Genomic DNA, 70,215 nt, shown 5'->3' on the forward strand with positions numbered 1-70,215 from the left:
TTTTATGCGGCTTTGAGTTCTAATTTATTTATTTATCAAATTTGTCGTTGTCCTTATCGTGTGTGTCTTGGCATGATCAGCTCAAATGCTTTATGTGTTACTATTAAGAATAATAAAATGACTTATTATTATTTTTTTTTTTAAATATCCCCTGGAATCACAAAATCCTTGACTAGCAAGTAGTTTAGCAAACTTGCAGGCAGAAATTCAACTAGTCGAGCTAAGCCAGCAGGAGAGGGCGCTTGCCCGTTGAATGCAGGCCTGCTGAAGGCGGAGGGGAGGGCCTGGGCGGGTGGGCGGAGCCAGAACGACCGCGGGCGCAGCTCATTGGCCAAGCTCCACGGCTTGACGTCAATTCCGATTTTTTTAAAATCCCCCTTCTGTTATGCCCGCCCATTTCGGGCTCGCGCGCCGGACGGCTGGCTCCTCCCCTTCGGCCTGCGCCTTGTCCCCTCTCCTATCTGCGCATGCTCTTTGCTTTAAGCCGCCCAAACAAGAGCCGGCTTTTTTTTTCCTTAGCGCAGGCGCTCTGGGCCGGGCCTTCTGCCCCGCCTCCGCGCTCTCTCCAGAAAAGAGAAAATCCCCAAACCACAAAACCACTCTCCCGACCGTCACCCCCTTCGGCCCCGCCTCCTCGGCTGTCCCGATTGGCCCTCTCCTCTGTCGCATCCCGCCCTCCCCCGGCCGAGTTTTGTTTCGCGTCGCCCACCCTCTTCCTCCCGGAGGAGAGATTGGGCGGCTGGACTGGCCCGGCCGGCCTCCCGGCCCCGCCCCGCCCGAAGTGGGCGGGGAAACCCCGCGGAAAGGGCCGCCGCCATCTTGGATCGAGGGTGTCTGTGAGGGAAGAGGAGGGGCGGCGGCGACGAAAGAGGGAAGAAGACGCCGGAGGAGGAGGAGGCGGAGGAGACCCCCGTTGCCGCCGCCGCCGCCCGTTGCCGCCGTGCGCGCCGCCGCGGCTCCAGCCCGGGACGAGACGCTGCTGTGGCCGCCGCTGCCGCCTCCCCAGCCAAGCTGCCCAGTCACCAGCCCCTCGAGCCCAGGTAAATCTGGGCGGCCTAGTCCGGGCCTTCCGGCCCGGTCCTCCCGGGGGTTGCCTAGCAACAGGAAGGGACCGCCTCCCCCTTTCCGCGGGGGAAGCAGCGCCCGCGGGCGCCGCGGCCTGGCCTTCTCGTCCGGGGGAGGAGCTGGAGGAGGGGGGGCTGGATTGCGACCGCTCCCATCATTCCCAGCCCGTCCTTGCGCGGGAGCCCAGCCCCCTCCCTCCGTGCATGCCTATCCTGTGTGCTTCCGGGACCGCAGCCCCCATCACCCCCAGCCGGCCAGCCAGCCGGGCTGCTGCTTTGCAGAAAATGTGGGAAGCCCCCGCCCCACCCCGGTCCCATTCCTCCCTGACCGGCAGCGCGGCTCCGAAAGCTCCCCGCCGGCTTGTCCTTCCCGGCCCGGTGGCTCCACCGCTCAGCCCTCCCACCCGTCCCCTTAGGACCGGCTTCCATCATCCCCAGCCGGTAGGCCCAGCCCCTGAGCTCTCAGCCATTGCATTTTGCCCCAGACCCGGTGGGCCTGGGGCTTCCCGTGGGCCTGATGGGATAGGCCTGGGGTGGGGGGCGCTGAGCTAGGCTGGGGGTAGGGGAGAAGCCAGCCCTGGCGGTGCTGCGATCCTTCCCCATAGGTAAGTGTGTAGGGCAGGAAGCTGTGTGGACTTCAACTCCCACAATTCTGGAAAGGGGTGCACCTGTGCTTACAGTTTCTTTAAGCAGTGCTTTTGACCCTTTTCTTGGGTGTCTTGCAATCCAAGTCCTGCAGGTGTCAAGGACGTGTCTGCCTTCTTTCAGTGGAGAAAGTAAGGAAACTGTGTGTGGAGCAGTCTTATTTGTAAGCTGTGTACAACCCAGCTGTGTCGAAATGTGCAGTGAGTGCCATTTGTGTTGTACATATTCCATCAGAGCGGAGAATGAGCATTCTGAAGTAGGTCGGGGATTTTGGATAAGTCCTTCTAAGTAGGCAAAGTGTATGAATGCTCAAAGCAACCAACTTAGCCTTGAATCTGAACTGAAAAGGGTAAGGATTGCTGATACGGATGGCGCTGATTGTTTTTTAACATTCGCAGTGTCGAGCCTGCAGCTTTTAAATGACGTACCCGTAGTAGACCTTCAGTGACAGTTACGGGGCATTCGGTTCTGAATGCATAGGGTGAGCTGTGCACACCTCTTATCCTATAATCAGCATGTGTGTGTTTGTACAGTCGCCCTTCCTTGCAAGAATTTGGTGTGAATGTAATAAACTGTGTGTGCTTGTTTTTCAGATTAACAAAGCTGAGGCTCTTGCTAATAAAGAAAAGCCAGTTAAGAACTCTGTATACTTGTAAACTTGTTTTTCACTTTGCACATTTTCTACTCAGGATAAGAATGTTTTATGTAAGACTCCTGGAGAACTACTGCCATATTTAATGCGGATTATCCTGAATAGCTTTCACATTTGGGAGCGGTGCCTTTGCTAAAATTGCACCTTTTGGTTGCTGGCTCTTTTTTTGGCTCACTTTGTTTGCTTGGGGTGTTTCACACCTGCTGAAGTGTGAATCCTGTTAAATTCAAATTTTGTGTGGACAAAGGATTGTGCAGTAAAATATTGATACCGCCTTCTTTAACACCAGCCTCTGAGATGTGCAAACTTGTCATCCCAATTTTGGCTATAGCTACCTGGGCTGATGACAGTTATGTTCTCAAACATCTAGAAGGCATGATATTGGAAAAGTTGACCCAAGATCGATCTTGCATCCTTGGCATTGCATTTGCAGTCCCTGAAAACAAAAGGAATTACTATACAACCTCTGTAACAAGGCAAAGATGTACACGTGAGAGGATTCCCTGCAGTTGTAAAATGATTTTATTTTCAAGACTTGCTCTGGCTTGGTCATATCTAGGAAGCCTTGTCAGTTTTCCTGTGTGTGCTGTCTTTCCAGTGGCTGCAGCTAGACGAGGGGGTGGCTTGGTAATTTTCTTTCTTCAGTAAAGAACATTTAAGTCCTTTTTATTGTTTCCCATGGCAGGCTCTGAACTTTGTACACATACTTCTATATTGTCATGCAGACTTTCCAAAAGGACAGTGGCACTGTTACCATTGAAAAAAATAGTGCAGCACCCTAGCTTTAATAGAGAGAAAAGTTCACTGGAGTTACCTTGAGTGCCCCAAGGAGTTGGGACGGTAAGATGTGTGTGTAAATGTGCATTGACTTGGGTTGCATCCTGTTTAAACAGCAGTTAGGTATGCGGGCAGCATCCTTTGCAATCATTCATGCTGCTTACGACTTTTTCTCTGATTCCTTAAACCTGCAGTTGTATCAACAGGCATACATCTGGGTCTTTAGTCTAGTTATCATTGGAACAATCATATCCGAAGTGCATGTTACAGCCTTCTTGTCAGAATGACCAAGATGTGGAAGTGCTTAGGTGAAATTTTTCTGTTAGTGGCAGTATTTTGGTTAAAATGCAATGGCGATTCTAAGAGTTATGAATGAAATTGTGCCCCTGGGGGTGGGTGGGGGTGGGGGTGAGTGAAAGAGGACACATATTTGAAGGAGTTTCTTTAGCACTCTTTAAAGTATCATTTTAACCTAGAGGATGGTATACCTTTGTATTGTTAGTGATTGTTGCAAAGAATTAGCAAAACAGTGCCTTAAGATATTCCCAGTGTGGGCATGGCCTGAAATGGTGTTGTTCGTTCGTATGGTGGGCTGTCAGGTGGAACATTGGAGCGTTGCATTTGCCACACCGCAGCGTGCATGCTGTTCTGTGTAGAACTGATGAATTCAGATCAGATGATGGAACAGTATTGGTCACATGTTTACTGGAAGCTTACTCTTGGGAAATAACATCTTCTAAAGGGGTGGTGGTGACAAACCATCAGAGTGAGCTCAGGGGTTTTGTTCCAGTGGGAGAAGACCCAGCAGTCATTCATTCTGGCCTTTTGTCCAAGACAGATTCTTCATTTCTTAATTATCTCCTCTGATGCCAGCTTTATATTTTTCTTTGAAACCTACAAGAGGACAGATTTCACAATCTCCTTGAGCAATTTAACCTTTTTTGGCAATAATTAAACTTGGCCTTGCCCCCTTTAAAAAATAATAAACTTGCCACTGATTTTTCTCTCGCTGTCAGTTTTTTTGCTGCCTGCCCCATCCCAAGCAACATTTCATCTGCTTGCTTTAATTGGTTAACCAATTCGTTTCCAATGAATTTCCATTCACTGCTGTCTCTTCTTTCCTGCTTTCTGATATAAATTCAGTTAAAAGGTTAACCTCTCCTTTGACAACTGTGTAATGTCAGTTCTGCTTCATTATTTTAACTTGCTCATTTAAAAAAAATAACAGACTGGCTAACATAGATTAGACAGACTTCCGCATTGTGCTTTAATTCATGTTTTCTGTATGAAACCTAGAAAAAAGTAAGTACAGTACAGTACTGGAAGTTTTGAAAGCTAGCACAATAGCTGATTAACTAGACTTCAGGGAACCAAAAATAAGATGATGTGTTTTTAAAAAGGTTTTCCAAGGATTTCTAAATGCTTTGCAAATCTGGGCACAGTTGTGCTTCTTAGCAGTTACAAAGCCCTTTTTGCGATTTAGTCAGATGTAATTCAAAATCTTTTTTCAGGTTTAAACATTGCTGTTTATACTGAAGGTATCAAACTGAGTTTCCCTTGGAGGCTGCTCTCCAGCAGAGAGAGACTGAATAAAACATGGGGATCTAGAAACCAGAAGTTGGGAGGGAAGGGTCAACATGAATATATTCTGGCAAGTTTGCTATTTCCCTTCTTTCTTTCCTATCCCTCAAGCCTAGCAACAAATGTGATGGGTTGGGGAAAGATGAGAAATGTGGTAAGTTGATTTTCTTTGGAAATTAATTCATTCTGAGTTACTGGTCTTGCCAAAGAGCTACTATTTGACTGAGCTAGCTACTTGACTGAGAGTTCCCAGTTCAGTCAGAAACTTGGTTGGGGTAAAAGATGGGTTGGATTGTTGATTGTTGAAAGCTTGAAATTTTGTTCTTCTTTTCAGTTTATATTTAAACACTGCATTTCTGTGATGTCACATTTACAATATTGGATCGGTGTCTCAGTGCAGTATTATATATAAACTCAGTAATGATCTCAATGAAGCTAACAACTAGTATTTTGATGCTGGTAATGGAGAAGTGGGGTTCTTCTTCCAAAACGGTGAGGAAGTACAGAATACTAAAGTGTTTCCAAAAAGTCTTATGCCAGATTGGCTAGTGTAGAAAGTATTGAACTGGTAGATAAACAGACGAGCTTGGAAATCAGTTGTGCTGGCGTAAGCGGGATAGAGACCCTCTCTTTCCCCACCAACCCGTTTACTTAACTCATACTATATGAGGTTGTACCTTTAGCCATGAAACGAATGAGCAATCTTAAGACTTAGAAATAGGTAAGTGGCTTGGTGAATGCTTGGGAGTCTTTTCTGCTTTATGATCTTTTATTAAAGGGAGCAATTAGATGATTTCTCACAGGAAGGGGAGAAAAATAAGACGCTTAAAATAATGGGGAGTAGGCCACACAGTCCTCAGCCTGTTAGGAGTGTATGATTTTGGGTTAATTGCGCAACACGTTCTTCCACTAACTTGCCAGGAAATTGGGAAAGCGCACTTGGAGTATCTGTAATATCTAGGTGTGTCTGCTGTGGGAACAGCTTCCATGATATTTTATGAAGGAGCAGCGATCTGATGCTGAAGCAGGATTCTTAAAGGAGCGAATGTACTACTGATATTGCTGATTTGATGGCAAATCGTGAAGATTGTATGAACTTCAAAATATCAGTCCTCAAAGTCTCCATGATCCCCCTGTGCATTAGAAAGCATATGTGTGTGTGGTGTGTAAGGGAAAGAGATAAATTCTTACGTTGGATAAAATGGATGGATGAATAACCTTCAAATGTTTTAAATGATCTGTTGGGGTAATCAAAACGTTTAGTTGAACAAGGTAAGAACTTGAAGACGCGTTCACATCCCGGGTGAAGGCGTGGGTCCTTGACTCTAGTCAGTACAAATCCTGAAAGCAGTCCTTTTTATTCCATAGTGGAAGAAAGTAAGGCCCTATATTAGTGCTTTAAAGGGGAAAAATACAACTGATTTTAATATTGAATCTCCACATCATCATGTAAAGACAAACCATACTTGTAGTTGGATAGAGCTGTATGCAAACATTAACCAATGTACACATATAAAGAGGTCTTGCCCAGTACAAAAATAGGGCTTATGTAAGTGTTGATTGAGAGCCAGTTTGGTGTCGTGGTGAAGGCACCGGGCTAGAAACCAGGAGACTGGGAGTTCTAGTCCCACCTTAGGCACAAAGCCAGCTGGGTGACCTTGGGCCAGTCCCTCCCTCTCAGCCCTAGGAAGGAGGCAAGGGCAAGCCACTTCTGAAAAACCTGCCAAGAAGACTGCAGGGACTTGTCCAAGCAGTCTCTGAGAATCGGACACAACTGGATTTTAAAACAAAATTATTAAGGCTGGCATTTATTTCATCTCTGAGGAGCTATAAATTTTTGTTAGAATGGAATTCTTGAAGATGCATTCTCATAACCAGCTCTTCAATTAGCTGTCTTGGTAAGGCTTCATTACTCAAAAAACAGATATAAGGTGGTTTCCATAGTCAGGTAAATGATACATTTTTGACAAATCCCTTTGGTTTTAGCGCGATGAGATTTGGAATATGTACAATATGCTTATGATATGCTTATCCTTGGCCCAAGGTTGTAACGATGGTGGTGAATCTGTGCTGGATTTATATAAACTGTTAATCACAAAAGATTTCTTGGCAGTTTAATTTTAAAAGTTTTGGATGGGTGTTACTGCTCATTATGAAATAATGTCTGGAGTCCTTGTTTGCTCATCTGAAAACTGACCATGCAAATATAGTAGGTGATGAAACTTATCCACTTGTGGTACACGCTTAGCCAAATCTTAATGATTTAAGATGTTGCTTCAGCTTTCCTTTGCTAAAAAAAGTTCTAGATTATGCAGAAAATTATTTGTTCTGTGAGCCCTGGTAAATGAGTACTGGCTGGAGTTTGTTTCCTTGAAAATGAACAGAACCATTTTGTCTTTGGTTTATCCTGACACAGATTGCAGAATGCACATACTATCATTCACAGAGTTTTATGGGTGGAAATTTTTGAAAGATTTAAAGAAAAGGCACATTCTGAGCTGATTGTACATTTACATCTGTGTTGGTCAGGTCTGTTCAGGAATGTTGGGTTTGGGGGAAAAAACTGGCTTAAAAAAACATAGATTTGATAAACTTTCCTGTGAGGATGAAAATTGTCCCAGGGAATGGCATAGCAGGCGGAAACATGTTTCAGGGTTTTAGAAGTGAAAACAGGATTTAAATCCCAACTCTGCAAACTGCAAGTGGCTTTTAAAAATCCTTTAGAAAGCCATTTGTCTCCAGTTTAGTTTGCAACTCTAGTATTTCATTCTTTTAAATAATCAAAGATACATCTCAGTAAATGTACAAGGAGTCAGTTTACTGTAGGGTTTTGTGGCTGTTTTATCTTAATGATGGACTATGACTTGTGAACAAAACAGATGATTTGAGAGTGGATACCACAGGATCAGAGAAAAAAAATGTTAAACTGTCTCTCTTTTCTGTTCTAGTGCCACAATGGCAACTGCACCTTACAACTATTCCTACATCTTTAAATACATCATTATTGGTAAGTCTAAATATCCTTCACTTTTACAGATGCCTCATTATTTCTGCTGAAGCAGTCTTCCAGATATTTTTAACTGCAGCTGGTTTGGGATAATAGGAGTTGTGAAAAGACTGTGCTGGAGGGGCCCGACCTACAAATAGCAAGTAAAATGTTAAGAATGTATTTTCGGTACCTGTGGAAACATCCCTTGGATGCAAGGCTTGTTGGAAAGGTGGCATGCAAATTCACAGGACACTGGTGGTGTGTTGACTGTGGCTCTTTCAGTTCAGTGCTCTGAGTGTTTGGCCCCATTCACCAAGCAGGGCCCTCTGGTTTTTAATGCTTAGTCTGCTGCGCTCTTTATCTGCAGAAGCCTAGTCTTCTGTTGCAGAAGTAACCTCTCAGCCTGCAGATAGCTTTTTCAGTCGCAGAGTTTTGGATTTCAGAACCAGGAAGTGAGATAGAACAATTTGCCCTCAGTCACTTCCTTCAGTTGCTACTGTTGCACTGACATTTGATCCCTGTTTTATGTCCAGTATTTGATAAAGCTTGTACCGTTGGCTACACTGGGTAGTAACGTGATATAAGCAAAGAAGGGCTGGTGGAATATTCTCTTGGTGGTAAACATTACGTATTCTTGGAATGTGATTTTAGGCTCTGTTGACCTCCAGCTTCAAAAGAGAATATAGGCCCTGTGATTTGGGGTCTTTCTTAGCCTAAACATGGGATGCGTTCACACAGTATGATCAGACATGAGGTGACTTGTTTGGTTGTAGTGTGTTTATAAACCACGTTTAATGCTTAGCATGTTGTATAAATACAGGTTATATTCCAGAGCTGGAAATACAGATAGAGTATGCATGTTACTCATCCATGCTCTTTAGAGGAAATGCTTTTTTCTCCTTACTACCAGTTACAAATTCTGGAGTAGGAATATGAGAAGAGAGGGTGGGAAATATCTCCAGAGCCGTTTCCAGTATGAATACATACTAGTTTTTCTTTTCTTTTCCCTTTTCAAAAAAGCTTGCTTGGCGCTTCTATCCAGGAGGAACGCTGATTGTGGATTATCACACAGCCTGTGAAGGAAGTGGCTCTGTATTATTCCACAGTTGATTTTCTGTGATCGATATTAAGTCAAGGCAACAGTGGTAACCATTAATTTCTGAGATGTTAATCTCTTCTCTCCTTTTTTCGTTTTAAGGAGATATGGGTGTAGGAAAATCCTGCTTGCTCCATCAATTTACAGAAAAGAAGTGTAAGTGTGCACACCTATTTCTAATTGAAGAAGTAACCACAACATATCTCTATCCTCTCCACTTTCCCAACGTGTTAATTTTAGGCTCCGGTTACTAAAACTGGCTCATGGGATGGGGGTGGTTCTGGATTTCACTGAGGCAAAATGCCTCCAATTACATGAAATGTGATAATTATTGATTAATACTGTGGAGTTTTGTTCAGATATAGACTAGCAACCTAAGATTTATACTTCTGCTGATCACTAGAGCTGGGGAGGTCTGGATAGAGCACTTGCCTGCGAGAAACACGCAGTAGAACAAGTTGGAAATTAATAGCACTCCGTAAGGGGGAAAAAACCCTGGTAACAGCTGATTCGGAACAGCCTTTTGGTAGAGTGGCTGCCTTTCTGTTGGGATAGACGCTGTGGCAGCTGAGAAGGTGGGTTCAGTAAGTCTTCAGAAATGATGGATCTGCTCCACGTTCGTGGGAATCACTATGAATGGAAGTGTTGAGTCAGGTGGGTTGCGCTTTCTCAGTATTTTATTTTATTTCATTTTTGCTCACAGTTATGGCAGATTGTCCCCATACAATTGGCGTTGAGTTTGGTACCAGAATAATTGAAGTTAGCGGCCAGAAAATTAAGCTGCAGATCTGGGACACGGCGGGGCAAGAGAGATTCAGAGCTGTCACACGGAGCTACTACAGAGGAGCAGCGGGAGCCCTTATGGTCTACGATATCACTAGGTAAGGTGTCTTTCTGTGCTGGAGTTTCCCTTTGCCGTTGTTTGAACCCGGTACCGCCTGTCTCTTAACCAGCTGTGGTTGTTTAGCTGACACTACTTTAGTTGACGCTCCCCTCCTGAACAAAGCAGAGGTCGACCTATTGTATCAAACTGCTTCTAGCCAGATGTTAACGATTTTCTAACATTCCCAAATAGAATTTAAAGAAGGTCCTGCATACAGGCGCACAGTTTTGATAGACATGGTAGAAAAAGGTGTGGGGAGGGAAGAAGACCACAAACACCGAAGCTTCCTTTCATGGACCGGGTGGGAGGAGGCTGGACTTTCTCTTGCAGTGACCTTCCCAGAGACAATAAAATGAGCTGGGGTTCTGTAAACGTTACACCTTTGGTTTTTGATTTTTCTCTTGCAGAAGAAGTACATATAACCATTTAAGCAGCTGGCTGACAGATGCAAGGAATCTAACTAATCCAAATACTGTGAGTTTCACCATTAAGAAACCTTTGCATTAAACATAAGGTTGCTACACAGTGACAGTCTCCTCATCTCCATGTTCGTTTTTTCTTAAATATATTTAATATATTTGAACTGTGTTTTTGGGATACTGGTGGTGTGAAATTTAGAAACCGGAAGAGGGCAGTTGTTGAAGAAGAAAGGCCGCCTTGAATGTGTCAATTACATTTAAAACAAGCCATCTTGAAATCAGCTTTGGATTTCTCTCTTCACTTCAGGCCTGTCTTTGATTTTTCTGGTTAAATTGACCAAGGTGAGAAATCAAAAGCTGAAGCAAGAAATCCAAGCTCAGCCAGGATGACGAGTAGATACTTGGTCTTTGCTGTGGCTTTATAAAGCATCCGAGTTGCTAAGCTCTGGTTCAGAAATTTAAAATTATGTTGTGCATACAGGAAGCCTTCCAACCTGAATGGAATAGTGAGTGACTCTGGGAAGGAGAATAGAGGCCAAAGAGCCAGGGTGAAAAGCTGTCCCCTTTGTGTGGTGACTTTATCTTCTGTCCTAAAGTGCCCAGAAGGGGCTTCATCGGAGGAGACCACCCTTGGAAGTCTCCATGGGAAACTTACCCCGAGCCCTGCAGGACACACTATTGGGAAGTGGCAGATGCCAGCCAGGAGAATGGAGGATTTTCAACTGCCTCTTCTTCCCTGTCCCTGGAAGCCACCAGGCGGTGGAACAGCTGAACAGAGTCCACAGTGACCAAAAATTGTTGAAGGGAGACAGTTTTGAAAAGGAATGCTTTTCCCAACCCTGCATTCCAAGGGGGGCTCCTTCCCTTTTGCTCAGCACACACCGCGAAGGCTTCTCTTCCTGACTTGATGTGGCTGCTGCAGCAGTCATTCTTACTTCCTCATTGAGCCTGTCTGCCTTCATTTCATAATGAGCAGTTCCTTAAAACTGTTTCCTTACAATAACGAGAAACCAAAGTGTCAGTTAATTAAAGCTTCCATCCTTTAACTTCCGGGGTTGCCCTTCTGGCGATGCCTGATTCCCTAATTTTTAGCCTCTTGAAGAGAAGAATCGTGTTTATGAGCTCTGATCGTGCATGAAGGATCTGACAGGATCCTTTGGCACAGCAATGCTGCCCTTGACGGACTCTCCTTCTCCTCCTGTCGTCAGCCGCTTGACGCCTGTTAAGGGCCGTGTTTTGTATCTTGTTCTGGATGCAGGTGATCATCCTTATAGGAAATAAAGCAGATCTGGAGGCCCAGAGGGATGTGACATATGAAGAAGCCAAACAGTTCGCTGAAGAGAATGGTGCGTATGGATGCTCCAGAGGAACCCAAGCAGAGCGGAGTGTGAGCAGCGCTCGGCAGAAATACGGTGTTTAGAGCAGTGCAGATTTAGGCCCTCCAGGTGGTAGTAACCTGGTGATGTTGTACTCCTAGGTCTGGCTATTCAAGCTGTATCTGTGACCTCATTACCTTCAAGACTAGACCGTTCAGGACTTGCTGGTTGGTGAGGTCTGAAAGAGGAGGGTTTTGATTTCTGACCTCTGCTGAACTTGCATTTTGTTTCCCGACAGGCTTGCTGTTTCTTGAAGCGAGTGCAAAAACGTAAGTAGGCTGCTCCACATTTTAAAAAAAAATGGCTTCCATGGATGAATTCATCGCTTACCTGGCAAAGCAAGTTGTGTTAGTGTAATTCCTTGATTGTAACAGGAAAAAAAAGCCCTATGGTTCTCTTAACCTGAAAGAAGCAGGATGTCTATATAGACTGAGAATCTTTCCCCACTGCCCTGAATTTTTCCCTGGTGGCCCATGCCAAAAAAAAAAAAAAGACCAGTAGGGCTAATAGCAGTGAGAACTACTTATTTGGAGGCAGAGGGATATCCTGTCTTTGGACTAATTGTGCTAACCCCAGTGGCTAAAATTGAACTACAGGTAGTCCTCACTTAGCAACCATTCATTTAGTGACAGTTTGGACCTACAGTGGTGCTGGAAAAAACCACTTACGACCGGTTCTCACACTTATGACTGTTGCAGCATCCCCGCAGTCAGTTTGGGCGCTTGGCAACTGGTTCACGTTTATGACTGTCGCAGTATCCCATAGTCACACGATCGCCATTTTCGACCTTCCCGGCCGGCTTCTGGCAAGCAAAATAAATGGGAAACAGTGTGATTTGCTTAACAACCACGTGGTTCCCTTAATGCCCACAGTGATTTGCTTAATGACCGCCTCAAAAAGGTCATAAAATTGGGTCATGTTCACTTAATGACTGTTTTGCTTAGCAACTGAAATTCCGGTCTCAATTGTGATAATTAAGTGAGGACTACCTGTAGTAATGCTGGGGCTTCCATTGCTGCAAAACACGTGGAGTGCAGCTATGCAATCTGGGCGGATTTACCCGCCGTAAACGTTCCAAATTAATGCTGCTGCCTCGGCTTCTCCTTTCCCCAGAGGTGAGAATGTTGAAGACGCATTCCTAGAGGCCGCCAAGAAAATCTACCAGAATATCCAAGACGGGAGCCTGGATCTGAACGCCGCAGAGTCGGGGGTACAGCACAAGCCTTCAGCTCCACAGGGCGGCCGGCTAACCAGTGAACCCCAGCCCCAGAGAGAAGGCTGTGGCTGCTAGTGACCTCGGTTCCTTGGCTCTGTCTGTGACCTTTCACCTCTGTTAAGAGCAGTGCTTTTGGCTGCTTCAGTTTCCTCCGCACATCTTACCAGGTCTAATTAAAACTCCTGAGGCAAGATTTAACACAGTACTAAACGGCTAAAGATAAATAAGAGAAACTTAGATGTAATCAGGTTATCAAAGGCAAGTAGAGTCATATCCTATCCCTGCATGGTAAATCTAGACGTCTTTATTCCCCCCCCCCCGCCCCATGACTGATTGTCCTTGTGAATAGATGTCCCCGATTCATGATTTACAAAACAGAGCTCTGATGCTGGACCTCATGACTTTCTCTCTCTCTCTCTCTCTCTCTGCAGAGCTTTGTCTCTTGTAAGGTTTAACCTTGTTAGCTTCAGCTTTTCCTCCCAATCTGTAACTGGCCTATCCTTTTTAGTAACAAAAAAAAAAAAAGGAAAAAAAAAGATTTGCTATGAAACAATTTCCAAGGGTAGAACAGGATCCTGCGTAGAATCGCTTTTGTGGAAGGATTCCCTGTGAAACTCCAGTGGTGGTGGCGGCCGGGGACGGTGGGGGGAAAGACACTTGTTGCTGTGGTGTGTGTCTCCTCCATCTCAGCCTAGTACGCAAGATTTTATCTTGTACCCCCTATCTCTACGCTGCTGTTTCTCCCCATTTTTACCTTTACGGGCCCTTATTGACAAAACGTAAATATGAATAAATTGTGAAGCAACCAAGCTATACACTCAAATACATCCTGTGTGTGAGATTTTAATGAAGAAAAACCACCTCGATTACTGGCATTAGAAATTAAAGGTAACGTATCTGCACAGCTCAGCTGAGAACGGCCATGTCAGCCTGCTTAGCCACTGGCTTAACTCCATGACGTTCGGCATTCGGTGGTTGCACGGAGGACCCGGGGTCTTGGAGCAATGCACAAGGGTATCGCTACCCCGGTGTAAGACTTCTCTGCCCTCTCTGTGCCCTGTGAGCAACCTATTACTATTTTTGTTGTTACTCCAGGTCTTGTGTACTTGATGATGTGCTAACTTGCTTTCCCTCTCCTTTTGGTAAAAGTTCTGCATTTAATCCAGCTCCATTTCCTGCCTTGTTGTATAAGAAGGCAGGGCTGTATTGCACATCTCTATGCTTCTCGGAAGGGGTTTGTTCTGAACTGGACGGTCACAAGCATTACTCTTTAGGGACGTGGAACTCTACGGTGGCGTTACACACTACAGTTCACCTGGCTTGACTTCTGAGCCTCCTCCCACCTTCTTCCTCTCTGCTGGGATTACAAGCCTCTGCCCCTGAAAGAGAGCTTGGCCAGAGGGGCCGCATATAGGATGCAGAGTGGTCTTTCTGCTTAAGTTGGAGCCATGCATACACATAGAACTGTTCCCTCCATGGCAATCTGGCCTTTAAAAAAAAACAGGATAACATGGTTAAGCATGACTGGGGAAAGACGAGCATGTTTGATTCTATTGACCGCAGTGTTTCAATTACAGTGACTAGAAATCCCCTTGATGACACTAAACGAGGCCATGTTCCAGTGTGTAAAAGTGAAGGGGGATAACCAGCATAATGTACAGTCAACATTAAATAAAAGCCAAAACTGGGATGTGCAAATGGTTAGCATTTTGGGTAGCTTGTGCACTGTCCCTTGCTATGTGCCCTTTTTGTTTGCTCTAGTTAGTTTTCTTTTTCCCCTCCTGAAATCTGAGATTCTTAAAAGTAGATGGGTATTGCAGAATTTGCTGTTTGAATTGCACCGTGGGGGTGGGAGTGGGGTGGGGTTGCCCAGGGACCATGACCTGTTGACAGAATTTAAGTTTTGGGCAAAGGCAATCGCTTCCTGCAGCTTGTTGGCGGTGCAATACCCCCTTCTTATTCCCCATATTCAAGTTACAGTAGGTCTTCGTTTCTGTGACAGGACTTATTTGGGCTGCTGTACTCATTTAATGTAACAATGCTATTATCTAAATATTTGTAAATAAAGTACCTGTATCTAGACAAAACAACAGTAGTAATTCTTTGAAGATGCAGAATAAAAGGGTTGTGAATTGTAGGTCACCTGAAAATGAATGTTTTTTTTTTTTTAAGGGTGAAAAAAAGCCCTTCAGCTTCATAGATTGGACTTGCGTTCTTCTAACGCGTTATAAGGGTTTAATCTCGCGTTATAAGGGTTTAGACTTCAGTATTATTGAGAGGAAATCTACAGGAGCGTTTCTCACATTCAGAATTCGCTTTGATTTCACTAGCTCATTTTAATAAAGAGTCACTGGTTTTAAGGTAAAGCATAATTTCTTTGTTAAATATCCATGATGTGAGCCACCGCTGGCCTTTTTAAAACACTCCAGATCTCTTGGTAGGGATCACAAGGAAGATTCCACCTAACGGTTGGCAAATTGACAGGTACTAGATTCCCCCCTCCCCGGTTGAAGGGGAATTGCTTCTCTCCTACAGAGAAATGATGGATATGCTGACAGTGTCAACATTGGTGCACATGAACAGCTATCGTATGCCTAATCTACACTGTTTTACTAAATTCTGTGCTGCTTGAATGAATTAAGAAGGGAACAGATTTTGAGACGTTGAAACTGGTACACTGGTGTAATCCTCCAGTGTAAGGGATAACAAACATGAATACGTGAAAGTTCAAAAATTTCGTAAAAAATTTATTCACAAAATATTTTATCCAATAAAAAGCAATTTTACCAAACAACGGTTAAAAAGGAAATGTAAAAGAGCAGAAGACACAAACATCTTTTACATCCCCTCCAATCAAAAGGGATACAAAGCTATGGGTGTTGTTTTTCCACGTTGTAGAATTCTGCTGTACCAGATGGGAGGTGACTCGAAGACCGTTAACTTGTAAATAAATGAGGTAGTCTTCATAATCTTCAAATCCAGGTCATTGGCACAGGCTTCACCAGAACGTTTGTGCATGGTATTTTTCTATAACAGCAAAAAGTGATGTACGCACCCAGCAGCAAGTTGCATGTATCAACGAACACCTGCACCCCTTCCCTCTGCCCGGTAATTCCTCCTCGAGACAGCCACCAGGTATTTGTTTTAAGGAAGCAGCATTTTGCCTGGAACAGACAACTAGCTTGCCTCGGGCTCTCAGAATAATCTGCAGCAGCTTTGTACCTGGCTACCGCAACTGTCCAGTGCCACGCTGGATTTTTAAGATCTTTTCCTGACCAGAGTAGAAAACCCTTGTCACGCTACTGAGGAGGAATACATGTAAACTGTGACTTAAGTCTTCTAACTGGTCAATCAACGTTTAGAACAATTCATAGCCCAGGGGGTCTTCCCTCTCTTACCTGCTTTGCTGAAGCTATGCCTTGTCCTGATAAATCACTTGAGATTGTGCTGAAATATCTGCTGCTGTCCAGGAAGAAGGGGATCTGGTGGACTGGGGGGAAAAAAAAAAAAAAGCAAAACCTCAACTCCTAATATAGTACAACTATGATTTTTATTTCATGAAAGTCACAAGCTGAAGTGCTTTTTAAGTAGAAAACACTCGAAATGGACTTAAATAGTTTCTATTATCTTCATGTACAGATGTACCTTCAAGGGAAGTTGAGCTAGTCAAACTTTCTGAAGTGAATATATTCACTGCTCCCAGTGTAACCCCCTCCATCCATTCTGGGAAAGAAGGGTTTTAATCTTTCCCAAGTTGGTACCCTGCAAATATCCAGTGTATAAAAGAACACTGGTTTCTGACCTTTTAAAACATTCTCAAAGTGTAATTTCAATGCTGTTCTGTGCCAACATTAACAAGCTACCCTTAGCAGTTATTTTTCAGGTGGAAGACAATATAGGGACACCTTAGAAAAGTTCACTGGGACAGCATGTCACTTTGGAACCAGAGTCTTACAGGGTAAACTTCCCATATGTGCTGCTTTAAGTCACTAGTAAGCCCATGTTGCTGGGCAAACATACCTGGTTCTTGGCAAGATTCGACTCTTCGTGAAGAGAATCCGTGAATCCCGAGGAGTGTAACGATGGAAACAGGGAGTCGGTAGAAGTGCTGCTAACCAGCTCATCCAAGGCATCGACTTGCCTCTTCAGGCTATGGAGGGTGCCCTCAGTCTGTTGCTTCCCTTTAATTAACGCCTCCACTTGCTTCGACATGCACTGCCGGAGCTGAGCCTGAATGTGCACACTCAAGTTAACTATCGGCTAGGGAAATTGGGCTGCTTAGGACAGAGGACCACTAAGTGGGGCCTCTGCCGCTCGCTCTGGGTTAATCCAGAATGGACCTTCTAAATTGAAAGCAAGGAGTTCTCAAAAAAATGACTGGTACCCCGATATGTGGAACACCTCAGAGCAAGTTCAAATAGTTGTGGATCCCAATTAGTTCTTTTTCTATGGGGCAGATCTAACGTCTAGTGCCTTTACATCCTACCCAGTTAACTACTGTCCCTAAGACAGAGACACTGAAAATATTTGGCCTGTTCTTTCTATTCCCCATCCCAAGCAAGTTTGTAAAGCTGTTAGCTGTCCATTTGAGTCATCACTACCTTGAGACGATCTTCGTGGTGCTGCAGTTGTTCCCGGCGTGCTTTTCCACGCCACTGTTCATCCTCGAGAGAGAGAGAATTTGTGAGAGAAGAGTCCTTTGCAAGTAGCTTGAGGGGAAAGAGAAGGCACCTCTTGACGTCCCCTCACATTCATTCATGGCAAGGACTACGGTGGAATGTGGGGTAAAAGCAGCTGTTAATTATCGTGTGAGGGGTAAACGCAGTGATGCTGTGTACTGCCAGGCCGTAATGGCTATCGTGCAGCTGCAGCTACTTTGTTCAAGTGTGGACTCCTTACAAGCTCCAGCCAGTGCAGAGGTTTGAAAACAAGCTTCTAGATCTCATAATCTTGAGACTGGGCTGTGAGGACCAAAGACTGAAAATGGGAGAGTGGGGGAAAAGGGAGGATTGTTTGCAAACTGAACGTGGGAAAAGCTGCTTGGAGGTATGAACTTCTAATACGGGTGCAAAACATGCATACTGTTGCACAGAAGATGCAGACACTCCTCCTCCAGGTAGACGTTCATGCTATGTACAGAACAGGGACAGTATCCTGTGCGGCCTGTTGTTCTGATCCCTGGTTCAACTTCGCTTCTTAAGATACTTACCGAGATGTGGACTTGGGACAGGTCCAGTTTTTCACCCAAGGGCGGCATCCTGGCCTTGTTTTCAATGAATGGGTAGTTTTCCTTCAGGCTTTCAATGTCATCCCAAGGTCTTGCCTTCACTTCCAATTCAGCCTCTCTATCCTCCAATAACTCTGGAGGGGACTGGCTCAGATCCTTCAAACCGTTCCTCAGTCTGTCTTTCACTTCCAGCCTAACCAGCCTAGCTGTTCCCTTCAGCTCTTTCTGCTGTTTCTCCAGCTCCTCCTGATTCTTCACCTAAGCCGTAAGACGCAAGTGGCAAAAAGAACAGCCCTTCACCACAGAGGTCAAAGCATCAAGTGGCTTTGCATCTCTATGATCCCAGGGGGAAGCCCGATGGATGAGCTTACACGAGTCTGAGAGGAAGAGCTGAAACAGCTCTTAGGGATGCTTCCTTTTAAGTTGCCATTACTCATTTATAAATTGGCAGGACAACCCCCAGAGCCCCAACAGGCCTTTCCTCTGCTTTGTTCAAAGATCTCAGAGGCCGTGAGTATTATATCTGTGAGCAGAACATTTCAGGCGTTAATTCTAGGCTGTGGGAAGGAGTCCTTTATTTTGTCCAGAACGTGCTGCCAGACAACTTCACAGGGTGATCCTCGAGCATTTCCTCGTTCCCTGCTTTTTCTGCAATGCTTCACAAACGGATGGGGGAGTTTGTTCTCCCGGCAAGCACGCCAAGAGGGGGCAGCCCTCTTTCAGGGCAACAGGGAGGCTGTTTTGTCGAATCCAGATTGTTACCTGTAACTTGAGCCGCAGATGCTCTTCTTGGATCCGGCCAAGGTCCCTCATCAGCCGCTTGGCTCGCTGCTGATTCTCTCGGGCCACGTGGCCCAGCGAGGCTATTTCTTGCCGCAAGCTGTAGTTTTCTTGCTTTTGTTCCTAAAATTAAAACAGCTGGTTGAAGAAGCTGGATTTTTCTTTTCATCTCCCTTTGAATTAACAAATACATTCCTTGGAGCTGGTGGGGGAATACTCCATCATGATCTTTAATAATTTAGAGCTAGACATCCCTCCCCCCACCATGGCCATACCAGCTGGGGCTGATTGGAGTTGGGCGAAAACATCTGGAAGATACAAGTGTGTCTGGCCCTGCTTCAGATAATCTTATGTTGGTGGGATCCAATGGCTCCATGTTATGAAGAGAAGGCTTGGATTGTAAAACTGGAAATGACCAGCTGAAGTCCTACCACTGCCATGGAGTCATGAGGTGGTCTTGAATGAATCACCCTGTCACCTGTAGCCTCCCTAACAGGACTTACAGAGTTCGGAATAGGAATATCTAAGATAATGTTCTATAATCACTTCCAAGCATTCACAGTTTGGTAGAACTGGGGCCAAATCAAATGCACCTGATGTTCAAGAACCCATCTGAGGTCTCGCCAGGTCCCTTCTCTTCCACAACCGAATGGGTGAAGACAGCCATAGCACAGTAACTCACTTGAAGGGCTCCCTCAAGCTGGTCCCTCTGAGCCTTGATGGTCTCCTTCAGGGTTGCGATCTGCTTCTCTGCTTTTAGATGGTCCGCTTGGATCTGATCATGGAGCAACCTCTCCTCAGCTCTGGAGAGGTCGAGTTCCCTTTGGAGGGACGAGACCTCCCCCATCTTTTCTTGAAGCTTCTGTTCTTTTTCAGAGAGCTGCTGCCCTGCAATCAGAAGAGTCAGTTGGTTACCAGCCAACCTTATCAAGAGCCTCTGACTTGTGCTCAGTTACTGCTTTCCATCTGCTGAAGGACATTCCCAATGGAATTTATGATATCTGAATGCTACTCTCTCTGCAGATTGCTCAGAGCATTTGAAAGGATGCTGCAGAGGGAGTATTTTCAGTGGCTAAAACTCCGACTGAACTGTACAACTAGTTGCCCAGCGTTTGAGTGAGGACGTGAATCTTGATCTCCTTGATCCTTAGCTGCAATACCATGCTGACACTCTTACAATGGATCCACATTTTGTGTGAAAATACATCAACGTTCCCAGCCTTAGATCCAACTTACAGGTTTTGCGGAGTGCTTCTTCAAAGGCTGAAATGCGGGATTCCCCCCTCTGAAGCTTCCGGATCCGTTCTTCCATCTCTTGGACATTGGCAACAGCTTGCGCCAACTGACCCTGCTGCTCTGCCAGCTCTTGTTCTAGATGCCTTTTCTGATTCTTCAGGTTCTCAGTGCACTCTGCCAGCTTCTTTTCTTCATGCTGGACATCTTCCCTGAGATGCTGAAGGACCTGGATAAAAGTGACCTATCAAGAGTTACCCTGGGGTGGTAAGAGGCCACTGGAACAGGTGGGTGCTCTGGTTTCTTTCTTTCTCATGGCATGGTCTGAAATCTCCCCCTGCTTCAAGGTATTTTGCATGATCGGATTCATGAATTTTTAAAGTCTGGCATGTTTTCTTTTCAAACGTCCCTTGGCTGAAGACAGTCTTAATCTCGGAAATTCTAAAGAACTGGCTGGGAGAGTAGCTATTGTACAGAGATGCTACTGGATCACTGATCTGAGAACAACCATGGCCTCTCCTTCATCTGTGAGATTTCTTTTCTTCAAAGGAAGGATTCAGCTGGCAGACCAGGCAAACAACCCTGTTCTTCCAGAAGGGTTCATTCCAGCCTCCTATTTATTTATCATCCGTTACAATTTTGAAATTTCATAAGGCCTTCGCCTTAGCCAAGCTGGATGCTTAGCTCTCAGCAGTCCTTTTTAAAGGTTCTCTCATAACCTTCAGTTATGTCCATGTGATGATGGCTCAGTGGAAACTTTAAGCCATATACCGTAAACTCTCAGTTAACCGGAACTCAAGCAACCAGCACAAAAAATCAAACCAGAAAAAAACCGGCACTCTCAAGCAACCGGCAAAAAAAATATCTGTATCTCTCTGCTGCCATCTAGTGGGCATTAGGGTTTAATAGTAACTCTCAAGCAACCAGAAACTACATTTATCCGGCATCTACCAATCCCCATGGATGCTGGTTAACTGAGAGTCTACTGTATTATTCTACTGTGCCCTATATAAGGACTCTAGACAGACCCTTATATATATATGTTTTTGAAGAAATTTCCAGGTAGGGAGTGTGATTTCTATTTAATGATACTTCTTTCAGATAAGGACTTGAAAATATCCTCCCAAGTTGCCCAGTTTTGGGCTACCATCCGTTATGATACGCCACACCATTACTTCGGTTTAGAATTTCTTAAAATAGTATTTTATTTTGATTTATTTTATTATTTTTATTCTTAATTATTTTTAGATCATCATACTGTTTTTCTGTGATAGACAGCTAGAGAGAGAGAGAGGGATAGATAGATAGATAGATAGATGTAATACTACTATTATTAGATATTTTGATTGTATCTGGCCTTGGGGCTGTAATAAACTTGATAATGAAACAAAGGGAATGGATTAGATGAATGTACCTTCTCTTGTTGGGCCTGTTTTAGCTCCTGTTCCTCGATCTCCTTGCGAAGCTTGTGAAGCTGGTTTTCCTTTTCCCTTTGGGTTTCCTGTGCTTCCTGGCACTTCCTGGAAGATTCATGGAGGGCGTCTTTCAGGGCCTTCTGGCCCTGGAGTAGCTCCCCCTTTTCCTTTGCGGTGTCTTCCACGTCCTGCCATTCCAGAATGAGCAGTTGAAAGAGAAATATTAAGAGACCAGTTAATGCTGCAACTCAACCTCTTTGCTGGGGAAATTTCAGAAGCCTATAAAATAGGCTGCGGCTACAGACAAACCGGGGTCCACCTCCCAGGAGAAAAATTGCAAACGGGCTTTCTTTACCCCCTTTACTTTCCAATAGAAAATCAGGCCTCCATTTAGCAGTTTCCAGCCCAATTCTGGCTCAGCTATTACATCCTTGCCCTGACTTTGGATCCTGTGGCTACTGGGGAAAAGCGCGGCTCCTGGCTGCGATTCATTTCCCCATCCTTGTCACAGGATGGAAGACCTAAACAAAGCTCACCTGTTCCAACAGCTGAAGATGATGCCTGGAATCATTCAGTTCAGTCTTCAGAACGTTCAACTCCTCCTTTTTTCCTAAAGAAGATAGTTTTGCAGTATTTTGAGGAAAAGGCTAATCGCCAAGGAAAACTGAAAGGTATGGGAGAAGATTTGATAAAGAAGATCATAATCATAATCTGGATGACGTTACGTCCCAGACACTGATCTACATGTAAAATAATGACTTCAATAAAGAGATTTGGAGAAGTTTCCCATACCATGGAAATGCTTCTGTAACTCAGCAATGTCCTTGTTCAGAGCTATTTTCTGTTGGTGCAGTTGGTCAATTTCAAGCTGCAATTTTTGGAAATCCAAGACCAACTTCTCAGTGCTGGCAAGAACAGCTTTATTGTTATCTCCTGTAGAGGCTAATGTTCTGGCAAAAGAGGAAGTCACACTTTCACTTCACAAAATTAAAGCAGGGAGACAGGCGCAGCTTGGTGGACTGCTAAGAACGGAGTATGAAATCAGTCTGTTTCATTTCAAAGAACCTCAACCAGCTAATCAGTTAACATATTAGCAGGGGATATATTGTTCATGAGGGATGGGGTGGGAAAAATGGATACTGTGTTGTTGTTGTTTTTGTTGTTGTTGAAACTTTTAACAGGCTATTTTTCTCTACCAATCAAGATTTCTAAAATGAGTCACTTTTAAGTTGACGGTATCAGAAAGTGGAACTGTTTTACAGAAAGTCTTCCGGGCCCTATCCTATCCTTGGGCCCAAAGAAGGTATTTTAAATTCCTAGGATGAGCTTGGGCTCCCTGCAGGAACACCCTAGGATGGCACAGCACAATCTGGTAACTGTCCATTTCGTATTAAACCAAAACCAGTGGTTCCATAGTTCCTCTAATGCCTTGTACAAAGTAGGATTAAAAAACAGGCACATTCAAATAAGAATTTATAAGTAAGATCCTATAAAAGGACCTTTTGGGTTGCCTGCCTGCCTGCCTGCCTTTCTTCCTTCTTTTGCTGAGATCAGACATTTAAGAAAACACCTCTCTCCAAATTACCATTTTCACCTTTTAGTCTGGGCGAATTTCTCCTCTAGACTTTCAGAGTTGGCTTCCAGCTGTCGCTTCTCGTCATTCAGGGCCCTGATGCAGTTTTGCAGAAGATGGAGCTGAGAGGTCAGCCGCTCGGCTTCCTGCTGAGCCTCCTTGAGAAGCTGCCTCTGGTGGTCAACCTCCTCTCGTTGCTGTTGGGATGCTTGTTGGAGACTCTCCAATTCCAGCTTCTCCTGGGAATTAAAACATCTGTGGGATACAGCTGCCCAAAACGGAACTTCCCCATCCATTTGGAAAACATTCACCTAAATGCACCCTCACTGCTGCATGACAGGGCAGCAAGGACAAGCTTTTTTTATTTATTTATTTACTTACTTAATTTGTATGCTGTCCATTCCCGAAGGCTCTGGGTGGCTTATAATCAAAATCATCATAAAATAAGAACCACCACAAAAATAATACATCACCCAAATATAAACAAAAATGTGAACAACATTAAAAATTATAAAGTGGAAAATATAAAGTCACGCACTTTGGAAATCCGTAATTCTTGGGAGCTCCTCAAAGGGTATGTTTATGGATGGGTGGGGGTGATCTTTAGAAGCACATTAATTTGTTTTTATAAATACAGCACATTTCACACATTTCCCATGAAAGCCATGGGATTCTTTTAGAGGTGAGACACTTTAGGAGCAGTGCCCTATATTCTAGATTTAGGGAAATCAGGTATTGCTTTGAGGCAATGCATTAATTGCAAATGTCAGCTATTTCGAACACTATGCATAATTAAACCTGGCTTTTGGCTATAGTAGACAGTCAGTTCAAGCCCCTCAAAAGAGACCTGTAGGTTTTATTCTTATTTTTTTGTGGGATGCTTCCTGAATGCATTATTTACAGAGATGTTAGTATGGGTTACCCTGGGCGCAAAGGAGATAAATGAATGGAACTTCTACTGTACCTGCATTGCGTGAGATCAATCAACGGATCTGCAAGCAGCTCAGGGCAGAACTTCCTAAGTGGACCTAGCTGCAAAATGGGGCCTCTCTTACCTCCAGAACCAACATTTCCGTTTTTGCCAATTCATTCGTCTTTTGGCTGCGCTGGAATTTCAGGCTTTCGAGCTCTTCTTTTTCCAGATGTGCTGTTTCCAGCATGTGCTTCAGTTCTGATGATTGACAAGGGACAGAAAAGGGCAGATGAGCCAATTCACTCAGTAAAGCAAACGTGAAGCATTTTTCTACTTCCACTCAAGAATATAATGAGCAGGGATACAGCCAGTTGTTGGAGTTGCCTATGCTTGGGTCTTCCTTTGTTTATCACAGCTGTTTTCAACAATCAGGTCACATTTCTTTTTGGTTTTGCAGTCATATTGGTAGGTACAGGTAGTCCTCGAATTACGATCGTTTGTTTAATGACGGTCCGAAGTTATGATGGCCTCGAAGACAGGCCCATCGGGGAAGCTGGATTCTCTTAACAACTGCAGCGATTTGCTTAACAACTCTGGTGATTCTCTTAATGACCACTATAAAAATGATCATAAAATCAGGTCCGGTCATGTGGGTGACTCAACTTATGACCACAATGACTTATGATGGAAATACTGGTCCCAACTGTGGTCATAAGCAGAGGACTACCTGTATATACAAAGCTACAGATGTGGCAACAGTTTTTAAGCCGAACCTGTCTTATGCTTTTTTATCAGCCCCAGGATATCCTGTAGCTTTGTTTCTTCTTTTCGGATATTCTGCATTACGAGAGAAAGCTGGGATCTTTTCTCACTTAGCTGGGCATTAAGTTCGCCCTTCTGAACACTCAGGTCTTCTAGAAAAGTCTTCATTTCCTAGGAAAAGAATGAATAAAGAGTTAAAGGGTTTACTGCAAATCGCGCAAACAAGCAGCTCAGTTCAGATCTGGTCCCGGCCCAGTTTAGCTCGAAGGCAACAAGCATACCTGATTGTACCTTTACTTTCTGAATGAGGAATGCTGACTCAAAACATTCTCAAAATATGAGCATACGAAAACAATGGAATAGTTGGAACTACAAATCCTGGTAGAGACTTTCTGAATAAAACCCCCAAACAATTGGAAAGCAAGCGTCTAAAAAAGCTGTGACGAGATTGGAAAAAACCTTTATTAGTTGCCGTTTTTCAGCCACTTCAGCCTCTCCATTTGTGAGGGCCTCTGCAAAGTCGGCATTTTTCTCAGCAATGCCATCTTGGAGGAGGCGTAGCTCGTTCCTTTTCTGATCAAGCAATCTGTCCAAAACATGCAGCTCTTGCTGCTGAACAGCAGTCTGCAAAAATGAGAAGCAGTTCAGGTGGAAGAACAACTGAAGTCTCTATTTATCCCGCTTCAGGGCAGCCCAAGGTCTGTCATTTATTTTCTACCTGTCCTGGGTGGAAAGATGGGTAAGCACATTCTGTGGGTGCACAGGAGCTCCCTGACATTCATGACTTTCAAAAACTGAACCATTGGCTGGGCTGCTGGCCAGGTTGTGGTAAGTCCTGTGTGGCTCTTTCTAAGTTTAAATAGTAGCTATAGTTGCCCTAATATTACTAGTATTAGTGGACAATAAAAACCCTCTAATCGTTAACAGAGCCTTTTCCAGCCCCAACATAGTTTTCTATACGGCTGCACCCGAGTGGTAGCTGAGAATAGTCCCATCTCTGGAAAATGTGCATCAGGAAGGATTCTACTCACCTGATCCTTTAGTCTCTCTAGATCATGCTTTTTGCTCAGAAGAATGTTCTCTGCTTCTTTCAGAATCTGAAGGTGGTGATCTTCATTACCTTCTGCAACTTGGATATCTGTCTGCAGCTTCCGAAGGCTGGAGAAGGATGAAATTGGAACTTATTTATTCTGAAGGAGGGAGAAATGTTTAAACACACGGTGGCCCAGCTGCTGTTGACTGAAACTGCTAAGCAAGCCAGCACATTTGCCAGCCTAGAGCTGTCACCGGTTCATCTCAGCTTGGAGGCCTACCCACTCACAAAAGCCACAGCCTTATAGATGCCCAAGGTGTGTGTGCTAAGGGGAACGTTCAGAGCATGGCACGTTGGAGACTACTGAGAGAAGTAAAAAAAGAGGATGGGAAAAAATCTACTCAGGCGGTGGAGGTCTGATGCGCACCAGACACACCAGTCTAGAATACCTTTCAGTCAATATTCCTATCTTCTGGCTCAAGACTTGAAATTCAGAATCTTTCGCGGATACGATTTGGTTGATCTCTTTCAGAATCCCTTCTTGCTCCATCTTGTGCTGTTCCAAATCCTGGGCATCTGCGTGAAGCGACCTGAAAGGCAGTCATCAAAAACCTCTTGATCGCTTGCTTGTGAAAATAGATTCTTTCCGTTTTAATTTTTTTAAATCATGATTTAAACTTAAACCCTGTGCCAAGCGGTCAAATTCCAGAATCCACATATCTAACGGACACACACACACACACACACAACCAAATAACTTTTGAGCTTCTATTTCCTTGCCCAACCACAGATGGAGCACATCTGTCTTCCAGTTAGGCTGTCAGTCCCCTGAAATGGTCTATGCATTTGCTCTAGTCCCAATTGTCGTTCCGCTTAGCAGCCTCAGGAAAGAGGCTGTGATTAGGACACAGAGATAAACAGAAAAGTTTTCATTCTCTTTCGTTCACTTTCCTGAGTGGACCTTGACCAACAGTTTGGATCGTGTCTTTTTATTCTCCTCTTCGTATTTTTTTACCCTTCTTTGCACTTCTGCAAACAAACGGTTGGAAACCCAGGGGATGCTTTTACCCTCCCAGTCTAGGGTGCATGGGCAATCCTGTTTTGGCTTTTTGAGGATCCATGCTTGGAAAATGAATTTGCTGTTAGATTTATGGGGTACTGTTCTGCTGATTTAGACAAGCTCATGGAGAGGCTTATAATAAAATGCCTAAACATGCAATGAAATCAATACTGTAGTAAAACAGTAATGAAAGCAAGCAAGCATGGAGAAAGGCACCTAATTATCAAAACAATTAGATCGGTTACAGATTAAGAAAGCTGGGTGTGCGTAATATACGTGCTGCCTGCCACACCAGTTCCTCTCCCAGAGCAACTGTTGCACGCCTGCAAAAGCAAACAAGGCTGTTAGTTAATCCGGAAACAAGAACTCTTACAACGGCTTCATTCCCAGTCTCCTGAGCTACAACATGGCCCTGTTATGTTGGGCTGAAGAATGTGATCTTAAAGTCACTTGAGTTCACCTGAATTGCTGATCTGCTTTCACAAGCCTTACGGCCATCTCCTGAGTCCGTCGTTCAAGTTCCTCGGCTTCTTTCTCAGTCTGAGACAAAAGTTGCTTAGCATTGTGGTATCTCTGAATAGTGTCTTTGGTCTGGGGGGTGGGGGGAAGAGATTTAGTCATCACCCAATCTATGACTAGTCAAATTAGAATGATTCTATTCTATTACTTAGCACTCGGAAGCGCTAAGAAGGAATAGGGCAAACAACAGAGTGAAGTCACTAACAGGTATTTTGGATCACAAATATTTTTTAAACGACATCTTTAAAGATATCCTCAGGCTTCATTTCCAAATGGAGTGGTTGGAAATACCTGGGAATATGCTCTGTAGATGACTCGGACATCAGCATTGCGTCCTTAACAACATTTAACTGAAATACATGAGTTCATTTGTATGTTTCCACACAAACTGATAATCATGGAAATAACTTTTAGAAAAGGGTCCAGCTGCATTCAGAAAATCATGTAATATGACCTGTCCCTAAGCCTTGTTCTAACAGCTGCAAATGCCACTGCAGAATCCAAAAACTCAGATCAGCCACAGCATGAACTGGCAGTCATGGCAAATTCCTTCTCTTGATAAGGGTCCTAGTCAAACAGAAGAAAGCTACTGTGGCATTAGGATCAGCTCCAGAATTTGGCAGCTGACATGCACAATTCTTGCTGGAAATCTATTAAAAGTAAAGAAGACTAGACTAGACTGTGCATCAATATATTCTGAGTTCTGAGGAAATGAAATAAAAATCGGGAGTAAAAATTCCACTTCTAGGCTGCTAAATGCAAACAGGGCCCTCTCCTTTTTATTAATAGGCAAACAGAAGAATTTTGTGATAAATATTTTTCCCGTGATAGTCAACATTTTCTTTTCTATGCCAATTATCAAATCCCTGGGAATTCTGCCCCACCATGAATCAGGCAGCTCAGTGTAGCTGAAGCCTGGCAGGCTGGTGGCTCTAATACATCTTGTAACTCTGTCCCTTTATGCACTTCTTAATCTTTTTTTTTTTTAATTACCTTTCCTCGAGTATTTTCAAGCTCATTTTCAGCTTCAGCAAGAAGACTGTCTGCCTCTCTGAGTTCTGCCCGTCGCTTCAGAAGCGTCTTTTCCAAGCATTCAATTTCATCCATGATATTTTCATGGCACTGGATAGATTTCTCTAATTCCAGCTCGGCAATGAGGTCATCCCCATGCCCTTCGATGAAGTCTCTAAAGCAGAAAGAAAGAAATGAATGGAGACAGGTATCCAGAAATATTACCAGCTTTCTGCCCATGCTCAAATTATGCAGGAAAACTGAAGAGGTTACCCCGCTTCCTTACTCTCAACCTTAGCTAATTTGTTCCCACCCCTTAAATAGCAATTCTAGTGGCAAGCAGTCAAGCGTTCTGCAAGGAAGGGCAAAATATTCATTTAACTAATAAGTGACATCACGAGATTCACAAAGTTAACCAGACAACAGCTTGCTCTGTCGATCACAGAAGCGTCACGGGAAAAACTTTCAAAGAGCGTCTCCTAGTTCTTTCTTGCTTAATGGCATAAAAAGTGCCACGACTTGTAGCCCAGAGAAAAACCTCAGGATAGGTTTTGCTATAGAGCCTGCTCACTTGCGTTTATTTCTCTTCTGTGCCACCCGCCGCAGCTCTGCTACTTGGTACTCCAGCTCTTCCTTTTCCTTCACCAAGTCCTGGATGCCCTGGTTCAGTTCTTCCATCTCTTTATTACGTTCACGAGAAGCTCTAGGGGACCCATCTTTGTGTCGCTGAGACTTTAATGTCTCTAGGCTGTCTTCTAGCCTCAAGATATCATTTTCCTGCGAAAGGGGGATAGCAAGTGTGTAATCAGAGTCTCTGTTCCTCTGTATCACAGCCCAATCATCAACAGCGCTCAAAGGCTCAAGACATTTTGCATGTATACTTGTCACCGCCCTTATCATTCAATCACTTCCAGATTACTGATGGAGAGAATGGAGCTGTGAAAAAGGCTATTAGACTACGTTGATGGCTCCTGTCTCTCAGCCACAACATAAATCCGGGGATAACGAATTCCGTTTCAAAACCTGGTTATCTAATGAGCTGAGCCTCTTACCAAGTTACGATGGTCAGGGATGTTGCAATGAAGGATTCCCAGGGGAATAAACGGCACCGAATAGTTAGCAGGAAGAGGTCCGTAATGCAGCTGAGCTCCAGCAGGAGGTGAGCCGTAGATAACTGTTGTGGGAGCAGGCGGGCCTCCACTGGCTTGTGCGGAGGGAGGTGGCAGGCCATACAGCACCGTGCCCTGAGGCACTGGAGTACCATCCGGCAGCAGGGTATAAATGATGGAGCCAGGAGGCAGAACATAAGCAGCGGCGCTGGGCAGCTGTGTTTCACCCTCGCCTTGGTGCCCTTTGTTGTGAAACACAGCAAACACAATCCCAGTTAAACACTGAAGGACTCAGGTAGGAAACTTTTGTAGAACACGAAGACGCAAACAATAAAGAAGGGCACTCTTAGGAAAGTAAACAGCATGTAGAAAATTACTTCTGAGCTGATGGTTACAGGAGGCTGAGCCCTGCATGGCATGCGTTGTTCCTTGGTTTTGACCTGCCTGATTTTACTGCAACATAATGCAAGGTCTCAGTCATTTTGGAAGCCTAGGGTATAAGCTATGAATAAAATACCACAAATATTCCCTGTACAAGCAGGGTAACAATCAAGAAGCTGTTAAGTTGCATGCTGGCGCGCTTGTGCAGTGTACCAGTTCCTGCCCTTACCTACTTCCCAGTAACATACATAGCAGGGAGGAATTATGCTTGCTTCCCCCTTGGTAGCAACAGGAGATGCTACTATGCCTGGGCAAATGATCTGCCAGCCTTCTCTGGAAAGTAAGGGAATAACTTGCAAGGATAGTTAGTTGAACTGACTTACTACTAGAGGGAGGTTCTTGCAGGCCAGTTTGGACTGAGCTGTGCACAAAGCACTCTCTTGAAGCAGGGCAGTATCCTTTCTTGCTTTCAGTGAGCTTCCTGTCCTGTTTTATGATGGGGGTCGACGCGGGACCCTGTAAGATAACGCCTGAATCTTTGGTGCTCTGAGATGCCGGAGTAGATGCCTTGGAAACCAAAAATAAATGATGGCAAATAACCAACTGAGTTGAGACGAATGTTCCACAGAGGGAAGTCCCCCGATATAATGAGAGTGTTCCGGGAGAAAATAAGGGAGCAAAAGCTATTATTTCAGATCCAGGGAAGAATGGCTTGCAACAGACAGAAAGACATCCATGACACAACTCGGAACACTTCTATCGGAACAGGGCAATAGACACCTACGGTTTACTATGCTACAAAAGCTGATTTTGCACTGCAAATATGCAAACATCTGTATGCACAAGGGGTACAGAATGGAAAGAAGGGGCTACAGTAATTTTGTTATGGAAATCCTCCAAGTTATGGCAATTCACAAAGCTGTCTATAGAGGCTGTGGTTTTCCTTCTCCCTCTGAGATTTTTTTATCCCACCTTTATTATTTTTGTAAATAACTCAAGGCAGGGAACATGCCTAACACTCCTTCCTTCTCCTATTTTCCCCACAACAATAACCCTGTGAGGTGGGTTGGGCTGAGAAAGAGGGACTGGCCCAGGGTCACCCAGCTGGCTTTCAGGCCTAAGGCGGGACTAGAACTCTCCTACCAAGCCTGATTGGCTCTTGGGCTGAGAGGGAGGGACTGGCCCAAGGTCACCCAGCCGACTTGCATGCCTAAGGTGGGACTAGAACTCTCAGTCTCCTGGTTTCTAGCCTGGTGCCTTAATCACTAGACCAAACTGGCTGTCTTTGTGGACTGTGTCTCTTCTCCGTGTGGATATAACCAGGCAGCAGGGAAAATCTGTGAGGAAAGTGCACTCTCTTGAAGACGAATGGTGGAAAACAGAAACTGACTGGGCACAGAACAGCTCGGGCTTCCACTCAGAATATTTCTCTTTCCTTGACCTGGCAAGGTGGGGAGAAGTTTACAAGTAGCTAGCTTTCAGGCAAGGATTTAGCTTCATATAAAATGGTCTTTCCTAGCTCCAGATGTTTTTTATGAAAAATAAGCAGCCGCCCTGAAAATTACTCTGCTTGATGGATTTAAAGCTCCTTTCAAGGCAAACAATGTAATAGTTTTCATACTTGGGATGAGGTTGGCACAAAAAAGAGATGTTGACTCTGCTGGAGTGGAGTCATGATGCTAGCAATGGTATAGTTCTGCTGAGAGACAGCATGTCTGAGTCCATCAATTTCCTCTAGTATGCGTTCAATGTCAGCCCCGTTGCCTAAAAGGGAATTTAAAAGTTCAGGATGCTGTTCGAAGTAAGTTAGTAGGCTAGTTATCTTATCCTTTTAAGTTCGTCAATTATTCTATCGGTGCAACCTCTGTCACGAGATAGTGTAAGTTCATCAAAAGTTGGTGAAAAGCCATGAGAGAAAACAAACCTTTTTTAGCCTGATCTAAGGCACCACAGAGTCGGTCAGTTTCTGCCTTCTGTCGTTTCAGAAGTTCATTTAACTTCTCCATCTCCTCCTTTTGAAAATGCGAAGCAGCAGCCTCAGCGTTGTCGTTTTCCGATTCTAACTGCAATGTCAAAAACCATTTTCTGTTGAGAATTTTTTGCTTTCAAGGGTGCCCAAAACTAAGTCCTCGATGTCCACCGCTCTGCAGATTTTGGCACCCTGTCAAAAGTGTGAGCTGGGGTGGACAGATCGGAATCAACTGTAAAAGCAAGAAGCACCAGGCTCAAACACAGTATCTTGAGTCCTCTCCCTGGGCGGAGACCTGACTGATCCAGCCAAATGGTGGCATGGGTTCTCCCTGAGGGCCCCTCACCTGTATTTGATGAATCATCTCATCAAGTGTTCAGTTTTAAAGGGCTTTGGGAGACACCAAAACGGACATCGTACATCCCCCGCCCCATGGACGTTTCACTCCGGGCCTTTGGTCAACGTGAAAAGGAACATGAAGAATAACATACCTGTGCCTCCTTTTCCTTGAGAAGGTTCTGTAATAGTTCTATTTCTGTTTCTGCTCTGGCAAGATCCTTGGCAGCTTGAGTGGCCTGCATACAGGACTTCTCTGCTTCCTGAAGCTCCTTCAGTGAGGGAGAAAAAGGAAGGGAAAACACACACACACACAACCATTTTGGGCTGGCATTTTACAGATGGGAAAGTGTAACTGGTTTACAGAAGAACCCCTGCAGTTTTTCAATGTTCTCATTGGAAAGAAATCCCAGCTGCTCTTTTAAATCTCTCTACCTCTTGCTGGATCCACCAGCACTGATAATGCTTGCCTAACCCACCATCCTGGTTCTCAAACACAGGTTCCCTTTCAGTAAGCAGTGAGGATTTGGTTGTCACAGTTTGGAACTGCAATATTCTGGAAATGTTGTCATCGACAGCTAAAAAGAAAAAAGGAAAGCTGAACTCCAGCCAGAGGAACAGTTGCATCCTTTCCCTATTCCTCTTTCACAAATAGTTTTTTATTAAAAAAGATCTTCAGGTAAATTAAGTGCAGAGAGTCAATATTCTACCTCTTCCATTCAGGAAGAAACTTCTTCAAGGCGTTAATCCAGGGACAAAATGTATATGCCTAACGTTAGCATAATTAAGGCTTCTCAAGGCAATCAGCAAAACACTGAGATAAAATTATTCCTACGTGATTTTGAGATGTGCGTTTCTGCAGCAAGGTACCTCAGTACGTCCCTGGTTAATTCTGCATACAGTTCCATGAAGTGACTGGAGCTGGTCTTTGGCCGCACAGAGTTGGGCTGTGGCCTGTTTATCGGACGCCGAAATGGCTTCTTTTAACGCCTTCAGCTCTTCGTTGAGGCTGTGGAACTGCAGCTCTGCCCTTGCATCTTCCACCTTTTTCTGAAAAGGACACAAAGTGCCATTCAGTAGACTCGACCAAACCAACTCAAACCCAAGCCCAGCACTGAAGGCTACAATAAATAAAGTGCCGGGATTCACCTAGCTACTCTCCCTCCAACTGAATGCATTCGCGCTAAAAATCAAGCCAACAGCTAGATAACTTTTGTAGCAGAAGGGTGTTTCAGCAGAAGGAGCCCCACCTTCTTCTCCAAGTCTTCCAGCTGAGCAAGAATTCTTTCTTTCTCCTCGTCAGCTACTTGGAGCTGTTGATCAGTGAGGCCCTGGATTTCTTCCATGCTCTTCAACTTGCCAACGAGATGTTGGATCTCGCTCTCCAGCTGCTGAACCCTAGCCTCGTTCTGCCTCCTCTCCGACTTAATCTAGATAAATACAAGAAACAAAGGAAAGTCAATGAATGATACTGACGAGGTATCTTGTCAATATCAGGCATTTCCCACCCATACAGAGATCTGGGTTTGCTTTTTTTTAAATTAAAAAGTGGGTATGATGAAGAAGTAGGTGGCTGAAAACACTATTTTATTTAAAAAAACATGAAATTAAATTAATTAGCACAACTACTTCCCACCTACTTAACATTTTCCCTGTTGTATTATAAATAGCTTTAGGATCTCAAGCTGTGCAGTTTGGGTATTTTTAAAAAAAAAAAAGGGCTCTGGAGGTCTTCACAATCGTAATTCAAGAGCAAGGAAACAGGAGGACAATGAGGCAGTGAGAGGAAGTTCTGTTTAATTACATGCAGATAAGGGTTAATGATCAAGCCAGGGTTTTCAATGGAAAGTTGGATTCAGAAGACGAATTGGAAAAAAGTGCCCCGTGAAAGCGACATATCGTTACAGAAGATTTCTGCCAAGATACTGAGGGACCTTTCCTCCCGCTTGGTATAATATGCCATCTTCTTGCCTTGGCTTCTGCAGCTCTGTTGTAGGCCAGTTTGTACTTTTCTTGGGCTTCTTCCCGCTTAGCCTGCTGAGCAGCCATCTCTCTCTGGAGCGCTTGCTCTCTGGCCTGGGCAGACTCGGTTTCCTGCTGGGAATGAGCCAGGATCTCGGCAAACTGTTTCTGCAGATCTGCAAGGCTCTTCCCTAAAACATCCCTCGAGTTATGGCACCTGTTGCAGAAGCAAAGCAGCGAAGAGGGGAGAAGAAAAAAAATATTATGGAGATTTAAACAATGCCATCTCTCGGGTCCCAGGAAGTGCACCTTCTCTGTTGCAGCACTTGCACCCTGGAATGAGGCTCCTCCTGACTGCTGGCATTTCAGAGGGCTTTGAAGACCTGGCTCTTCACCCAGGTCTTTGGCAAGGATGAGGGTAGCTCCCTTTCAGGAGCTGGTATGTCGCTGTTGTAGCCCAGTTTTGCCATCTTAGCTTCTTCTTTTATTGCTGTATGGTTGTTGTTTTTTGCAAACGGCCCAGAGTCTTGGGCAGTGCATAAAATGGAATGAACGAATGAATGAATGAATAACTTCCTATTGGGGAAGGTGAGGATAAAGAAGAACTGGACAGCAAAAGTGGAAGCTGCCATATTTCTGAAGTTTGGCGGAGACTCGATTTCCCAGAAAGGACCCTAGATGACGTTTGCAAAGTGAACACTCTAAACGTCCAAAAGGAAGATGCCTCTCATCATATTAAGTGGACCCAGGAGCTCCACCTGGCTGCCCAGGACTAGTCAAGTATTTCCAGATGTACCTCCCCTTCCTATGAACTCATGCAGCTTCTGATTGTAACGCACCTGATTTCTGCCCCGGTCCTCAACTTTTGTTTGAGCTCGCTCACGCGAGCCGAGACTTCCTCGGGGTGAATTAAGCTATCAGCTGCATGATTCAGTTGCTCCTGAGTATCTTTCAGCTGCTGCCTCAAGAGGTTGTTGTCTTTCTGTGAGAAACATGTTTGAAAGGTCACGTTTCACCATCACAAAGTTGGAATTTATTTTACCTTTTAATTTCAATGATAGGATAAAACAGAGAGAAGCGTCACCAGAACATTAATTCTACTGCACGTTCACCAAGGTTTTTGTCATCCAGTTGCTTCGAGGAACACTTATTATAAGGAATAATAATTTCTCTCTGATACAAGTTTTGTTAATTTTTAACAGACCTGGATGATAAGAAAACACAGCTACGCGATTGACTTTCGCTGAGCATTTATCACAGTCTAATATCAGTTCTTTGAAGGAAAGGGAGCAGAGCCACAAATACTCCTTCAGAAGGAAAACAATTGGGAAGAATATTCTACCTGCAGTTGTTTGAGTTGGGAGAGCAGCTTATTATTCTCCTGTTCCCTCTCTTCGGACAATCCTGCTTTGGCCAAGGCGTTCTCCAGGGCCTGCCTTTCCTTGCTGAGTTGAGCTTGGAGGGCAGAACGTTCCACCTGTTCCGCCCAGTCAGAAAAACATGAAGTAGAAAACAAATGACAAGAGTGTTGTTTTAAGAAATGTGATGCAACCCCCCTCCAATTTAAGCTACTGAGTATTGATTTGCAAGAACATCTTTCTTCTAACGGCAAAAGGGCTCTTCGGATGAAGCTCCCGCTTCTCAGCTTCCATCAACCAAACTTGAGAACGCCTGAGTTGAAAGGAATCCGTCCAGAAAATCGGCTTTAACGCCTCATCAGCCTGGGGACATCTTTTCCCAGCAATGGTCCTAAAGCTGGAGAGCTACAGCGTTTTGATTTCAGAGAACAGGGGGAGAGGAACTTCTTTCTGTATGTGTTTGCCTACCTGAATGATTTGCTTTAACTTCTCGAGCTCCTCCTTCTGCTGACTGGCTTCAGCATCTCGGGCCTTCAGCTCAGCCTCCAGCTCAGCCTCGTAAGCACTAATCTCTCCTTGCGCCTCCTGCAGGGCCTCATTTAGTTCACGCTGCTCTTGGAGAGCCTGTTCCAGCTTTGCAGTTTCCTGCAATCAAAGGTACCCTTGGATTCTTCTCGTCCATCTGTTCACAACATCGCACAATGTGGATCGGACAGACAGGAAACAGGCACTATTTTCATGTGGGACGGAGAAAAGGAAGGGACCTAAGACCCCATCTGATAAAAACACATTTCTGAAGCCGGTAAGGATAAATATAACCTCTAATGGCAAATGCTTCCCAATCCTGCATGCTCCCAAAGTGTGCATATCGCTGGTAAGGAATAAATATGGAAGAGGAGCCCTGGATGGGAAGGCTGCTCAGCCTTCTGCTTCTGGATGCTTTTCCATGTGATGGGATTTAGGAAAAAGTCTAGAAAAGGAAAAGGAAAGAAAAGCTACGGGGTTGCTAAGTGATCAGCAGGATGGTCCGTGTGCCAGGCCTCCAGTGCTGGTGAAATTTGCCGTAATTTCTTTCAGGAAGCAGAGATGGGCAAAAGTGGCAGCATCACAATCCACCACACAGTTGGTTGAATGCCGTGCGGGGAGAGGGAGGGAGCAGACTCACAATATACGTCTTAACCCATCAGCAAGTGCCTCAGTTCACATAACAATAGGGCCACGCCCAGCACGTCTGCCCATGAAACAGAGAAAAACAGTATTTGGGGAAAACAGTTGTTTCCATAACTCACTTTTCTCAGGTTTTCAGCATCTATGGCAACTATTTCCAGCTGGTTCCTCTCGTTCTCTAACTCTTCCAGGCTTTTCAGCAAAGCTTCCTTTTCTTTCCGCAGCTCTTTGCATTCATCAGTGGCTTGCTTTGTCTGACTCTTAACATTCTCAAGGTATTCCTGCAACCCCACGATCACTTCTTCCAAGTCTTTCTTCAGTGCTTCGTTGGCCGCAATCTGGCCTGTGAAGAGCAAGAGAAGAAAAAAATATAGATTTTTTCTAAGTCCAGGGGATGACTATTTCAGCTGTGAAACTGAAAAGGACACCAGCGAGGCAAGAAAACTATTCCCAGTCACCTAAACTAAAAATAGTAACTGAATGAATTTTTAAAAAAGTATTTAGTGGAAATAGCTTCCGATTTTAGCATCTGACACGACTAAGTCCATCTGCATGTACCTAACAAGCAGTCTTGGTATCCTATAAACCTATTCAGAGGAGAGGACTGTCAGCTGAGCACCCATGGATTGGATATATGGATTGGAGTTTTCTGTTGGAGGGGGCCAGTGCTGTGGCTGGGTTTCAGATTTAATAATGTTGGCGTGCATGCAACCGCAAGTGTGGGCGAAAGGACGTGGCTTCTTACCTCAAATTTTATCTAGCTCTCAATCAAAGCTAGATCATACAATCCCACCTATTTACAACCAGACATTTAGCAATGCTCTAGATATTAAAGACAGTTCACAGTCTGCACCCCCATGATCCAGATGCTTCTTGCGACAAATCCTTTATGCTTATTGGTGTCTTTAAATGCCTGCATCCATGCATCTGAGGCGCACATGGTCAGCTTGCCATAAAAGCTTTGGACCTGTTTTGGGAGAAGAGTGCTTGCAAAGGAAGAGGTTACCATCTGTGAGTTGTTGCTCCAAGTCCCGGATTTCCTCGGTTTCATTTGCAATCCGGGACAGCACGTCATCTAGGCGGCTTTCAAGTTGCTTGTAACACCTCCTCATCATGTCGAGTTGCTGCTCTTTGCTTGCTTTCTGAGCCTTCATATGAGCCTAGAGGCAGAATGGACAGCTCAGAGCAATGCCAGAAAACAAGAAACTCAACAGCAAACCTAAATACCCATGATTTCAATTATAAAAGCTGTCAACATGACAACGCTGGCTTTTGCTTCTAGTTTCTCTTATAGTATTTTAGTCTCCTTGCATACTCTGGTTCTAAAAATAATTAAGCTATTATGGAAGGACAGAGTGTAGAATTATATGGTAGGTGCTCTTTAAGATCACAAAACCCATTCTAGCTTGAACTATGGGCTTTTCCCATACAACATCTCCTATCATGCTTAGTCTGATGGCACAGTCTATCTAAGCTGTCCTGATAGCATGTTTTACTACAGTGCTTCATTTGAACCAGCTTAGAAAATAGATAGTAAGTAAACTCTGCACACTTGATTCCCCCCAGTTGGGGCTTCAAGCTACCAATATCTATAGCTATCCTGCATTTGGCTATTTCTGTATCAATAGCAAAAAAGAAAAAGGATGGTTTGCACTGTGAATTTCTAAAATAAAAACAACAGTAGTGAAAAAACAAACAAACAATGAGGTATCTCGAAGGTTAGTCAGATGGTCCCTTTACAAAAATTGTGGTGAAAGGTAAAAGGTCCCCTGGGCAAGCAAGCACCAAGTCATGTTTGACCCTTTGGGGGGACGCTGCTTTCACGATGATTTCTTGGCAGACTATAGAGCGGGGTGGTTTGCCGTTGCCTTCCCCAGTTGTCACCTTCCCCAGCAAGCAAGCTGGGTGCTCATTTTACTGACCTCGGAAGGGTGGAAGGCTGAATAAAAAAAAAAAGGGGGGTATCTCAAAGGTTAGTTAGATGGTCACTTTACAAAAATTGTAACGCCCAGCAATTACTTCAAAAATGCAAAGTCATAATTACCACAATTCCAAGAATGAAATTATTTCAGGGTATGCTCTTCCAGATTCTCTGAAGCAATGCAGAACGGTTGAAGCAAGTTTCCCTTGAGCACGACCACACACTCACCAAACATCTCAGCCATTGTTGACACACCCACAATAATGCTAGACCTTTCTCCTTTTCAAAAGTCTACAGCTGGATGCTACTGACTCCCAGGCAGCTGCTGAAATGCCTCGAGGGAGTCTTTGGGTAGGAGGAGGGGGAAAAAGGAGGACACTTACACTGGTTTCTTTGTCTTGCCTTCTTTTCGGCAGGCCCCCCTCAGCATGTGAAATTCATTGTGGGGGGGGGGAAGCAGCTACAAAGGAAGTTGCTTAGCGGGGACACAGTTCCCTTAATCTCCTCTCTTGCCGCGCGCATTGGGACAGTTGCACTTTGGTGAGGAAGCGGTTTGAAACAAGCAAGCGCCAGAGACTGTGCAAGATTCTTTATGACATGTGGGCCAACCCCTGCTTGTCGGAGCTAACTGGGCTGTGTCCTGTTTGCTTTAAATCACAACACAGGAAGCTGCGTGGGCAGCCAATCCGCTTCAGGGTGTGCAGCAGGCAGCTCTGCTCCCCAAGAGGCGGGGCTCGGCCTTCGGAGGAAACAGCTTCCTTTTGTTTAGAAAGCACAAACAGGATGCCAGTTTTGGAGGGCTGAAATCTTGGGCTGCTGATCCGGCGGTGCTTTCCGCAGCAAGCTGCACAGCCTTGTGCACAAAAACAATTTGGGATGAGACATATTCACGCCCACGGAACTGAAAAGCTAGCTGTGCTACTCGCAAACGATTAATGAGGTGGAATGATTTGTGACACTCTGCGATTGCTAAAATAAAAGAATCTGGGTTAATAGAAGTTTGCTTTGCTAATGGAACTCTGGGTAGGTGTGACTGGACATCAGCTTCTTGCAGACCAGTCACCTGGACGTTTACCTGAACATAATAGCCAAGCTGACTCTTCCCCGAAGCTTTTGCAGTTCAACTGACAGATACAGATCGTTTTTCTATGCCGTGGGACCAAAAGGTTGAACACACACTTCGAAAGCACAATTCTGCAGGTTTATAATGGAGTAATGTTCTCCCTTGAATCCTCTTGCACCACAGGTCCCTTTTTGAGAAAGGCCCCCAAGCAAGTTACTGCATAGATAAATTCTACTAATAAATATGGCAGAAGCACCTGAATGACGTAGTTGCCAAAAATCGACAGAAACTGACTCAAAGCCGAGTTAGTGTTTCTTCAACATAATGGCTCCTTGTTGAAAAGAAAGCAACCCATTTTAAAATGGAAAGACATGCACACTCACATATCTTGGGTCTTCAGGATCCAGAGAATCTAGGAAACTCTGCAAGCCTTCTAACTCCTTTTCCTTGTCAGCCATTTCTCGCCTTTGCCTTTGCATCTGTCTCTCTAGTTCCAGAGCCTCCTCTTGTAACTGATTTAGGAGACAGATCTTGTTGCTTAGCTGCTGTCGAAAACAATCCTTTTCTGCTTCAGACACCTGGATTTGAACATGCAGGGAATATAATCAGCTCAACCTGGGAAAGAATGAGTGTGCCAGGCCTTCTCAGGCTAGAAGCTTAGGTGTAAAAACTTGGAATTCAGAAACTGGGGTACCCGGTCCTGCTTAGAAGTCAACCCTCCTGGGGACAATGGAAATTAATTCCAAATATAAGAGCACAGGGCTGCGGCCTTTGTGGATTTCTGGGTTGATCTCTCATCGTCTTATGCTCGGCAGTGTTGCTATAAATGATGAAAATGGAAGACAGAATGCTAAACCTGTTATTGTTGTTCCCATCCCAGATTAAGAGTTATTTTAATGTTTTGCTCCAAAAGCATCATGCCCCCGCTTCCCCAACTAAGCCTTAAACTGGAAGGTTTGACATTTATCCTTTATGCACAGAAAACAAAAAACATAATGGCTAAGGTTACATATCCCATTAAACCATTTTTATCTATGATTTACTGGGTTCACACAACACATTAATGGCAAACCAGACTCATTATTGTTTAGCAGGTTGAGCGAGCATAGCCAGACCGATCTTCCTGTTACTCATTTGTTCATACCTTTTTCTGGGCAACAGCATCTTGGACCTGTTTAAGCTCCTCGGTGACTTTTAAGACATCTTGCTCTGCCTTTGCTACTTCACTGTGCAGTGCAGCCAATTTTTCTTGGGCTGGAAAAATGAAAAACGAAGATTCAGTTGAAACTGATTTAAAAAAAAAGCAGGTGATCCAACATGGCGACTTGGAAGGGCATCTCTCTGCTGTTAGGAGAGCAGTCGTTGCAATGCAAGAGGTAAATAATTGCTGCCAAAGCTTTTAATACCCTTTTCTTTCGTGCACAGGCTTTGAGAGGCTCAGTGGATGAGGATCAGAAAAGGGTTAAAAAGACAGATCAAAAGAGCCAAGGAATTTTACTTTAGATCTGAATAACCCCTGAAACCATTTCAGTGCATCTTACTGAAATTGACCATGATGGCTAAACCTGTTGGGGGGGGGGAAGCTGCCAGTTTCATGCCATCGCCTATGTGATCTCACTGACTTTGCATTTATTTATAGTTCAGCATAAACTAAATGCTTCCGAGAGGTCAGCCAACACACAGAGGCCTAGGCTTCCTGCTCCTGGCTGCAAGGTAGGAAAAGGAAGGCAGTGGGTACCTCCTTCAATCTTTCTCTTTTTTTCCTCCAGCTGTTCATCAAGCAACTGGAGAAGATTCTGTTTCAGCTGCTGGGCTTCTCGCTGCTCCTCCTGTTCCAGGTGTCCCACTTGCATCTGCTGAGCCTTACTCGGGATGTAACCTTCCACAGCATACATGTTCCTTTTGTACCTGGCCTTCCCAATGTAAGGACTTTCACCTGGTACGTTGTCAAATTCAACATCCTGAAACAGGAGAAAGAGTGCAGAAGTCCATACTAGAAAGTCATCTACAAAGCCAGTACTGGGTAGTACGAAATAGTTCTCTTTTGATTCAACCAATGCATTTCACTCGTACAAGGATCTTACTACTAATTCTTATTGTATTAAACAAATGACTAACAGCTTCCTCCCCAAGTCCCCTTACACATTTGTGGATTTTACATTCTTCAGCCAGCCTGCACTTTGGGGAATCATTATATAAAATTCCCATTATATGTACTATCTTGCATAGGTGAAGGAGAGAAATAAGAACGTCCAAGAATCAAGAAAGGAGAGAGCCTCATTTTCGCTCAGTAGGTCTTCCCCAACCTTGATACCTCCCGTTTTACCTCCTGGAACTCCCTAGTCTGCATGGCCCATCCTTAGCATTTGGGGACTCGAGACATGCCCATCAGGAGGCAGCCAGGGTCAAGAAGTCTGTATTAGAGGCCCCAACTATGCTGAGCCTCGGAAGTGCAATACAAGCAAGCATTGTCCCTCCTGCTCTCTCCCAGGATGAAGAGATGGCCTGCAATTTCCTTAGGCTTCGTACTTCAAAAGCACAGGGAGTCCCATGTAAACACGGTCCAGTTACAAGAATGGCTCTTTTCATCACTCCTTCCATAAGCCTGGAGTTAAGCAGAGTAAGAAGTATTCACCCAAGGTGCCTAAGTCCCCTTTCTCTGGCCGTCCCACTGAGAATGACTAGAGTCCTGACTATCAGAAATTTGGCTCCCATACTAGCCAAATTTTTAGATCCCTAAAAATCAGAACACGCCACATCCACAAATTACCTCCACTGGATAATAGCCTAATGGCTCGAATTTGGCGTCGATTTTATAGAAAGCCAGTTCCTGTTCCAGCTCATACTGCTTCTGACAAGCTCGAGTCAATTCCACTGTTTTCTGCTTCAGCTAATGCAAAATGCAGGTTGTAAAGTGGTGTCAGTTTCAGGAAGACATAGATATGCGCGGTTTGTCAATGTCACAGCACGATAATGAACATGAATTAGGTAACGCATTGGTTCATGCATCATGCTAAGAAGCTATGGTTCAACCCATGGTTTGCTGAACAATCCATAGTGGGCTGGTTCACACAGCATGCTAAGCCAAAATCAGATCACATCATGGCTTAGTGTAATGCGTGTCCTGAGCCACAAATACACACAGAGGCTGTGACAGAGCAAGCAAACACCTGAGTGCGTTTGATGTATTTATATGGCCAGCTGTGGAACAGCTTATACTCTGTTTTCGCTTTTCATTGATGAGAATAGTTGTCCAAAAGGTTGGCTGCATCACAGCCGTTTACTACCTAGAACAAATCGCATAAAGATTTCTGAATATCATGTGTCCTATAAACATGCATGCTTGAGCACAAGAAAGTAATGGGTTGTGTATTTCTTAATTTTTTTTTAAGGATGACGGATTCAAGAGGCTCTCAGAAAATCATTCTAAATTTTCACATCAATGCTCTACTACCTGCTGTTTTCAGATTGCTCTGAACTGGCAAGAAAGAGGGATTTGTTCAGTTCGGCTATTTTTACTTTTTTTTTTTTTTTAAGGAGCTGAAAGAAAACAAACATGGTTCCCGTTGCTAAATAGCCTCCTTCAGAGTTCAGTGATGTTCTAGAGGTACTACTAAAATCTTACTTTGAAACTAGGCCGGTGGGGGAAGTAACCTTAGTCTTGATTTTCTCAAGAACTAATCAATGAACCATAGTTAATAAAAACACACTTGAGTATTGTATGGTGCTTCACATAAGGAAGTGAACTTCATATTTAGGTCTGCAACCAATCCATAACCTCAGAAAAGAAATTATGGCTGCCTAACATCCATACACATCTCTACCTCTACTAAAAACCTTAGTCACGCAGCTGTGGAATTAATCAATTGTAAGCAGTCCCAGCACGCAACCATTTTCTTATGGCTATGACATTAATGAAGAACCGGACACTTCCTTTTCTTTTCTTTTCTTACAGGTTTTCCTGCTGGATACCTGAAGAAGAAAGGTAGCAATCTTCCAAGAAGTAGCAGAAAGGAAAACTGAAGGGGGAAAAAAGAGAGAGAGAAAGGAAAAACGGCATAGATTGGAGTAAGGAGAAAAAACAGATTTTAATTTAGAAAAATACCCACATATCATGCAGCACCTTCAACTGATGTGATAAAATACATGATACAGGGGAAAAGAAGTTTTGAGCAAGCCATGTATCTTTTGAAATAAGTATCTGAAACAGGACTATGCAAGGGAGTCTGTAGGACAGCAGAAAAAAATGTACTCTTGTAAGCATACAAATAAGGGCCACCTTTAGCAGGGAACGAGGGTTCAGTAGCAGGAACTGGGTTGGGAAAAGAGAGGCAAGCAAAACTTATCATCTGGACAGGAGTACCTAATGTTGGAAAATACAGCATGCCTCGTCTTGACTATTTGGGCACTGAACTGTTTTTACAGCTGCTCTGTTTGTTCAGCTGATCTGACAATATGAATTGAAGCCATCCCCTGGAAATGTGGCTTCTTGTCCTATGGGCATTGCCCAGGCTGACTTTCCAACCAACTGTGCTGAACATTTCTGATTCTTTGGAACTGTTACAATCACACCCAAAGCTGGTTTTCTTGCAACCAAGGTGGTGGCAAATTGCTAAGGGCAACAGAATATTTCACGAGCATGGATTTCTATTCGGAGATAAAGAGTTAATTTAAGACTTTGAAAGTCAATGGTAAATCCCAGGTATGACAAAACTGTTTAGTAGTAAGTAGCAATATGAACAGCAGTTTAGCCTTTAATCAATAAACGATGATTAAATATATCGATGTAAAGCAAAAACGTGTTAGAAAATGGTTCGATTCGTTCCAATTTAAATGGACACACACCAATATCCTGATGGCCATTTTTAGGAAACCGAAAGGAAAGTCATTCTCAGATGGTTCAGCAGATGCCCATGTGTCTAGCTGCTGAATAAGGTCGTCCCCAAAGCAAATGGTCTGAACAGAAAACAGACAATGGTATTTGACACTACAGTAGAATTTTCTAAAACCAACATTGCTTTACCAGCTCATTTTTGGTATCCAGCTCGCTCTCCAGGTCTCTGTGGCTTCGTTTCTGCTGTTCGTGCTTCTGTTTTAAGGATTTATTCTGCTTCTCTTGCTGCTGCAGCTGCTCTAGCAAATCAGACTGCTTGTTTCTCAAGCGCTCCACCTCTTTTGTCATCTGCTCCAAGTTACATTCTAGATGTTGTACCTCTTCTGCAAAAACAGGCAAGCCAGGAAAAGGATGCCCCAGCTTCTTCTTGGCAGAAAAAGCGAATGAATGATAGACATTGGATTGGCAGACCAAAGTGGATACCCGTTTATAACCCAAAGGGAAAACAAGCAGGGGACTGGAGCCAAAGACACCTCTGGGGGCAGCATGATACATGGTGTGGGGCTATTATGGACAAGTTTTCTTCCCTCACGCAGACTATATGGAACTAGATCAGGACACAAAATGTTTATTTAATCATATTTATACCCCACTCATCTCACTATGTAAGTGACTCCAGGCGGCTTACAAATAAAAGGTCGTAAGCCATTCAACTCCCAGAACCAACCCTTTTCTGCACAAAATCATGCCCACAGCCCAAAATTATTTGGAACAGTTCATTCTCAGTTGCAATCCTAAATGCACCCACTTACGGGGGAGTTCCACCTAATGCAGTATGGCATATTTTTAGGAGACATGATCGGGTTGAATCATGGCTGTTTGTTCCAACTGGCGCTTATAATATTTACCTAAATTAAACCTCTCAAGAGCCTCTTCCCTGTCACAGTTTGTCACGGGCTGTCCCTCAAGATCTTCCAGCGACCTCAGGTGGAAAACGGTATAGAGACGGTAGTGAGGCAGGTTTACCACGGGATTGTCTGCCAGGAACAGGGAAGTCAAATCCTTAAGGGGCTTCAGTTTAGCTACTTCATGGAGCTGGAAAGAAATAACAGGACAGGAATTAGACATCGAGGTATAAGTTTTCTAGTACAGATAAATAATGCAACAGACCATTAAATGATACGTCAAGTGGCTCTTTTATGCTAAAACTGAACACAAGTAGGCATAACCTTTCAGCTATTGTACCAGTCATGACACATCATATTAACTCAATTTCTGGAATAGATACTACTGAAAAGAAGTCTGTAAGAATGCTACGCAAAGGCAAACTGAACTGAATTCTGAATTTAGGGAAACCTTTTTTTTTTAAAACCAAAACCAAAAACAAAACAAAACAAAACCCACTGCTTTTTCTACTACTTTCATAGAGATTTACTGCTATACAGTAATATTAATAGAACAAAAAAATAGAAATCAATGAAGAGCATTTCAAGGGCCACACAAAATGCTTCTTTGTGCAGAAGGGTACTGGGTTTTTTTTTTTTTTTTTGGTTTAGCTTTAGGGAAGGTTTCCCAGAAATTATGTGACTCCGTCCTTGTTTTCTAACAGAAAGCAAGAAGTATTTATGGGGACCTTCTGCAAAATCATACGATTCTGTAACTGGTCATCACATGGCTCTGAAAGCTGGCTCCTTTAGTAATAGTCAGTCAACAGTATTCCACAGAAGCAGAGCAGTTTTCAAAGATGATTACATGTTATATGATGGGAAGGGCTTAAACAAGGTAATCACCACAATAGCAATGATACTACCACCATCCCCCATTGATAAGCCTTGCTATGGGGGGAAATCACTTACTGATGAGATTTTATTTTTTCTCAAGTTCAGGATGCGAAGGGACCTGAGTTTTTTCCCTAGCCACACAGGGAGGTGTTCAATCTCATTCCCAGCCAGGTTCAGCTTCTGAAGGCTGTGCAAGTGTTCGATGCCTTCTATTTTACTGGACAACAAAGACATATTGACAATCAGGCATTTTAAGGGGAAGAACAGGTCCAGATTTTAACACTGTTAGTACTTATGCAAAGGAACATCTGAGATAACATTTTCCCATCCTATAGGCCAGGATTAGAAGACTTGAGAATAAACACCAAAGCTTAAATTAAAAACTAAGAAGTTACAAAAATGCAAGGGCATCTAAACTCATAGGAAGTTTAGTTTGTTATTACATATTCTTCCATGTATTTCCTTCTAATTAAATTCCCACAAAATCATATGCTACTTTGAGACTCAAGCTTGGTTTTCAAGTTACAGTATATTACTTTTCATCTTGAATCCAGCCTATTCAAAGTCTGTAGAAGTAAACTCCAATGAACTCAGTAACACTAGTTTCTGAGTAGGCATGCATATGAATGCATCCATTTCCTCTGATGCACAAATTTGATAGAGAACTTTTCACTTTACAATACTACTACTACACAAGAAGTACCAAGTTATTGAAAACTGAAATTCAGAGGGTTTATCAAGAGTTCATGTAAGAAGAATCTGAAAGTTTGTCCTCTTCATTTTGCGGTCATACAGCATGTTAGTCTCTGGTTGATGCAAGTTAAAAAATGGAAACAACCTTATCTGGTTTAAAAAAGAAGCTTAAGAAAAGCATGACAACTATGGATTCATGTTTATAGCATGAACAATTTTCAGTTCTCTTCATGGAAAAGACTGATTCTCTTTCCAGCACAGCTCCTTCCTCAGCCTTGGGCCATCCATATGAGTTGCATTTCAGTTCTTAATTCTTGGACAGAGATTTGAGGAACTAAACTTATCTGGAGCACACCAGATTATGCCTAATACATAATAATAAAGGAAGAGAAATATTCGGACTATCTACTTTGTAATTATTCTCTTCTTTTTTCTTGCTTACCTTATTTTGTTGAAAGAGAGATTGAGGTCCAGTAACTTCAGAAGTTTATCCAATTTTTCAATCTTTTCAATCAGGTTATGACTGAGATTTAGGACTTCTAGTTTACTACATTTCTCCAGATTTTCTATGTACTGAAAGTAATAAAAATATGCTAGTGAATTCATCTATTAAGCTCTGCAATAACATCATAAAGCATTAGAAAGTGTTTCTTTAGATTAGGTTAGTGCCTTCTAGTTTAGTTCAGCCACAGTTCCCATAATCTCTTGCCCTATTTGTCTGTGCTTGATGGTTGTTAAAGTACAAAAATATCAGAAAAGCACCAGGCTAGGTAAATACCTTAAATTTCTTTCCTCCATCTTTAGCAAGGGAAAGATTCAGAGCAGTTATGCGTGCCAGATTCTCTTGCTTGGCTAGCTTCTTAATAAGAGGCTCTGTTATGTATCTGATACCAGGACTGCCATCTGAAATCAACAATAAGACGTTTGAGGTGGTAAGTGATACAGAAAAGGTACAGCAGGGACAATCTGAAAATCAGCAAAGGCCATGGGGGTGAAGTCTGGTTGCTTTAGAATCCCTGAGACTTATGAAAAATCTGGTCAATAGCTTGGGTTATGTATATGTTTATTATGGTTCTTTCCTAGATGGTGCATTATGCTCCAATGGAGTCTCTAATTCACTTCCGTGCTCTGCCTTTTATTTATTTATCATATTTTTATCACCACCCATCTCCCACATATTAGATTATATGGAATATGTAGGCTCCTACAAAACACTAAGGGGAATTCAGGAGGGGAAGAGCTCACTCAACTCTTTGGTTTCCCTTCAGCACACTCAGTTGCACTTCCCAAGAATGGGCTGTGTCCTACAAGATGCTCAAAAGATGTACAGTATTATTTTTGACAGGTGCTTCCTAGCACCAGCATGGATGTCATTTAGGCACTAGGCACAGCACCTTTTCCCCAAATTTCAAAAGGCAATGGAATTTTTTTGTTGTTTTATCTGCTTTTCTGTTGTGTTATACCATGTAGATAATTTTATTCTTATTTATTTTATTAAACGTATAAGCCACCCAACTCCATTACCACTCTGGGTGCCATACAATATAAAAACTTTAAAATAAAACAATCCGTTCAATACAAAACAGAAAAAAGAACATCAGGAGAAGAGCACCACCATCCCCCCACATCAATTTCAAATGGTGTGAACTGCCCTGGAAACCTTATGATGGGGAAACGCAGGATATAAATGTATCGGATGAATTGGTAAGCCAAAATACAACATGGCAGTACTGTATATTCCACAAAAAACACCTAATAGCCATGGAATTGTTTAGATTTCCTAAGCAAAGTCACTGAAGTAAAGCTGCAACCTTTCAAATGATTTGTCACTGATTATGACAATACCTGCATCACTTTCTTGACCTACATCTCCTTGATACCTCTGCCCTGGTGCCAGGTGGGTAGGTGGAGATCCTTCTGCATTCAGCGGAGATGATGACCTGCTACCGGCGCTGGCAGGAGACTTCGGACTCCAAGTGCGGGACGGAGACATCTGTGGCTTCCCAAGTGATGTTTTTTCTGGTTGGCCTTTCCTCATCGCACAGACTTCTGCATGTCATAAGGCGAAAAGCTACAAGGACAGAGACCCACACTTTCCTTCAGTCTTTCCAAGGGCATAAGTAATTTTGCAGCTGCTTCACCATAAAACAAAAGAACTTGATGCCTTTTAAACCAGCTTCTCTCCAAAGTATTAACCTTCCCTGCACTAATTTTTCATAATAAGGGGAACCAATTAGAAGACACACTCCCCAGAGCAGTCTGGTTTTATGGCTCCATCTTTGCTTACTCATTGCACGCCTCTTTCCCGGAAGCTGTGGTTCCCCTTCAGCACATAAACACTTCAGCAGATGTTCGCTGTTTCTTTTACAGTTCCAAAGTAACAGGATCAGCTCAAGAAACCTCTTCAGTGTTTGCCCTGTACTTTGATTCCATCACTACCTCCATACAGTACAGGTGATTTCAGTTAATTACCTACCTTTAGGCCACTGATTAAAAGCACTGACTGCAAGTATCAAGATGACACCCTCATCTGTATCAGCAAAATAGGAGCTACTATTTGAAGATAAAGCCAGAGATCAAAGAGTTGAACATTTTGCTGCTGAAGCATTATTCATAATCTGTTCTCTTAGATTGATACTTATGAAAGCAGTGCCCCAAAATTTATTTTGTTATGTAGTATTTTTTAAAACATGCCTTTTGATGGTTTCTATATTCTTTCCTGTGGGCATGTTTCTACCGGTATACAAAAGAGCCAGTCACATTGCTGACAACTAGCTTAAACCAAAGTCCGGAAAAAAACAAGTCTCCTGTTAGTTCATTCTCAGATGAGAATGTGCTGTAATATAGTTAATAAATATCTGAAGGAAGGCAGCCCTTTTGTCTAGATATATCTGTTCAACATTATGAAATAATATTATATCACTAATACATTGTTTCTCTTCTGATTCTTTTCTTCCTTGGTATTGTACTTATCACCTCAGTAGGAGACAGCACTTCGCTGACATTGTTTAGGTTCAAAAACTGCTGTGGGTTTATACCTGGATAGGAGACCACCAGGAAATCCAGAGTTATAGGCTAGACAGGAAACTTGAAAAAAAAAGCCTAGAAGAAAACGATGACAAATAGCTTCTGTACAGAAGCAAAGAAAATTACATGGACAGGCCTATGAAGTCACAAGAAGTTGAGCCTGAATGAAGGAAGACTTTACTGGGTTTACCAGATTGTGAGATCCCTCTTATGCAGCACCCAGAAGTTAACAAGGAAAAAAAATATATACATGTAACATTTCATCATGTACAGGAACATGCTGTGTTTCCAGTTGTTGCTGGACTGCTCCCCCTAGGAGCCCCTACCAGCATATCCATTGGCAAGGAGTGCTGAAAACTATAGTTGTGCAATCAAACAAACAAACAAACATCCAAAAGACCAGAGTTTCTCCATTGCAACTGTAGCACATGAAGCAGAAAGCAACAGATTGTATCAGCCAATAACTGGGTTTGCCCAACCATAGAATCAGTCCCCCACCTTTAGCCCAGGGTGCTCTTTGAGACTTGCCCACGTGGATAATTTAGAGCTGTCATGCAAGAAAATCTGGTTAGTTCCATAAACCCCATTTAAACCACAAATAAGGGAACACAACCCATTTAAACCAGGAATAAGGGACCACAACCAAGATAGCCATTTATTATTTTGCACTTTCAGACAAGCACTGCCTTTGAAAACATTTAACCAGGGTTGGGGGGGGGAGAGTTCCTCTAATAAAGGGGGAAGGGAACAGCAAGTATGTTTCAAATCTGGGTCAATTTCCTTTACTATCACAGGGCAAGGCACGATGTATCAAAAACTCCTCCACTGTAACATTCAATCAGAACCTACAGAAAGCAAAGCAAACCACTCCTGGAAGTTTTTCTTAAAAAAACATAAACACTGGAAAAACATCATGAACGTTCATATAACGAATTAAAATCGAGGGCCGCCTGGCAAGATTGTAACATGGGGGGTGGGGAGAGAGATTTCTTTTGGGGAAACTACAAAAAAGAAGAAAGAGGGGCTTGAATTTGGTGCGGGGGGGACCCAGCAACCAGAAAAGAGCCACTGCTGCAAGAGGGGCGATCCCCATCAGCCCCCTAAAGCTGGCTGATGGGACTTGTAGTCCAAACGATCTCCTATACTGTACATATAAGCCCAATTTTCAGATTTTTTTTTTAAATTGGTATTTGAGCAGGGGAGGCAGCCTCCAACTGGAGAAGAGCTACAGCAGCCTCTAGGGCAAAAGGGGCGATCCCTGGCTGTCGGACGGGAGTTGTAGTCCAAAGGATCCCCAGGTGGGGGGAAGCCTGGAGAGACGGCATTGCACACGCACGCACCCCGCGCCCCCGCCTCGCCCTCACCTGCACGGCTGCGGCCCACCTGGCCGGGATGCGGAGCCTCGCGGGCCGCGCGTTGCTTCCCGCCGTCTCCATGGCAACCGCTCGGGGCACGGGCCAGGCCCTAGCCGAGGGGACAGCCGCGCGCGTGCGTCCGCCCTTCCCGCCCGTGCTCGGACCGCCCGCCCCCACCCCCTCGCTAAACGCCGGGTCTCTGATTGGCTGCAAACCGAGGGAGCCCTCGGATTGGCTGAGCGGCCTCCCTCCGCCTCCGAAGGGCGGGCCAGTTTAAAAGGCCTGCTGGTCTCGAGAGCTGAGGGAAAAAGCGAGTGCGCTGTTGCCGCGTCTTTTCTTCTCTCGAAAGAGGCGACGCTTGGGGGGCGCGGGAGAGTAAAAAAGTCGCCCCAACGGCGTCACCTTGAGTCCATGCCCTCTTAGTCTTAGGCAGTAAGGTCGCCTTTTGCTCTTTGAGGTAATTCTAGCCGAGACTCTTATTCTCACACGTTGTAGGATATAGGGGGTCGGGGGTCGGTCCTCAGGTGATACTACTCATGGCCTATTGTTTCCAGGGAGTAAGGTAACCTCCTGGGTCTGAGGTAATTTTAACCGCGGCCTTTACTCTTAGGAGTAAAATACCGGTTGGGGCTGAGGTAATGTCTCAGCTGAGTCTTACTTAAAGGATGCAACTACCACAGGTAACTCGAGATAAAGTTACCTCAGTCCCAGGAGCTGGCCCTTTTTTCTGGGAATAAAATTGGTAACTTTAGCCAAGGGCCCTATGCTTAGAAAGAGTAAAGTACCTCTGGGGCCTGAGGTAATCTTAGCCGCGTCCTGTTCACAAGGCTAAAATCACTGCAGGTAACCAAAGGTAAAAGTTAGCGACTCTCGCCCAGCCCAGCCCACCTCACAGGGTGGTTGTTGTGGGGAAAAGAGGAGGAGGAAGGCGTAGTAGGCCTGTTTCCTGCCTTGAGTTATTTATAAAAGTAACGAAGGGAGGATAAAAATTACTCCAGTCCCAGGAGCTGACCTTCCTCTGGGGAATAAGGCCAACCCCCAGGGCCTGAGGTAATCTCAGCCACCTCCTGTTAAAAGGTCTAAACCGCCACAGGTCAACAAAAGTTAAAGATGGAATTAGCTTTGAAGCTGAAGGTAAACGCGCCTCAGGCCCAGGCGCTGACTTGCCCCTCTGGGAGAAAGGCGAACTCCCGGGGCCTGAGGAAATGTTAGCCAAGGCTGGCATTTTGTGGAGCAGTAAAACACCTGTGGAGTGCGAGGTGATGCCTTAGCGGTGTCCTGTCCAAAGGAATGGCTCCCTCCAGTAACTAAAGGTGAAGGTTGACTAAAGTTACTTCAGTCCCTAGAGTTGACCTTACTTTCCTGAAATTAGGTGAACTCCCGGGGCCTGAGGAAATTTTAGCCAAGGGCTTTAGAAGAAATAACATCTGTTTTGTTTTATTAGTGTGTATGTGTGTGTGTGTGTATATATATATATATATATGCATGTGTGTGTATGTGCGTGTGTGTGTGTATATATATGTATATATATGTACATATATGTGTATATATATATGTATATGTATATATATGTGTATATATGTGTATATATATGTGTGTGTATATATATGTGTATATATATGCATATATAGATATATGTATGTATATGTATGTATATGTATATGTATGTATATGTATATGTATATATATATGTATAGATATGTGCATATATGTGTGTGTATATATATATGTATATGTATATATATGTATATATATGTGTATATATATGTGTATATATATGTGTGTATATGTATATATATATGTATATGTATATGCATATATAGATGTATGTGTGTATATGTATATATATATGTATATGTATATGCATATATAGATGTATGTATATATATATATATGTGTGTGTATGTATATATATATGTATATATAGATATGTGTATATATGTGTGAATATATATATGTATACATATATGTATACATATATGTATATAAATAAATTTTTAGCCAAGTCCCACTAAAATAACTACCTCCTCACATACCTAACATAACAGGTAAATATCTCTGTTCCTAGGAGTTTATCTTCCTCTCTGGAAATAAGGTATTCCCAGAGAGTAAACTTTTTTATTTCTGGGCCATTTTCTTTGAAGTTGTAAAGGTTCCAGTGAAATGTATCTTGTCGTCTTTCACTGATAAAGTGAAATATGTAAAAGCCTGTTAGTAAAATTATTTTATGGGGATTGCAGTCTCAACATCAGCTGGTTATTTGATGCTGTTTATCTTTGATTTTTAAAGGCTTGACTCCAGCATCTTAACTCACAAAAGACTCAGGTGTCAATCAGCTGTGTTGGTGTCAAAAAGTGGAACAGGAAGGACATGGAAAAGAAGAATGAATATTAAGTTCATCAAGAGTGCTGCTTAACCAAATGAATCAAAACTGACCTGTAGAAGATACCCTCCAGCAGTAAGTAAGCTTCATTAACTATCCATTATCTTATCATGGAGGTTATACCCATATTTACCAAGGAAGACTGGCAGGTACAGTTTGCAAGATGTAGTTTAATAACTTACTGCCAAAAACATTGGGTCTTGCTAAAGATTACTATACGGCTTATTTTAAAAAAGTTTTTTTAAAAAAAGAGTTCATAGTGATTATGGAACAATAGAAGTTACAAACTTAAAGGTACATAACAAATTAATGGATGGGAAGTGTAAATTAACTAAGTATATTGAAAAAAATTAAACACTTAATTATAACACCATTTGAAAAGTTCAGCTGCTAAGGCATCATGTAGTGTTAATTATAAATAATTTTTGCACATACTATACACTAAAGATTGTACTTCAGCATTAAATACCCAACCCATGGGGTCATATTCTCAAAATGGAATAAACCACAGGGAAAAGGTCATATTGGAAAAGAAATATGGGATAAAACAACTCATCTCTTGCAATCAAACATTGAACAGCACTGAGGGAGAGTCACATGGAAAGAGACAAAGGAACTCAGCTGTAAACCTCTTCCAATCCCTAAGGATCCTCACACTGGAAAAGAATCCCATGCAGGTAGCAGGTAATGCTGAAGCTAGTGCTGGCAGAGGTCTTCCAGTCCCTGAGATAGCGCTCTGTGAAACTCACACTGTGGGAGTCTGGGTGCTGATCAGCAGCCTTCCTCCCTCAGTCCCTGAGCAGACACTTTGTGAGACTCACACTGGAAATCCTCTCTGGGGTGGCACTGGGTTACCTTTTCAGTCCCTGATCAAACACTCTGGGAGAATCACGCTGGAGGAGATAACAGAGCTCAGCTTGGAACCTCTTCCAGTCCCTGAGGATCCCCCAAGTGAGATTCAAACTGGAAAAGAATCCCTTTGGCTCCCCTGCCTCGCTGCTTCGCACCTTTAGGCTACCAATCCTAACAGATGGCCGATGATGAACTTTCTGGGTGCAGTCCCTGGGCCGAGTGTGTCAATGAGGATGCATTGTTCCTGAGGCCATCTGCACACGCAGCAAACACCCACACGTGTTGGAGGTGACGCTGAGGCCCCTACTTGTAGAGGTATGTTCAGTCCCTGAGCTTCCACTCTGTGAAACTCAGACTGAAGGGGTCCGGGTTGCTATCAGCTGCCTTACTCATTCAGTCCCTGAGCAAACACTTTGTGAGACTCACACTGGAAATCCTCTCTGGGGTTTCCCTGGGTTCCCTTTTCAGTCCCTGAGCATGCACTGGAGGAGAATCACACTGGAGGAGACAACAGCGATTAGCTGGATGCCTCCCCCAGTCCCTGAGCACCCGCCATGTGACACTCAAACTGAAAGAGTCCATTTGGCTCACCTACCTCACTCGTTCACAGCGTCAAGCTACCACGCTTCACACATGAGCGTAGATGAGATTTTGGAGTCCGCGTCCCAGGAAAAAGAGGGCCCACTGTTCCTGAGTCCGTGTGCGTTCACTGCAGCCACCCACGCAGGATGCCGGTGATGCTGAGGCTGCTATTGGTAGAGGACTTTCAGTCCCTGAGTTAGCGCTCTGTGAGACTCACACTGTGGGAGTCTGGGTGCAGATCAGCAGCCTTTCTCCTTCAGTCCCTGAGCAGACACTTTGTGAGACTCACACTGGAAATCCGCTCTGGGGTGGCACTGGGTTACCTTTTCAGTCCCTGAGCAAGCACTGAGGGAGAATCACACTGGAGGAGACAACGGCATTAGCTGGATGCCTCCTCCAGTCCCTGAGGATCCCCCAAGTGACACTCAAACTGGAAGGGGATCCATTTGGCTCACCTGCCTCCCTCATTCACACCTTTAACCTACCACGCTTCAGACATAAACGTAGATGAGACTTTGGAGTGGAAGTCCAGGGACTGAGAGGGTTCACTGTTCCTGAGTCCATCTGCGCTCACTGCAGACACCCACGCAGGATGCCGGTGATGCTGAGGCTGCTACTGGTAGAGGTCTTTCAGTCCCTGAGTTAGCGCTCTGTGAGACTCACACTGTGGGAGTGTGGGTGCAGATCAGCAGCCTTTCTCCTTCAGTCCCTGAGCAGACACTTTGTGAGACTCACACTGGAAATCCTCTCTGGGGTGCAGCTGGGTTACCTTTTCAGTCCCTGAGCAAGCACTGAGGGAGAATCACACTGGAGGAGACAATGGCATTAGCTGGATGCCTCCTCCAGTCCCTGAGGATCCCCCAAGTGACACTCAAACTGGAAGGGGATCCATTTGGCTCACCTGCCTCCCTCATTCACACCTTTAACCTACCACGCTTCAGACATAAGCGTAGATGAGACTTTGGAGTGGAAGTCCAGGGACCGAGAGGGTTCACTGTTCCTGAGTCCATCTGCGCTCACTGCAGACACCCACGCAGGATGCCGGTGATGCTGAGGCTGCTACTGGTAGAGGTCTTTCAGTCCCTGAGTTAGCGCTCTGTGAGACTCACACTGTGGGAGTGTGGGTGCAGATCAGCAGCCTTTCTCCTTCAGTCCCTGAGCAGACACTTTGTGAGACTCACACTGGAAATCCTCTCTGGGGTGCAGCTGGGTTACCTTTTCAGTCCCTGAGCAAGCACTGAGGGAGAATCACACTGGAGGAGGCAACGGCATTAGGTGGATGCCTCCACCAGTCCCTGAGCATCCCCCAAGTGACACTCAAACTGGAGGATAATCCGTTTGGCTCACCTGCGTCCCTCATTCACACCTTTAGGTATGATGCTAGTAGAGGCTGTATTTCTTACCAGAAAAAAAGGAAAAGAATTCAGCCCAGTTTATTGTTAGGCGTGGCCGTGAATTAAGAAATCAGGGAATAGTTTTCGGGCCTGGAGTAAAGTTAGCCCTGGCCATGGTTCTTAGAACCAGAAAGGAAAGGAATGCCATCCAGTTTAATGGTAGGAGTGGCCGTGAGTTGCGAAATCAGTGACTAGTTTTCAGGCCTGGCGTAATGTTAGCCCTGGCCATGGTTTTGAGAACCAGAAAGGAAAGAATGCGGTACACTTTAATGTTAGGAGTGGCCGTGACTGCAGAATTAAGTGACTACCTGTCTGGCCTGGCGTAATGTTAGCCCTGGCCATGGTTCGTAGAACCAGGAAGAAAAGAACGCGGCCCAGTTTAATGTTAGATGTGGATGTGAATGTAGAATTAAGTGACTAGCTGTCTGGCCTGGCGTAATGTTTGCCCTGGCCATGGTTCATAGAACCAGAAAGGAAAGAATCTTGCCCAGTTAAATGTTAGGCATGGCCATGAATGTAGAATTCAGTGACCACCTCTCTGGCCTGGCGTAATGCTAGCCCTGGCCATAGTTCTTAGAACCAGAAAGGAAAGAATGCGGCCCAGTTTAATGTTAGATTTGGCCCTGAATGTAGAATTACGTGACTAGCTCTCTGGGCTGGCGTAATGTTAGCCCTGCCCATGGTTCTTAGAACCAGAAAGAAAAGAATGCGGCCCAGTTTAACGTTAGGCATGGCCGCGAATGTAGAATTAAGTGACTAGCTCTCTGGCCTGGCGTAATGTTAGCCCAGGCCATGGTTCTTCGAACCAGAAAGGAAAGAATTTGGCCCAGCTTAATGTTAGGCATGGCCGTCAATGTAGAATTAAGTGACCACCTCTCTGGCCTGGCGTAATGTTAGCCCTGGCCATGGTTCTTAGAACCAGAAAGAAAAGAATGCGGCCCAGTTTAATGTTAGGCATGGCCGTGAATGTAGAATTAAGTGACTAGCTCTCTGGCCTGGTGTAATGTTAGCCCTGGCCATGGTTCCTAGAACCAGAAAGGAAAGAATTCAGCCCAGTTTAATGTTAGATGTGGGCCTGAATGCAGAATTAAGTCACTAGCTCTCTGGCCTGGCGTAATGTTAGCCCTGGCCATGGTTTTTAGATCCAAAAAGGAAAGAATGCGGCCCAGTATAATGTTAGATGTGGCCCTGAATGTAGAATTAAGTGACTAGCTCTCTGGCCTGGCGTAATGTTAGCCCTGGCCATGGTTCTTAGAACCAGAAAGGAAAGAATGCGGGCCAGTTTAATGTTAGGCATGGCCGTGAATGTAGAATTAAGTCACTAGCTCTCTGGCCTGGCAAAATGTTAGCCCTGGCCATGGTTCTTAGAACCAGAAAGGAAAGAATGCGGCCCAGTTGAATGTTAGGTGTCGCCCTAAATGTAGAATTAAGTGACTAGCTCTCTGGCCTGGCGTAATGTTAGCCTGGCCATGGTTCTTAGAACAAGAAAGGAAAGAATGCGGCCCAGTTTAATGTTAGGCATGGCCGTGAATGTAGAATTAAGTGACCACCTCTCTGGCCTGGCATAATGTTAGCCCTGGCCATGGTTCTTAGAACCAGAAAGAAAAGAATGCGGCCCAGTTTAATGTTAGGCATGGCCCTGAATGTAGAATTCAGTGACCAGCTCTCTGGCCTGGCGTAATGTTAGCCCTGGCCATGGTTCGTAGAACCAGAAAGGAAAGAATGCGGCCCAGTTTAATGTTAGATGTGGCCCTAAATGTAGAATTAAGTGACTAGCTCTCTGGCCTGGTGTAATGTTAGCCCTGGCCATGGTTCTTAGAACCAGAAAGAAAAGAATCCGGCCCAGTTTAATGTTAGGCATGGCCGTGAATGTAGAATTAAGTGACCACCTCTCTGGCCTGGCGTAATGTTAGCCCTGGCCATGGTTCTTAGAACCAGGAAGGAAAGAATGCGGCCCAGTTTAATTTTAGATGTGGCCGTTCATCTAGAATTAAGTGACTAGCTCTCTGGCCTGGCGTAATGTTAGCCCTGGCCATGGTTCTTAGAACCAGAAAGGAAAGAATGCGGCCCAGTTTAATGTTAGGCATGGCCGTGAATGTAGAATTAAGTGACCACCTCTCTGGCCTGGCGTAATGTTAGCCCTGGCCATGTTTCTTAGAACCAGAAAGAAAAGAATGCGGCCCAGTTTAATGTTAGGCATGGCCGTGAATGTAGAATTAAGTGACCACCTCTCTGGCCTGGCGTAATGTTAGCCCTGGCCATGGTTCTTAGAACCAGGAAGAAAAGAATGCGGCCCAGTTTAATTTTAGATGTGGCCGTGAATCTAGAATTAAGTGACTAGGTCTCTGGCCTGGCGCAATGTTAGCCCTGGCCATGGTTCTTCAAACTAGGAAGAAAAGAATGCGGCCCGGTTTAATGTTAGGAGTGGCCGTGAATGTAGAATTAAGTGACCACCTCTCTGGCCTGGCATAATGTTAGCCCTGGCCATGGTTCTTAGAACCAGAAAGGAAAGAATGCGGCCCAGCTTAATGTTAGATGTGGCCGTGAATGTAGAATTAAGTGACCACCTCTCTGGCCTGGCATAATGTTAGCCCTGGCCATGGTTCTTAGAACCAGAAAGGAAAGAATGCGGGCCAGTTTAATGTTAGATGTGGGCCTGAATCTAGAATTAAGTGACTAGCTCTCTGGCCTGGCGTAATGTTAGCCCTGCCCATGGTTCTTAGAACCAGAAAGAAAAGAATGCGGCCCAGCTTAATGTTAGATGTGGCCGTGAATGTAGAATTAAGTGACCACCTCTCTGGCCTGGCATAATGTTAGCCCTGGCCATGGTTCTTAGAACCAGAAAGGAAAGAATGTGGCCCAGCTTAATGTTAGATGTGGCCGTGAATGTAGAATTAAGTGACCACCTCTCTGGCCTGGCATAATGTTAGCCCTGGCCATGGTTCTTAGAACCAGAAAGGAAAGAATGCGGGCCAGTTTAATGTTAGATGTGGGCCTGAATGTAGACTTAAGTGACTAGCTCTCTGGCCTGGCGTAATGTTAGCCCTGGCCATGGTTCTTAGAACCAGAAAGAAAAGAATCCGGCCCAGTTTAATGTTAGATGTGGATGTGAATGTAGAATTAAGTGACTAGCTGTCTGGCCTGGCGTAATGTTTGCCCTGGCCATGGTTCATAGAACCAGAAAGGAAAGAATCTGGCCCAGTTAAATGTTAGGCATGGCCATGAATGTAGAATTCAGTGACCACCTCTCTGGCCTGGCGTAATGCTAGCCCTGGCCATAGTTCTTAGAACCAGAAAGGAAAGAATGCGGCCCAGTTTAATGTTAGATGTGGCCCTGAATGTAGAATTACGTGACTAGCTCTCTGGGCTGGCGTAATGTTAGCCCTGCCCATGGTTCTTAGAACCAGAAAGAAAAGAACGCGGCCCAGTTTAACGTTAGGCATGGCCGCGAATGTAGAATTAAGTGACTAGCTCTCTGGCCTGGCGTAATGTTAGCCCTGGCCATGATTTTTAGATCCAAAAAGGAAAGAATGCGGCCCAGTATAATGTTAGATGTGGCCCTGAATGTAGAATTAAGTGACTAGCTCTCTGGCCTGGCGTAATGTTAGCCCTGGCCATGGTTCTTAGAACCAGAAAGGAAAGAATGCGGGCCAGTTTAATGTTAGGCGTGGCCGTGAATGTAGAATTAAGTGACCACCTCTCTGGCCTGGCGTAATGTTAGCCCTGGCCATGATTTTTAGATCCAAAAAGGAAAGAATGCGGCCCAGTATAATGTTAGATGTGGCCCTGAATGTAGAATTAAGTGACTAGCTCTCTGGCCTGGCGTAATGTTAGCCCTGGCCATGGTTCTTAGAACCAGAAAGGAAAGAATGCGGGCCAGTTTAATGTTAGGCGTGGCCGTGAATGTAGAATTAAGTCACTAGCTCTCTGGCCTGGCAAAATGTTAGCCCTGGCCATGGTTCTTAGAACCAGAAAGGAAAGAATGCGGCCCAGTTGAATGTTAGGTGTCGCCCTAAATGTAGAATTAAGTGACTAGCTCTCTGGCCTGGCGTAATGTTAGCCCTGGCCATGGTTCTTAGAACCAGAAAGGAAAGAATGCGGCCCAGTTTAATGTTAGGCATGGCCGTGAATGTAGAATTAAGTGACCACCTCTCTGGCCTGGCATAATGTTAGCCCTGGCCATGGTTCTTAGAACCAGAAAGAAAAGAATGCGGCCCAGTTTAATGTTAGGCATGGCCCTGAATGTAGAATTCAGTGACCAGCTCTCTGGCCTGGCGTAATGTTAGCCCTGGCCATGGTTCGTAGAACCAGAAAGGAAAGAATGCGGCCCAGTTTAATGTTAGATGTGGCCCTAAATGTAGAATTAAGTGACTAGCTCTCTGGCCTGGTGTAATGTTAGCCCTGGCCATGGTTCTTAGAACCAGAAAGAAAAGAATCCGGCCCAGTTTAATGTTAGGCATGGCCGTGAATGTAGAATTAAGTGACCACCTCTCTGGCCTGGCGTAATGTTAGCCCTGGCCATGGTTCTTAGAACCAGGAAGGAAAGAATGCGGCCCAGTTTAATTTTAGATGTGGCCGTTCATCTAGAATTAAGTGACTAGCTCTCTGGCCTGGCGTAATGTTAGCCCTGGCCATGGTTCTTAGAACCAGAAAGGAAAGAATGCGGCCCAGTTTAATGTTAGGCATGGCCGTGAATGTAGAATTAAGTGACCACCTCTCTGGCCTGGCGTAATGTTAGCCCTGGCCATGTTTCTTAGGACCAGAAAGAAAAGAATGCGGCCCAGTTTAATGTTAGGCATGGCCGTGAATGTAGAATTAAGTGACCACCTCTCTGGCCTGGCGTAATGTTAGCCCTGGCCATGGTTCTTAGAACCAGGAAGAAAAGAATGCGGCCCAGTTTAATTTTAGATGTGGCCGTGAATCTAGAATTAAGTGACTAGGTCTCTGGCCTGGCGCAATGTTAGCCCTGGCCATGGTTCTTCGAACTAGGAAGAAAAGAATGCGGCCTGGTTTAATGTTAGGAGTGGCCGTGAATGTAGAATTAAGTGACCACCTCTCTGGCCTGGCATAATGTTAGCCCTGGCCATGGTTCTTAGAACCAGAAAGGAAAGAATGCGGCCCAGCTTAATGTTAGATGTGGCCGTGAATGTAGAATTAAGTGACCACCTCTCTGGCCTGGCATAATGTTAGCCCTGGCCATGGTTCTTAGAACCAGAAAGGAAAGAATGCGGGCCAGTTTAATGTTAGATGTGGGCCTGAATCTAGAATTAAGTGACTAGCTCTCTGGCCTGGCGTAATGTTAGCCCTGCCCATGGTTCTTAGAACCAGAAAGAAAAGAATGCGGCCCAGCTTAATGTTAGATGTGGCCGTGAATGTAGAATTAAGTGACCACCTCTCTGGCCTGGCATAATGTTAGCCCTGGCCATGGTTCTTAGAACCAGAAAGGAAAGAATGCGGCCCAGCTTAATGTTAGATGTGGCCGTGAATGTAGAATTAAGTGACCACCTCTCTGGCCTGGCATAATGTTAGCCCTGGCCATGGTTCTTAGAACCAGAAAGGAAAGAATGCGGGCCAGTTTAATGTTAGATGTGGGCCTGAATGTAGACTTAAGTGACCACCTCTCTGGCCTGGCATAATGTTAGCCCTGGCCATGGTTCTTAGAACCAGAAAGGAAAGAATGCGGCCCACTTTAATGTTAGGCATGGCCGTGAATGTAGAATTAAGTGACCACCTCTCTGGCCTGGCGTAATGTTAGCCCTGGCCATGGTTCTTAGAACCAGAAAGAAAAGAATGCTGCCCAGTTTAATGTTAGGGTTGGCCGTGAATGTAGAATTAAGTGACTAGCTCTCTGGCCTGGCGTAATGTTAGCCCTGCCCATGGTTCTTAGAACCAGAAAGAAAAGAATGCGGCCCAGTTTAATGTAAGGCATGGCCGTGAATGTAGAATTAAGTGACCACCTCTCTGGCCTGGCGTAATGTTAGCCCTGGCCATGGTTCTTAGAACCAGAAAGGAAAGAATGCGGCCCACTTTAATGTTAGGCATGGCCGTGAATGTAGAATTAAGTGACCACCTCTCTGGCCTGGCGTAATGTTAGCCCTGGCCATGGTTCTTAGAACCAGAAAGAAAAGAATGCTGCCCAGTTTAATGTTATGGTTGGCCGTGAATGTAGAATTAAGTGACTAGCTCTCTGGCCTGGCGTAATGTTAGCCCTGCCCATGGTTCTTAGAACTAGAACGAAAAGAATGCGGCCCAGTTTAATGTAAGGCATGGCCGTGAATGTAGAATTAAGTGACCACCTCTCTGGCCTGGCGTAATGTTAGCCCTGGCCATGGTTCTTAGAACCAGAAATGAAAGAATGCGGCCCAGTTTAATGTTAGACATGGCCGTGAATGTAGAATTAAGTAACTAGCTCTCTGGCCTGGCGTAATGTTAGCCCTGGCCATGGTTCTTAGAACCAGAAAGAAAAGAATGCGGCCCAGTTTAATGTTAGGCATGGCCGTGAATGTAGAATTAAGTGACCAGCTCTCTGGCCTGGCGTAATGTTAGCCCTGGCCATGGTTCGTAGAACCAGAAAGGAAAGAATGCGGCCCAGTTTAATGTTAGATGTGGCCCTAAATGTAGAATTAAGTGACTAGCTCTCTGGCCTGGTGTAATGTTAGCCCTGGCCATGGTTCTTAGAACCAGAAAGAAAAGAATCCGGCCCAGTTTAATGTTAGGCATGGCCGTGAATGTAGAATTAAGTGACCACCTCTCTGGCCTGGCGTAATGTTAGCCCTGGCCATGGTTCTTAGAACCAGGAAGGAAAGAATGCGGCCCAGTTTAATTTTAGATGTGGCCGTTCATCTAGAATTAAGTGACTAGCTCTCTGGCCTGGCGTAATGTTAGCCCTGGCCATGGTTCTTAGAACCAGAAAGGAAAGAATGCGGCCCAGTTTAATGATAGGCATGGCCGTGAATGTAGAATTAAGTGACCACCTCTCTGGCCTGGCGTAATGTTAGCCCTGGCCATGTTTCTTAGAACCAGAAAGAAAAGAATGCGGCCCAGTTTAATGTTAGGCATGGCCGTGAATGTAGAATTAAGTGACCACCTCTCTGGCCTGGCGTAATGTTAGCCCTGGCCATGGTTCTTAGAACCAGGAAGAAAAGAATGCGGCCCAGTTTAATTTTAGATGTGGCCGTGAATCTAGAATTAAGTGACTAGGTCTCTGGCCTGGCGCAATGTTAGCCCTGGCCATGGTTCTTCGAACTAGGAAGAAAAGAATGCGGCCCGATTTAATGTTAGGAGTGGCCGTGAATGTAGAATTAAGTGACCACCTCTCTGGCCTGGCATAATGTTAGCCCTGGCCATGGTTCTTAGAACCAGAAAGGAAAGAATGCGGCCCAGCTTAATGTTAGATGTGGCCGTGAATGTAGAATTAAGTGACCACCTCTCTGGCCTGGCATAATGTTAGCCCTGGCCATGGTTATTAGAACCAGAAAGGAAAGAATGCGGGCCAGTTTAATGTTAGATGTGGGCCTGAATCTAGAATTAAGTGACTAGCTCTCTGGCCTGGCGTAATGTTAGCCCTGCCCATGGTTCTTAGAACCAGAAAGAAAAGAATGCGGCCCAGCTTAATGTTAGATGTGGCCGTGAATGTAGAATTAAGTGACCACCTCTCTGGCCTGGCATAATGTTAGCCCTGGCCATGGTTCTTAGAACCAGAAAGGAAAGAATGCGGCCCAGCTTAATGTTAGATGTGGCCGTGAATGTAGAATTAAGTGACCACCTCTCTGGCCTGGCATAATGTTAGCCCTGGCCATGGTTCTTAGAACCAGAAAGGAAAGAATGCGGGCCAGTTTAATGTTAGATGTGGGCCTGAATGTAGACTTAAGTGACTAGCTCTCTGGCCTGGCGTAATGTTAGCCCTGGCCATGGTTCTTAGAACCAGAAAGAAAAGAATGCGGCCCAGCTTAATGTTAGATGTGGCCGTGAATGTAGAATAAAGTGACCACCTCTCTGGCCTGGCGTAATGTTAGCCCTGGCCATGGTTCTTAGAACCAGAAGGGAAAGAATGCGGCCCAGTTTAATGTTAGGCATGGCCGTGAATGTAGAATTAAGTGACCACCTCTCTGGCCTGGCGTAATGTTAGCCCTGGCCATGGTTCTTAGAACCAGGAAGAAAAGAATGCGGCCCAGTTTAATTTTAGATGTGGCTGTGAATCTAGAATTAAGTGACTAGGTCTCTGGCCTGGCGCAATGTTAGCCCTGGCCATGGTTCTTCGAACTAGGAAGAAAAGAATGCAGCCCGGTTTAATGTTAGGAGTGGCCGTGAATGTAGAATTAAGTGACTAGCTCTCTGGCCTGGCGTAATGTTAGCCCTGGCCATGGTTCTTAGAACCAGAAAGGAAAGAATGCGGCCCAGCTTAATGTTAGATGTGGCCGTGAATGTAGAATTAAGTGACCACCTCTCTGGCCTGGCGTAATGTTAGCCCAGGCCATGGTTCTTAGATCCAGAAAGAAAAGAATGCGGCCCAGTTTAATGTTAGGCGTGGCCCTGAATGTAGAATTCAGTGACCAGCTCTCTGGCCTGGCGTAATGTTAGCCCTGGCCATGGTTCTTAGAACCAGAAAGGAAAGAATGCGGCCCAGCTTAATGTTAGATGTGGCCGTGAATGTAGAATTAAGTGACCACCTCTCTGGCCTGGCGTAATGTTAGCCCTGGCCATGGTTCTTAGAACCAGAAGGGAAAGAATGCGGCCCAGTTTAATGTTAGACGTGGGCCTGAATGTAGAAATAAGTGACTAGCTCTCTGGCCTGGCGTAATGTTAGCCCTGCCCATGGTTCTTAGAACCAGAAAGAAAATAATGCGGCCCAGTTTAATGTTAGGCATGGCCGTGAATGTAGAATTAAGTGACTAGCTCTCTGGCCTGGCGTAATGTTAGCCCTGGCCATGGTCCTTAGAACCAGAAAGGAAAGAATGCGGCCCACTTTAATGTTAGATGTGGCCCTAAATGTAGAATTAAGTGACTAGCTCTCTGGCCTGGTGTAATGTTAGCCCTGGCCATGGTTCTTAGAACCAGAAAGAAAAGAATCCGGCCCAGTTTAATGTTAGGCATGGCCGTGAATGTAGAATTAAGTGACCACCTCTCTGGCCTGGCGTAATGTTAGCCCTGGCCATGGTTCTTAGAACCAGAAAGAAAAGAATGCGGCCCAGTTTAATGTTAGGCATGGCCGTGAATGTAGAATTAAGTGACCACCTCTTTGGCCTGGCGTAATGTTAGCCCTGGCCATGGTTCTTAGAACCAGGAAGAAAAGAATGCGGCCCAGTTTAATTTTAGATGTGGCTGTGAATCTAGAATTAAGTGACTAGGTCTCTGGCCTGGCGCAATGTTAGCCCTGGCCATGGTTCTTCGAACTAGGAAGAAAAGAATGCGGCCCGGTTTAATGTTAGGAGTGGCCGTGAATGTAGAATTAAGTGACTAGCTCTCTGGCCTGGCGTAATGTTAGCCCTGGCCATGGTTCTTAGAACCAGAAAGAAAAGAATGCGGCCCAGTTTAATGTTAGGCGTGGCCCTGAATGTAGAATTCAGTGACCAGCTCTCTGGCCTGGCGTAATGTTAGCCCTGGCCATGGTTCTTAGAACCAGAAAGGAAAGAATGCGGCCCAGCTTAATGTTAGATGTGGCCGTGAATGTAGAATAAAGTGACCACCTCTCTGGCCTGGCGTAATGTTAGCCCTGGCCATGGTTCTTAGAACCAGAAGGGAAAGAATGCGGCCCAGTTTAATGTTAGGCATGGCCGTGAATGTAGAATTAAGTGACCACCTCTCTGGCCTGGCGTAATGTTAGCCCTGGCCATGGTTCTTAGAACCAGGAAGAAAAGAATGCGGCCCAGTTTAATTTTAGATGTGGCTGTGAATCTAGAATTAAGTGACTAGGTCTCTGGCCTGGCGCAATGTTAGCCCTGGCCATGGTTCTTCGAACTAGGAAGAAAAGAATGCGGCCCGGTTTAATGTTAGGAGTGGCCGTGAATGTAGAATTAAGTGACTAGCTCTCTGGCCTGGCGTAATGTTAGCCCTGGCCATGGTTCTTAGAACCAGAAAGGAAAGAATGCGGCCCAGTTTAATGTTAGATGTGGGCCTGAATGTAGAATTAAGTGACTAGCTCTCTGGCCTGGCGTAATGTTAGTCCTGCCCATGGTTCTTAGAACCAGAAAGAAAAGAATGCGGCCCAGTTTAATGTTAGGCATGGCCGTGAATGTAGAATTAAGTCACCACCTCTCTGGCTTGGCGTAATGTTAGCCCTGGCCATGGTTCTTAGAACCAGGAAGGAAAGAATGCGGCCCAGTTTAATTTTAGATGTGGCCGTGAATCTAGAATTAAGTGACTAGGTCTCTAGCCTGGCGCAATGTTAGCCCTGGCCATGGTTCTTCGAACTAGGAAGAAAAGAATGCGGCCCGGTTTAATGTTAGGAGTGGCCGTGAATGTAGAATTAAGTGACTAGCTCCCTGGCCTGGCGTAATGTTAGCCCTGGCCATGGTTCTTAGAACCAGAAAGGAAAGAATGCGGCCCAGTTTAATGTTAGATGTGGGCCTGAATGTAGAATTAAGTGACTAGCTCTCTGGCCTGGCGTAATGTTAGCCCTGGCCATGGTTCTTAGAACCAGAAAGAAAAGAATGCGGCCCAGCTTAATGTTAGATGTGGCCGTGAATGTAGAATTAAGTGACCACCTCTCTGGCCTGGCATAATGTTAGCCCTGGCCATGGTTCTTAGAACCAGAAAGGAAAGAATGCGGGCCAGTTTAATGTTAGATGTGGGCCTGAATGTAGAATTAAGTGACTAGCTCTCTGGCCTGGCGTAATGTTAGCCCTGGCCATGGTTCTTCGAACTAGGAAGAAAAGAATGCGGCCCAGTTTAATGTTAGGCATGGCCGTGAGTGTAGAATTAAGTGACCACCTCTCTGGCCTGGCATAATGTTAGCGCTGGCCATGGTTCTTAGAACCAGAAAGGAAAGAATGCGGGCCAGTTTAATGTTAGATGTGGGCCTGAATGTAGAATTAAGTGACTAGTTCTCTGGCCTGGCGTAATGTTAGCCCTGCCCATGGTTCTTAGAACCAGAAAGGAAAGAATGCGGCCCACTTTAATGTTAGGCATGGCCGTGAATGTAGAATTAAGTGACTAGCTCTCTGGCCTGGCGTAATGTTAGCCCTGGCCATGGTTCTTAGAACTAGAAAGGAAAGAATCTATCCCAGTTTAATGTATGGCATGGCCGTGAATGTAGAATTAAGTGACCCTGTCTCTGGCCTGGAATAATGTCAGCCCTGGCCATGGTTCTTAGAACCAGAAAGAAAAGAATGCGGCCCAGTTTAATGTTAGGCATGTCCATTAATGTAGAATTCAGTGACCACCTCTCTGGCCTCGCATAATGTTAGCCCTGGCCATGGTTCTTAGAACTAGGAAGAAAAGAATGCGGCCCAGTTTAATGTTAGGCATGGCCGTGAATGTAGAATTAAGTGACTAGCTCTCTGGCCTGGCGTAATGTTAGCCCTGGCCATGGTTCTTAGAACCAGAAAGCAAAGAATGCGGCCCAGTTGAATGTTAGGTGTCGCCCTAAATGTACAATTAAGTGACTAGGTCTCTGGCCTGGCGTAATGTTAGCCTGGCCATGGTTTTTAGAACAAGAAAGGAAAGAATGCGGCCCACTTTAATGTTAGGCATGGCCGTGAATGTAGAATTAAGTGACCACCTCTCTGGCCTGGCGAAATGTTAGCCCTGGCCATGGTTCTTAGAACCAGAAAGAAAAGAATGCGGCCCAGTTTAATGTTAGGCATGGCCGTGAATGTAGAATTAAGTGACTAGCTCTCTGGCCTGGCGTAATGTTAGCCCTGCCCATGGTTCTTAGAACCAGAACGAAAAGAATCCGGCCCAGTTTAATGTTAGGCATGGCCGTGAATGTAGAATTAAGTGACCACCTCTCTGGCCTGGCGTAATGTTAGCCCTGGCCATGGTTCTTAGAACCAGAAATGAAAGAATGCGGCCCAGTTTAATGTTAGACATGGCCGTGAATCTAGAATTAAGTAACTAGCTCTCTGGCCTGGCGTAATGTTAGCCCTGGCCATGGTTCTTAGAACCAGAAAGAAAAGAATGCGGCCCAGTTTAATGTTAGGCATGGCCCTGAATGTAGAATTCAGTGACCAGCTCTCTGGCCTGGCGTAATGTTAGCCCTGGCCATGGTTCTTAGAACAAGAAAGGAAAGAATGCGGCCCAGTTTAATGTTAGATGTGGGCCTGAATGTAGAATTAAGTGACTAGCTCTCTGGCCTGGCGTAATGTTAGCCCTGCCCATGGTTCTTAGAACCAGAAAGAAAAGAATGCGGCCCAGTTTAATGTTAGGCATGGCCGTGAATGTAGAATTAAGTTACCACCTCTCTGGCCTGGCGTAATGTTATCCCTGGCCATGGTTCTTAGAACCAGAAATGAAAGAATGCGGCCCAGTTTAATGTTAGACATGGCCGTGAATGTAGAATTAAGTAACTAGCTCTCTGGCCTGGCGTAATGTTAGCCCTGGCCATGGTTCTTCGAACCAGGAAGAAAAGAATGCGGCCCAGTTTAATGTTAGGAGTGGCCGTGAATCTAGAATTAAGTGACTAGCTCTCTGGCCTGGCGTAATGTTAGCCCTGGCCATGGTTCTTAGAACCAGAAAGGAAAGAATGCGGTGCACTTTAATGTTAGGAGTGGCCGTGACTGTAGAATTAAGTGACTACCTGTCTGGCCTGGCGTAATGTTAGCCCTGGCCATGGTTCGTAGAACCAGGAAGAAAAGAACGCGGCCCAGTTTAATGTTAGATGTGGATGTGAATGTAGAATTAAGTGACTAGCTGTCTGGCCTGGTGTAATATTAGCCCTGGCCATGGTTCTTAGAACCAGAAAGAAAAGAATGCGGCCCAGTTTAATGTTAGGCATGGCCGTGAATGTAGAATTAAGTGACTAGCTCTCTGGCCTGGCGTAATGTTAGCCCTGGCCATGGTTCTTAGAACCAGAAAGGAAAGAATCTATCCCAGTTTAATGTAAGGCATGGCCGTGAATGTAGAATTAAGTGACCACCTCTCTGGCCTGGAATAATGTCAGCCCTGGCCATGGTTCTTACAACCAGAAAGGAAAGAATGCGGCCCAGTTGAATGTTAGGTGTCGCCCTAAATGTAGAATTAAGTGACTAGCTCTCTGGCCTGGCCTAATGTTAGCCTGGCCATGGTTGTTAGAACCAGAATGGAAAAGAATGTGGCTCTGTTTAATGTTAGGCTTAGATTAGTTGTGGGAGTGTGACCCTGGGACAGAGAGGGTTCACTTTTACTGAGTCCATCTGCGCACACTTCAGACAGCCACGCAGGATGCCAGTGGTGCTGAGGCTGCTAGTGGTAGAGGTCTTCCAGTCCCTGAGATAGCGCTCTGTGTAACTCTCACTGTGGGAGTCTGGGTGCTGATCAGCAGCCTTCCTCCCTCGGTCCCTGAGCAGACACTTTGTGAGACTCACACTGGAAATCCTCTCTGGGGTGGCACTGGGTTACCTTTTCAGTCCCTGATCAAACACTGTGGGAGAATCACACTGGAGGAGATAACAGAGCTCAGCTTGGAACCTCTTCCAGTCCCTGAGGATCCCCCAAGTGAGATTCAAACTGGAAAAGAATCCCTTTGGCTCCCCTGCCTCGCTGCTTCGCACCTTTAGGCTACCAATCCTAACAGATGGCCGATGATGAACTTTCTGGGTGCAGTCCCTGGGCCGAGTGTGTCAATGAGGATGCATTGTTCCTGAGGCCATCTGCACACGCAGCAAACACCCACACGTGTTGGAGGTG

General features: G+C 44.7%; 2 protein-coding genes and 1 long non-coding RNA gene across 3 annotated transcripts; 2 read left to right on the forward strand and 1 right to left on the reverse strand.

The window, feature by feature from the left end:
* The first annotated feature begins 806 nt into the window (after nt 1-806).
* RAB14 (RAB14, member RAS oncogene family) lies at nt 807-14,840 on the forward strand. Its single transcript, XM_063316545.1, has 8 exons — nt 807-1,040; nt 7,668-7,726; nt 8,907-8,960; nt 9,508-9,685; nt 10,095-10,161; nt 11,365-11,452; nt 11,721-11,751; nt 12,596-14,840. Exons 2-8 carry the CDS (start codon nt 7,675-7,677, stop codon nt 12,771-12,773), a joined length of 648 nt encoding a protein of 215 aa, XP_063172615.1. The 5' UTR covers nt 807-1,040; nt 7,668-7,674; the 3' UTR covers nt 12,774-14,840.
* Nucleotides 14,841-16,096: 1,256 nt separating this feature from the next.
* Nucleotides 16,097-48,907, reverse strand: CNTRL (centriolin). Its single transcript, XM_063316411.1, has 42 exons — nt 48,644-48,907; nt 47,577-47,701; nt 47,241-47,371; nt 46,181-46,322; nt 45,233-45,419; nt 44,514-44,707; nt 42,261-42,380; nt 41,229-41,451; nt 40,635-40,744; nt 39,874-40,068; nt 37,513-37,666; nt 36,629-36,849; nt 35,808-35,984; nt 35,324-35,458; nt 34,821-34,963; nt 33,991-34,198; nt 33,270-33,449; nt 32,890-33,069; nt 32,175-32,291; nt 31,639-31,777; nt 31,336-31,478; nt 30,098-30,281; nt 29,277-29,575; nt 28,796-29,001; nt 28,207-28,399; nt 27,155-27,285; nt 26,084-26,224; nt 25,633-25,759; nt 25,061-25,225; nt 24,613-24,772; nt 23,982-24,097; nt 22,948-23,165; nt 22,146-22,303; nt 21,890-21,963; nt 21,353-21,541; nt 19,942-20,167; nt 19,388-19,593; nt 18,688-18,828; nt 17,908-18,183; nt 17,300-17,362; nt 16,719-16,928; nt 16,097-16,188 (listed from the first exon to the last, which is right to left on the reverse strand). Exons 1-42 carry the CDS (start codon nt 48,834-48,836, stop codon nt 16,111-16,113), a joined length of 6,978 nt encoding a protein of 2,325 aa, XP_063172481.1. The 5' UTR covers nt 48,837-48,907; the 3' UTR covers nt 16,097-16,110.
* A 4,621-nt stretch (nt 48,908-53,528) lies between these two features.
* On the forward strand, nt 53,529-54,672 carry LOC134506013 (uncharacterized). The gene is made up of 2 exons (XR_010068766.1): nt 53,529-53,638; nt 54,577-54,672. It is a non-coding gene; the product is annotated as an uncharacterized LOC134506013 (long non-coding RNA).
* The last annotated feature ends 15,543 nt before the right edge of the window (nt 54,673-70,215 follow it).

Source organism: Candoia aspera, chromosome 16 (genome assembly GCF_035149785.1).
Source record: "Candoia aspera isolate rCanAsp1 chromosome 16, rCanAsp1.hap2, whole genome shotgun sequence".
Lineage (NCBI taxonomy): Eukaryota > Metazoa > Chordata > Lepidosauria > Squamata > Boidae > Candoia > Candoia aspera.

What these genes read in the sequence shown, in the direction of transcription:
- RAB14 (XM_063316545.1), top strand. Translation starts at nt 7,675, where the DNA reads ATGGCAACTGCACCTTACAACTATTCCTACATCTTTAAATACATCATT. An exon ending in CTTTAAATACATCATTATTG is followed by an intron (nt 7,727 to 8,906) that starts GTAAGTCTAAAT and finishes TTTCGTTTTAAG; the next exon opens with GAGATATGGGTGTAGGAAAA. An exon ending in ACAGTTCGCTGAAGAGAATG is followed by an intron (nt 11,453 to 11,720) that starts GTGCGTATGGAT and finishes GTTTCCCGACAG; the next exon opens with GCTTGCTGTTTCTTGAAGCG.
- CNTRL (XM_063316411.1), bottom strand. Translation starts at nt 48,836, where the DNA reads ATGAGGAAAGGCCAACCAGAAAAAACATCACTTGGGAAGCCACAGATG. An exon ending in TGGAAGACTTGGAGAAGAAG is followed by an intron (nt 33,070 to 33,269) that starts GTGGGGCTCCTT and finishes TGTCCTTTTCAG; the next exon opens with AAAAAGGTGGAAGATGCAAG. An exon ending in TTGAAAATACTCGAGGAAAG is followed by an intron (nt 27,286 to 28,206) that starts GTAATTAAAAAA and finishes CCCACCCCCCAG; the next exon opens with ACCAAAGACACTATTCAGAG.